Genomic DNA, 70,882 nt, shown 5'->3' on the forward strand with positions numbered 1-70,882 from the left:
AAGGGCAAGGAAAAAATGCATAGATCAGCACATCACAATAATCGTGTACCTACCCACGTCTTCTTTTCTCCGAAAAACCGAATACGAACGAGCAAATAGTTAAATGTTTTTGATTTTTCCCAAGCTGCTACATATTTGCATGTTGTTTTCCAGGTATACTGATGATGTGATGCATATTTAACATCTATCTGTTGCAAATACGCGATTCTGATTGGATAGTAGGTCATGAGGAAAAAGAAAAAGATAATAGGTCATAAAAAACAGGTTGGACTTTTTCGCTAAAATTTAATGCCGACACAAGCTGTGCCAAGTGAAAGACCACCGAGGCGTTAAATTTTTTGGGTCAATAAACACGGCTTTCGAAGTATTTCTTCAATTTTGAAACGAAAGATATATACTGATATCAGAAAAGATAAGCGGGGTAGCCCGTGTATCTTTCACGAGTATTTAATTGCGTCAAAGAATTACTTAGCACGTTTTCCACGGATTCCTTTTGTTAGAAATTATAAACTAGTAATTTTAAAAATCGTATCTTGTTGTGGAAATCCACAACAACTGAGATGTAATATGTAATTTGAATTTCTTGGAAGTGATTTGACAGAGGAAAACTCACCGCGGCTTCCTTTGTTCTTCCTTGAAACAGGATCAGAAGAATTAAATGGCTGCTGTGAGTTCTTCCGGACAGCTTTAAAAGCAGACAAGCTTCCCTCCCACTCTCTTAAAGCTGTTAATGGAAAAAGCCTTACGTAAACCTCGTCTCGACGAAAATCTTTCGATTTTTATATATGCTGCCTATTAGTTACCTTTTCTCTCCTGCAAATTAATCCTGTGTGTAGTTCTAGACCAATTAAGCCATTCATTTTAATATTTCGTTTCTGCCAGATCTGGTATCTAGTCGATGTATCTAAAAGCGTCTTTTAAAAATTAATAAACCTTTTTTTTTTTATTTTCTAACAATGACAACCTGCTACCGGTGTTATTTCTTAAAGAAACTCAGTTTTTTTTTTCAATTCCAATGTTGTGTAATTATATATTCAGAATGATTTGCTTGAAAGCTCGCAAGTTGCTTCATGAAATATACATTTCAATATACTGATACATTATTACGTGACAGAATTAAAATCAAGAAGATTGCAGTTGTCTTAGAAATCAAAAGGAGTGAAATTGCCATTGTGATTTTGTTCCATCGTAAAATCAAGTTTCTAGAGTTGAGTTTCGTTTGGTCATATTTATTTCTTTGCAATCACGCGAAAGGCATCCCAATGGAATGTACAAATTCTTAAAAAATGATTCTTCAACGTGTATGTAAGTTCATGATAGCGAGGACTCAGCGAAGATGGGTAGCTAATTCCTTTAGAACAATAAGAACATACTTATTTAATAGGCGCAATAGGAAATGTAGGAAAACTTCCTTAATTTCTTTCACAAACACTCGATTCAGCAAGGAACAATTAATTTACAAGATCTCGGGGTTTCTTAATTTTAATTTTGTTTTGAGTGTTTTGCTGTTGGTATGCACAGTTCAAATGCACGTATTCGGTCTGATTCATAAAAACAGTTTATTTCTGTTTCTAAATACCACAAAAACACATCGTAAAAATAAAACTGAGACGCACAGAGCAAAAAAAAAAACTATGCATCTTTGTTAGAAGCCATTGTTTTTAGTTCAATTAATGCGGATTATCATAAAAATCATTTAGTGGTCAATTTAACTTCAAAATCGGATTCCCGTTGCGAAGTTTCATGTATATATGCACAAAAACATCTTTATATCAGTCTTTTAAGCGCAACACAGAGTAACCATACAATCCAGTGAATACAATAATAATTAGCCATAAGATAAATACAGTAAGTTTTCGGCTAAAACAACCGACAATACTCAATATTTTAATATAATGCAAGAGGATATGAGTGTCAAACATTTGGTGAATCAACTTGAGATTGCCTCACTACTGCGTGCAAGCTGTACTTCCAATTTGTCTGGTTCGTAGGCGTTACTGATTTTCTACAAAATCCTCCCTGAACGGATGCAATGTCGCTTTAAACGATCATTAATAGCGCTATTAATCAATGTCAAATTTGATCAAGTATCAGTGGACAGGAAAAGCATTGTATTGGCACCGCTTTGCCGACATCGCTGTTTCCGTAACATAGTGAAAGTGTTGTTAGCCCAGTGCGAACCCCCTATCTTGGAGGGCCAGAGTGTCAGCTTCGTCAGGCTCCTGTCCCAAAGTCACTGACCTTAGCGCCGACGGGGCTACAGGGCAGTAAGTAATTAAGTAAGTTTGCTGACATACGTTTGTATCCAGGAATTCATCGTCCAGTCATAACCTCCGTTGTACGATTCTTTTCCTATATTACACAACATCTTGGCAACAATTACAAATTAACATTATAATACTTGGAGAGGAAGCCAAATCAGCCCTAGCTGGTTTGCGTCCTCTTTCCTGATCAAATTTGAATTTGGAAATGTTGCTTTTCAGGAGGGAGCAAAACACGAGTACATGGAGAAAAACCCTCGAAGAAGGCGAGAACCAACAACAAATTCAACCCAAATATGACGCCGGGACGGCATGCGAACACGGGCCACATTGGTGGGAGGCGAGTGCTCTCACCACAGCGCAACCCTGCTCCCCAGAAATATACGTGCCACAGAATTGTACGTGATGGTTTTGTCACAGTTAAATAATAAAACTGTTCCGTTAAGTTTGGCTTAGGCACACTTTACCCCTGGCTCTTTCCGGCAACTGTGTTTTGTCTTAGGTAATTTGGCTTTGTCTAGCTTTTGTCTCATACTACAATGACTGCGGCATTTGAGGAAAAAAGACATTAATAGTAGCTCAAACGATGAATAGGACTGTCAATATCCACTGGAAAAGTGTCAAGAAATATATAAACTGCCCTATCTGATGGACATAAGCTTATCCAATGGATAGAGTTGTAAATCATCCTAGCTTTGAAAAACGTTAACATGGGGACTGTTGTATCAATTACATTCGACTAGTCTAAAATGAATTTCCCTTTTTACCGTATTTATTCGAGTACCAGTTAAAAACTTCAGAATTCAAATATACATAGAAGATTTACTTGCCGTCTTAAGATAGATTAATATATTGTAGAGAACGTGGAATAAAACATATCTATTCACCACTATTTTTGTTGACATCCAATAGAAATACAGTGTCAAACCTATTCAACATTTGTCTATTTTACATTTTGCCTTCAGACATCACGAATGAATGCAAACTTGCAATTATCTTTAAAGCCTTTAAAAATTAAAAAGAAACTATTTACACGGCCTATATTTAACTGAGTTTAAAGTCTTCAAATTTGCTATCGGTGTTATTTTCTAATTTGTTATAGGTCCGATAAAGAGCTTGCTGATTAATAGCTATATTTCTTGAGTTCATGTAGACTTTTCTGTTTACATTAAGAGAACAGGTAAAGAATTGTTTCGTAACCGATTTCATATTTTCTTTCAAACATTACGCCCTAAGGCTAAACTTGTATTTAACTATGTAGACCAAAAAACGAAAAAGAAGTATAAATATAATCCGCATAGCCCTTAAACCGAATGGCAGGTGAGATTTGCTATCAGTCAGTTATCGCCCCTACTTTTTAATTTTGCTTTAATTCCACATTGATAGCTTCCCATCTTCCCGATATGTCTAACCAGCAAACTCCGCTTTTATAAGCATTTTTATAAGCTTATAAATGCATTGCGTGAATAAAATGGCGAATATAACAGCTCCTGAACAATACGAGAACTTTGGGCTTAGAAAATATCCGCTTGATACCGATGCAACCAAACATTAACTGTAAATTAATGAGTTACCTGAAGTCCCAATCACAGAACGAACAATGACTGAATTGTGAAACTCTGTTTCATAGTGTACGGACACGTAGCGATCTGATGGGTTCCACAAATCTGAAAACAAGGCGGTACGTTTTTTTCGCTGGCTTGAGAACCTGCAGTGCTTAAAAAGGAAAGGATCGAGTTCTCACAAATGACGCCGAGCCTGTCAAGGGTTGGCGGATACTCAAAGAAAAGGCGAGCCAATGAAATGCTAAGTAGTTGCAGCGGTTCGGATGTAAGCCATCTGCTTTTAGGATGAGTCAGTCTACGTGTTTTATTCATTTCAAGAAACTTTGAAATGAGAATGGTTGATTTACATAGTTTTTTATTCAATTTCATGACGACTTATCAAAAAGATAATGAAATGAAACCCACTCCGAGACATGCTAAACAAGACATTCGAGCAAATGAATATTATTTCTTGATTAATTCGAAAAAAATGGAAAATCTATTCCAGAACTCTCCATTGTGTTGACGATTTAAAGACAAACATAGACGTATAGACAGCTTTTTCCACATACACACACAAAAAAACAATCGAATTAATGGCATTAAAGGCAAAAAATGGTTTCTTCGACAAGGCCTGTCAGAGGTTACTTTTTCAGACCAAGCTGTGGGAGTATAGTTCAAAGAAAACCCACGAAATTAGGACAAGAATAAAGTGCATGAAAAATGCACTATAAAGTTTTGTAACGGATATATGAACAGCATGATAAGAAGTATTGCAAATGAACCGTGGCGCTCTGTGTGGCCATGTTTTTACAAAATGACTGGTTTTTTTTTTTTTTTTTCATTTAATTTTTATGCTGATTTGTAGGATTCATACAAAGAAACGATACCGTTTAGTTGTTTTTCTTTTAGTTAAACGTGTTAAAACGGTATGATAATTAATCATTTTCGATGTAAATACTGCATTTAATTAATCCGCGTAGGTGTGAAGCGAAAATAGATTTCCTTCCATTCAAAGTTAGCGAAAAAACGTGGTCAGGGATAGCTCGGCAGAAAACATGATATTGAATTTTAGCTGTAGAGATGCAGTTTTGTTCATCTCAAGCAATATCAAAGTGAAACTATACCAGCTGCTTTAAGGCTTTTCAAATCAGAGTACTTTATAGGTTTTCGACGTTAACATTTGTTTCTATGCACGGGAAGAAAATTTCAGTCGAGAAAGAGGACTTGGATAACTTAAACATATCCCGCGAGCTGATAGAAAAATATTGCAGGTAGACATGTATATACTTGGGAAAGAAAATAGGAAAATAAAGAAAAAACCGGCCGACGTAGACAACAAAACAATACATTTTAAAATAAACCGTTGTCTGGCACACAATTTGAGGAGACGATTCCAAAACGATCGAGCCACGTGATGAATCGATGAAAATCGATCATCGATTAGCTAATGAACGAATCAATATTAATCAATGGCATTAGTTGATTTATATCGATTAATAGCAGTGATGGAGTTATTTTTAGACATGGTACCCAGTTATGCCCCGGATAATGATAGAAAGTGTCTCATAGGAAGTTTCATATACTCTCTTTCCTTGTGTACGGCGACCGCGCCTGCAGTACATGTACGAGCGACGGTCGAAACCGAACTGTCCTACCGAAACGACACATAACAATGCTTAAGTTACTTTGTCCTCTTCTAATACTTAAGTCGTGAATTCTGGGTTCATTTGTTCAAAATAACATAACTGTTATCCTGCCTGACGACACTCGATGAACCACTAGCGAGTTGCTGGACGCGGACGACCCATTTTTGGCACCAAATAAAAAACCTTGGGGACAGAAAATGTTTTTTATTTTTCACTTTTTCTAATCTTATATGGGTTTTGGAGTAATAAATCCCAAAAATTTTAAGAACCTATTTAGAATATACCCAAGGCCGAGATTTTGTTGAGACATGTTTGTATTTTGTCAGCTTCTCATGCGGTTGGGAACAGCCTGGCCTACAAATGCCCATGTTTATGATCCATCAAATATTTTAGCGCGCGCGCGATTGGTTTCAACGTGTCATGTGACTGAATATTCCCCAGCTAAAACTGGGGAATATCCGAGTGATATTCCCCAATTTTCAAAACCGCGCGTGTTGTGAAAAATATTTGAAGGATAGTAAACACAAAAGCCTCCATTTGACGCGAAAATATGCTCGGATATTTGTCCTTGGACATTATCTGCTCCTCAAAGCGAACAGATAATGTCCGCGGACTAATATCCGAGCATATTTCCGCACCAAATGGAGGCTACTGTTTATATATACACGCAATGCCATTTCGCTGCGGCGAATCGTCACTGTAGGCAAACGCAACAAATTTACTAGTAATTAACTACTTTCATATTCCATCTGCAAGGGCCAGTTCAGACGCCAAACTCAGTTTCATGAGCCGAACTTAGCTTGAATTTTGACCGACCCAAATCATCAAAAGTACGCCGTATGAACTTAATTCGCCGAACTTAATTTAAGTTGAACCAAAACACATCGAAAAGTCAGCAGTTCACAGGCAAAGTGTAAAACTCCTTGTAAAACACATTATAATATTTTATGCATTAGGTTACTGAGGCACATGAAAAGTTTGACGTCTGAATCAAAATCGTTCCAAAGCTGGAATTCCCGGCTGAGCCATTCGGGAGGAACGACTGTGCCGTTCCAAATTCAAGAAACGTTTCTTAACTGATTCACAGTCGATCTTTTCGTATACTTAATTCAACGTATTGGGCTGGGCTCATGAAAAGTTGGGCGTCTAAACTGGGACCAAGAGGCCTTCACTCGGTGTCTGACCTGTTGAACCAAATCATCAACATTCGATCAATCGAGTTTCAGCGTATCTCTTCGAACCTGACAGCGTTTGGGTTCGATTGGGATTACCCTCACAAAACCTTCGGAGCAATTGGACGTTCGGTTGAACTCGATAAGGGTCGATCTTCGAAGTGGGACTGCATTTGATTGAGGATGCAAAACCGCTTGGACTGACCAAGTGAACAAAATCTGCACCAGAGGATTTGCTATCTGCGGACCCCTCCGGAATTTCAAAAACTGATAGTGTTCTTTTAATTTAACTTAAGAAATTATGAGGGATTACCATGAAAATAGTGTGTACATGAGAGATTAAATCTTAACGACGCGAACGAACTTAAGCAAAGAGTGGGTCTGATTTTGCCACGTGTCCAGCCATTGAGCCAGCAAATTTTCTTTTTTAATTAGCCAGTCACGGCGCAAGATGTTGGTTAATGGTCACGCCTCCTTGAACAGGTTGGAGAATAATTCTACGTTTGTGATTTGGAACGCAACTTAAAGAGTCCTTAATAAATGAAACTGAGTTTTCTCGGCATGTAGTCCTGTATTTCCTAAACAACCGGAATGACTGAACTAGTACAGACAGTACATGCTACTCAGAAAGCCTTTTCATTAGGGTCAACCAATGGATCTGTTTCTTTAAAATTGAGTTCCCCGGCGGAAGTTGTGCTTGCTGGAAAACCCACGCCCTCTGTAAGCTAAGCTTAAACTGCAAAATGGGTTTCCTGCAACGCTGAGTGGAATGCGCGCGTTCGATTGCTATAATATAAGCTATTACTTTTCCGAGGGAACTACAGCGGCTTTGTGAAGTTTCCTTCCCACCCCTGAGAACACACCTCCTACACCCCTTATCGAACGTTTGTTTATACCCTGCACCGACACCCAACCGCACGGCCCAATTTGTAGGTGTAGTGCGTTGTAGTAAATGTGACCGTTACATGTCTGTTGGCTGGTAGATTTCGTCAGGGATCTTGGTGGGAAAAGAGAAGTTCAAACTTTTTTCTCATTGGAATAAGGAACAAATATAAATTTGCCAGCAGGTAGAAAATTGTTTTAGAAATGCTTAGTTGTTGTTATTTCGCCAGTGGCCATAATAATTTCCGATAAATCTGCTAGATGGGCTCCTTGTGCGCTCCTGTTTAATTGATAGAGTTGTAATAGCATCACAACTTTTAAAACGCTGATCACGATCGATGCGAACACATCAAACATCAAGATCCAACAACGCGACCAACCAAACGTGAGTTCAAAATTAATAGCTCAAGCAACGACGACGGCGACTCCGAGGACAGCGCCTAGAAAAGACTGAAGTTGTATTTTACCTTCGAATTTCGCAATTGAGCAAATCTGTTCAGTGCGCCTATATTAGCTTTACAACTTGCTCAGGCTAAACATGTAATGCCAGCGTTAAATTTCAAATGAAAATACAAAAAATTAGTCGCTGTCGTTCGCGTTCTCAAAAATACGCAGAACTTAGTCATTTCACGTTGTTGCTGTGCAGAGGATGATTAAGAAATGTACAAAGATTTATAACGCACGTGCACAGCCATTGTAGTACTCATTAAACCTTTTGTTTGGTGGTGTTCTCGTTGCTTTTGTCGTTGCTGTCGTGGTTTGCTTAAGCTCTCTCTTTGCGGGTTTAAGCAACCACTACGGCAAGGCCGAGGGCAACGTCGATTAAAATATGAATTTAAATTCAATCTAAGTATCTCGCAATAATCTGGAGTCTGTCATGCATGTAGTTTGTCTATTACTGTGAGAGCTATTTCAAAACTGAACATGTAAGACAACGCTAAACTCGAAAAGTAAATCTTAACTTAGTCATCGTTGTTCACGTTCGCCAGACTACGCCAAATTTGATCATTTCATGTTGTTATTTTGTAGAGCACTGAAAAAAAAGTACCAAGAATTATAACGCACGTGCACAGACATTGTTATTGTTCATTAAACCTGTTGTTAAGTGACGTTTCCTTTGATCTTGCTCAAACTTCCTTTCAAATAAATTTATGTTGCACCAAACAAGTACTTCCTTCGACACTTCACTTTAATGCGTCGAGCCAGAAATATGAAATACTTTTAGCCCTTAGAATTCAAATCAGTGTCTAGTATTCCGAACGGTTGCGTAAATGAAAGCGTATCTTCTCCCAAAGGGTTTTCAGAATTGTGTATTTGCGAATGAACGTTTTTCGCCAAAATTGTGATGTGAATAAAGGCATAGCGGATTTTACGAAACATTTGCTTTATAAACAACTTTCTTTACGTACAACGTACGTTCATATTCTTTGCCCACGCTAAATAAATAAAGCCGAAGGTTATAGGTTGTAAGGACGTTTGCATTAGTGTGGCTTTGAACCAACAGCTGCTGCGGGTCAAATCAAGTTTATGTGTTGCAGGCTGCAAACTTTCAGAACACAAGTCTGAACAAGCGGCAGAGAAATCGCATTCAGGAAAGACGTTAAGCATTAGTAAGATATCGAAGGGACAGCTAGAGCTTTTTATTAATCGGACCTGATTTTTTAACCAGCTCTGCAGAGGCACTATGTACATCAAGGCATCGCGTAGTATGGAATTTCCCGGATGTCTCTGGTCACAATGCGAAAGAGGTTGTTTATTTGTATCGTTGTTTTGTTTTGTTGTGTTTTTGGTATTTGGGTTTTCTTTTCTGTTGTTGTCTGTGTTGCTCCCTTGTTTAAAATTTGGTTCGGTCAACCATGTGCAAAATAAAATATACGTTACATAAAGAGAGACGATAAATTTCAAAGTTGGTTGTGAAATAAGATGTTAAATGCGAATGTGGTGAAATAAAATGAGAATGTTTATCTGGTCAAGAGCGGTTGCGTTTGGCACTGAATAAATGACAGAAATAAAGTACTAGCATACATCAGTAAAAAAAAACGTTTAGCGCTATGCCATTTATCAGTAAATGTCTGCCTGTTGCAAAATGCGTACGCCAAGATGTTAAGATTAAAATTTCACTCCAATCTCTTGCACGCGCGAGAAGACATTGTACAGATAAGTATATACTACAAACTTAACATACCCAGTATGAAAGACGATTACTCTGCTAGTTTTCGAAGCTTGCCTTCACACAGTGCTCATGTAGAGATTTGCCCAAATGAGGCCACAGGACGAGTTGCAGTCAGTTGGTATGCGTCACAAGTCATATTTTTATTCGCCGATAGTGAATAAACCACTATTTCGAAGCCACTTAAAATCACCCCGAGGCTAAAAAAACATGGTTAATGAGAGAAAAACAAATGATGTACCTTTGAAAAGTACGGATGTTATTTGTCAATAAAAACCGGAAGAATTTGACTATATCGTAAACTTTATTGAGTTAAAGTGCTGCAGGCGTGTGATCTCAGTACCGTTCTTGACGTGCACCAACATTTATCTTATGGATTCTATTTTGAACTCTTTGATTTCCCGGCGCTCCGGAAGCATTGCCTTAATGTTGACCCCAGTCAACTACTCGGATAAGTACTTACTTTTGCAGGAGATGATTTTAAAATTCCTGTAGGTTTAATACTCGCATCAATTTGAAAATCCGGAAAACCAAAGAAGCTATTAGTCAAAAAATGTAATTTTTAATCTAACAAGGGAAAAACAGTCTAAAAGGACGATGGTAGTGTTGTGGAGTACATATGGAGATTTGGGAATTGGGGATTGAAGGGAATAAGGGGTTGCTCAAGGTTCTCAAATCTCTATATAATTGTCTTTTAAAACCTGAAGTTTAAAACATCTACTCTTATTCAGTACGGTTTTCCAAATCCAGTGACATGTGGCGTTTGTAAATTTTATGGGTTATCTTTTGGAATCTAAATGATGTCTTCTTTATGAAGAAAAACGTTGTTTATACTATTTTGAAAACGTTTTTTCTAGGAGGCACGTGAAATCGCTTTAGATACGCTCCAACTGCGTAGTTTTACTCCATAAATAAAAATGGCGCAACATTATGTTTTGATTTGTACTCGACTAATGGCACAAACCAATTAATGTGCACGAGGTCGTGTGGTTTCCCACGTAAAAAGGTGAAAGTTTATTACAGACTTACAGTTGCTAAAAAAACAACACCCTTTTGAAAGGGATTCATCTCCCTTTGTTCTAGGAACGATAACTGTAGTTAAAATTGTGTTTTGAAAGGTATTTTACCTTAGTATTCTCAGGTTTGCTGTAGTAATTGAACGTTAAGCGTTGAACAAATTGACGTCAATTTCTCGGTTTTGTTACCGTTGAGTCAGTTATGTCGCGCCCATAAAGAGATCAACATCAATGTAGACATTCGCGATGTTTTTATTGTTTATACTGTTATTATATTTTCTAACAAAAAATGTAAATTCTGTGAATGGATGATATGAAAATGAGAAGCACGTTCTGAACGGACTGAACGGAGTTTACCCTAGTTCAGTTCCAGGAGGAAAAAAGAAATGAAATTTGCACTCTTGTCATAAAAACAGTGCAGAAACCTCGACCAAACATGTACAATCTAAATATCAAATCGGGAAGAGCCTCTGCCTCTTTTTCTTCATCTTAAAATTGAGCAAACAACACGATTTTCGGACACGTTTCTTAGCCTTTTTAACACCATGCGCCGCGTAAATCGTAATTTCGCTCCAGGCAAAATGATTTAATACAACACATTTCCCACTAATTGTAGCGCCGGCTGTAGTCTTCAAAACATGGGCAGACGCCAGTTAGTCTTTTGAAAGTAAACAATGAACCGAAGGTAACATAATTATAACAGAAAATATAGTGTCTGATTTTTGCTTCAACACGCTGACAGGAAGAAAACGTCATGTTACGTGTGTGGCATTCTCAAACTCATTAATAATTCATCACGTTTATCAAACAACGGAAATCACGAGCGTGTCTGATTAATTCATTACAGAGATTTTTTTGCGGTTTCATTTCTCCGTTTTACCCTTAGTTTTAATTCGATCAAAGAGCCATCTCAAACCCCTAAGACAATGTTTGACCACATTTCCAAATTAACACCCCGAAATTCGTCAACCCCGATCCACCCAACTCGCGATCGATGTTTAGAAATGTGGTCAAACACGGTCTTTCATATTTGACATATTCCTTTTTATAAAATAACTAAGATACTACACGCGCCCTGATTGGTCACACCTTTCGTTTATTGTACCGGTAAACACATGGTTTCCGATACGCATTACTCCGAAAGAAATGGAGAACTCAGAACATCAGCGAGAACATAAGCTTTTATATAATATAAATATGTTTTCGGCTTTCACAGGCTGAGATACAATAACACAAATATATTTTAATTCAAAATAAACAAAGAAATTTGTAAGGAGAAATGGTCGTGATATAATGCTTGATGTTTTTCCCAAGGCCAAAATTTTACGCCGATTCTGTTATTTAAGCTTGAGCTTGGTTTCAGTTCTTTTCACGGTATGTGAAGGACGCAGTTCTGACAGCAGCTGGGCTTGACTGATCAATTTGGGTTGTTTAAAAATCAGGCAAAAGATTTCTTTCGAGTTTACTGGATTAAGCTTATTAGTAGTTTTAAGTTTAAATTCAATACATGAATGTATAACGAGACAAATGAAATTTATTTCCCTTAAGCTTTCACATGCACGCAATATTTTTCATTTAGCAAAATACAGAGAAACACGGACTTCATAGCTTTCAACATAAGTAAGTAATTCTGAGTAAAATAAATTTCAGAAGCGTGGTTTTTAGAACTGACCTTTATTCCATTCGCAAAATTTTTCGTCTTATTTATATCATATTTATCTATTTATTTTTATCTTTCATGTGTTGATATTTTTATATTGTAAATATTTTTGATTAGCTTTTTAAACTTAATATTAGATCTTGCTATCTTATTTTCTCATGTTAAAGTGCCCCCATTTAGTGTTTTCGTTACTGCTAATTTTGGCCTGACACTTAAATAAAGTCACTAACTTAATTCTGAAAGCTATCGTTAAATCACTTCGCTAAGCGCATGAAATTTGTCGAACTTGCAAGCTTTTCGTATATGGTCTTTTACTTTCGTGATGACTGATTCCGGCCACGAATTCCTGCATTTTCCCATCAGAGTTCTTTTGAATTCGTTAATTAATACATTCTCTGTCTTTCCGCGATAACCTTTACCTTTCCCGAGTTCCTAAATCATTGATAGCGCGAAATGAATGTTTTCGTCGCTTTGCTTTTCGGATTTCGTGTACGGCGCTTAGCATGTGCTTTCGTTCTGTTTTAGCTTCTGTCAGATTGGTTTTCCTGCGTCATCTCATGAATTTGTTGAGAATAAGCAACTTGATCATGAAAGTACTATAACATTTTCCATAGTTATTTCATAAAGGCGGTAAACCATGCACCTCTTTTTATGGTTCTACCGGCGTAATAAACCTCTTGGGATGCTGGTAGAACACTCGAAAAGCTCGTAAATAACTCGCCTAAAGGCTCGTGATTGTCAACATTTCGGGTGGTTTATGCACCGGTAAACCATAGAAAGAGTGGTTTATTGCTTCAGAACACTATATAGCTCTGACTAACTGTGTGGGATACCAGTTTGAATTGAATTTCTTTCCATGCGTTATAAGTCTGTTATCCCAACTGACAGCTGTTCTTTTCAGTTCTTTCCACTTTAGTGCTAATAAAGGTTTGTTGTAGACACAACCTTAATTTTTCAGTATCCACACTTAAACAGTAAACCGTGACATCGAGTGATATCTACAATTGTAGCTATTGGGTTATTGTTGTCTGTGGGTTGCGAACAACTCTTTTTTTGTATTTAAAACAACAAAGCAATCAAATGCTCGGCACACTAAAGCTCGAGTTGTTTTTAGCCAATCGGTTTTCAATCTGGCCTCGAAAACCATACCTCGTCCCCTATATAGCCCATATATGGGTGATATGGGAGTACCCCCTCCCCCGCGGGGCACTTCTGCACACTGACTGAGGCCGCTTTTGTTGAATATTTCCACTTTAGTAACTCGAGTGGCCTGGCTATTAATGCAGTGTTAATCTCGTCGATTGCCCCCAAGTTGCTGTAATTTGCTGATGTACGTATTTTTAAATGCGTTCATCAGCAAATTTAAAAGGTTTCAAACGCTTTTGATGACATAATCTTTCAGAGGCTATCCGTGAGGTCGAGAGAGCGGTTTCGATTTGAAGTGCATTTGCGATTCATCCTGTGTAGGATTTGCGCCTAATGCTCTTATGACAACAAGTCAAACAAGGGCTCTGACGAGTTTGACCATCTGTGGCTTAAATGTAAGGACGACTAATTGGTTTCAGAGAAGTTAATTGCCTTGGCGGTGAACCGGTGAAAAATCAGAATCTGTCACTAGCTGTCACTGCGTCGTGGTAAAGCTTTAAGTCAATGGCGAGCTAGTTCGGTCATCCACAGACAACGGACAAAGGAGATCGTGAACTTAGACCTTGGGAAGCCTTGTCTTTCAACAGGACTCTGTACTGCTTCGGTGACTAGCAAACGAATATACTTGCTAGTTACTCTCAAAGCGGGCTGGTGGTGTTTCCCTCATTACCGGAGTAAATTTTGCTAAGGTATTAAAATTCCTGAACGGAGCCCAAACATCTAACCTGTTTCATACAATAGACATCTTTAGCTTGGGTGGTTTGTTTCCCCAATACAGCCCTGTACATGACATTCTCTAGAGAATCGTTCTTTTATCCAGCTAAAAATTCTTTATTCATATACACGCGACTATTTGAAAATTTGAAAGCAAGAATTCTCAAGAGTATTATCACATGGTCTGAAATGGAGCAACAAACCGTCCAAGCTAAAGAGGTCTATTATGGTGGCCATTTTGGAATCAATACGAGCGCCACTGAGCCGTCATTTGCATACACTTACAAAGCACTGACTTAAACCGAAGAGTGACGAGGAGGAGATGATTCCAGCAAACTACAATTTACAGTCTGTGCAATATTCAGCACTGTAAAATTTGATAGAAGCAGCTTTTTAGATTACTTAAAGGTTAGAATAAATTTAGAATGCAGCTCACAAGACGATAAGCATATTCTGTAGTGTGGACGCGTTATGGTACCATGGACATCACAAAAGATTTTACCGATCCCGGAGGCAGTTCTGTCTAAGCTGGGGTCCTCCCTTTTTAAAACCAGGTACAACTTTGTTTATAAAGTCAAGTATCTCACCTCGAGTCCTGCGTATTCTTGCTTCGCTTGAGATCCTGTACTCGTCCACTTTACCCGAATATCGTCACTTGACACGTGACCGCAGCAGACAGCTGGAAGATAATTTTACAGCGACATTTGACCGCGTCATCTATACTGTGTTGCCCATTACGATCACTGATGATAAGGCATACATTGTCGTGTTGACCTAGTGGTCGTATTTAATCAGTGTACTTGAGTAGTAAAGTTTTCATCGATACTTTATGCTCAAGAGGTCGTGCTCGTGTGATGGTGCCCCTTTGAGGTTATAAAAATTTCTACTTATTGAGATCGACATCAAAGTTACGTCAACATTGATCTGCTTTTAACATAGAAAATGAAAGATACCCCAGGAAATGTTCATTACGTTTAAGTATCCAGACAAAATATGACAAAACTGACAGTTACATTCTGGGAAGAACTACTATCACAGACTAGACTATGCATCTGAAGGTAGCTCTTACATGGCTGGCAGGGAATAACAATGAAGAGACCAAACAAAAAAGGAATAACCACGAGAAAAGGCAAAGTTCTCTGCTGGAAATGAGTTCTTCTCTTTGTCGTTTTTATAAGAGAGGATTCCGAGTGCGCGCTGTTGCAGTGTAATACTGAAATGTTGTTTCTGACAAATTGTGTGCAGTATTCTTTGTTACACGAAAAATCAGGTGGCCATGTTGTCAGAGTTCAAGGTATCCACCCGGCGGTGCAGAGAGACTGCCATATGAGAAGGACAGCTGTCGTCGTCTTGCTTAGGGGTGTAAGACAGATAGACATGACTGTATTTTATCTTGAATTTATCTCGAAAATCAAGGATTCAAGTATTTAGGACGAAATGCCACTAATTTATTAAGTGGTCATAAGTATCTTCAAAAGAAAATGATATCTTTTAACGGTTACACGCGAAAAATAGCCAAAAGCGCTGTCATTGTGGTCCATACTTGTTTGTCTGTTTTGAAACACGCAAAGATTGGTTGAATTATTTCACCAGACATCCCCATTCTATACATATGAAAATCCCCATTGGGGGTGTCCGGCATATTACACAAATTACGTATGAAAATGACATGTTCAGTAGTTTGCAAATGTTTGTATATTGCCTTCTCTTCGTCAGAGTTTGCGTGTTCATATGTTCGGATGAGAAGAATTTTATCTCTTTTGCCATATATGTTGATTGGATTGTCTAAAAACAAAACTTGGGATCCTCACAGAAGCAAGAATTTATTAGGCTTTGTTTCTGCTCCAACGATAGTATGTAAAAAAAACAAAAACAATAAAAAAACAAAAACAAAAAAAAAAAACATCGTGAAGCTTCTATTTTGTTTTGTATTTTTGCCTGCTGTATAATTTTACCAGATTTTCAGGGTATTTTCAGGTTTTGGAAGCGGTAACTGCCAGGTAAAAATTCAGCTTCCTTGAAATGCTTCATTCCAGCGCCCATCTAATTAATCAGTTTCACCGGAACCGTAATTTCGCTGAGCTGACTTTCAGGGGGAGGGGAAGAAAGACAAAAACCTTTGCTTCCCCTCCCCCTCCCCGATTTTTCTGCCTCACGCCTTCTGCCTTGGGCATTTTTCCCTCGCACCAAACCCCCACCATCTACCTAATCTAAGATGCCGACCTAAAAACTCGATACGAGTATATGCGCCCTCGCTCGCCCAAAATACACCTACTCTGCAGGCAGTAATATTGGTAGCAAGCGGTCAGCAACAAAATAGATTTTCGCGCGAGAGCGGTTACTTTCTTTCGGCCTGTTTGCTCTTTGCGCGCGTAAGTCAACAATGGGGAAAGGTGGTATAAAAGGAAAGCACAAGACAACAAAAGGATGTCGAAGACAAGAGGCACTCGTAACTGATATCCATGTAAAGTCGCTTGATTACGGTTTTTGGGACTCCAGTAACACTGCAAGTATTAGCAAGCCCTGTTTCATTCGAAAAGCAAAACGTGCAATAATGCAATAGTGACCTCGTATCACCTCCCCAATTTTCAACATTTCATTTCACTAAGAGGTGCTGAGAGCATGATACTCGCGTGTAAACAAAGAAAGTGCTAATGAGTTGTAATAGAAGAAACCGGCCAGTCAGATGGAGCTGCTTCCCGTGAAAGATTGCTAGTGATCTCACACCTTTTGGAGATTATATGACATCTCCGTGGCTTGTTAACTTTTCTGAACTTTTATTAGAAACATTTTTTTTCTCACTAATTCGCGCGCGTTGTAAAATTTCAGCTTTCTATTTATCGAAAAATGTAAGATTACATAATGAACTTTATATTTGGTGAAAAACAAAAAAGAAAAAAAAAAACTCAAAAGCAACTCCGAGAAGGCCTGAAGTAACCGCGTTGAGTCGTTCGTTTGAGTCGTTGACGCCCGCTAGCGAAAAGCAGGCTACACGGTACGGAATCGACTTGATGCAGTCGTAAGATGTGGTGAAACATGAAGGGAATCTCTCGTTAACGAAGGCATTCTACATTCTAGTATGAAAATAAATGTTTGTCAACTCCAGCCGGAGAGGTTAAGGAAGCTCTCTTCGCTTTCTTTTTGACACTTTTCAGACTGATTTAAATTGAGTGTTTCGTAATCATAAATATATATAAAAAAACAACGGTTGAAACCATTATAAATCCATTAGAAAGTACGTTACTTTGGAATATGGGCTTAGAATGGCCTCTCAGTACTGACCTTTCTCTTTCTGCTGATGTTACTGAGCCAAAAATGAAATATCCCTCGATGGATAGTAAGGAGAGTAAGGAAGGATGGTAATTCTTTCTTACAATTTTCTCATAAGAATTGCGTCCCAAGTATTTGCCTAAAATACCCGACAAGCTTACTGACTGTCTGCGGGAAGAACCAGAATAGCGTCCAAACGTAAATCAAGTCGATTGTATATTTTTAAAATGCGTCTTGTTATGGCGGGAAGACGGATGCAATGGAATTAAACACAGCAGGTGGTGTACACCGCTTTGGAAAAAGAACCCACGCGAGTATCAAACGAGCATTACACGAGTATCACGCAAATATCGCGCGAGCAGATGTCTCCAACGCGACAATGCAAACCACTCAAGCTTTCAAACAGAAAGGAAATTCGTAGAATGTTTGAGTGTTCGGCGGCTCTCTCAGACTAGTACCTCAATGTCTCAATCAGTTATTAGCGCCATGTCTTCTCGTTTGTTTACCCAGTTCAACAAACATCTAATGACAAATTCAGCGAGAACTGTTTACAAAGATTAAAAGGCCTCCACACACCGCAAAGCGGTCTAAAGCTTTCAATTTCACTCCGCTAATTACCCGAGCTATTTTAAGAATGCAGGTCTTTTAAAATCGCTAATCGGGCAAAAACTTTGCGTAACACTGGCGAAGAAGCAATTTATATTGAGTTGATTTTGGCATATAGACAAAAAAAATGCCACATTTCTGTTTTCAGAGAAGTGTTAAGGCATAACATATTCACACTAGTATGGCTGACTTTATTCTTTTGTACAGAGTCATTGCTGTAGAGTACAACAAATAAATGGGTTCTTTAATCAATAGCGCAGTTCTGGTCAACAATATAAGCTATAACGCTTAATCGGTTTCTTTTGTTTAATTCTTTTGTTTAATTCAACCAGAATACTTCAGAATTTCTTTTGTGAACAAAATTGAATGGAAAGAAACAACAAGGAATATTTTTTTTCGTTAAGAAGAGCGTATTTTGGATGTTTGTTATTTCCACAAAAACCTACTCAGAAACAGAACCGAAAATCGATTTCATGTTTTAGACAACTTGAAAAAGACGTTATGAATGATGAGAACACATTTGATCCTTTAGCAATTATCTTGAATGAAATATGTAAATATCTCAACACACTTTGTTTATATGTTTGACACAACTCTATGTATATTTATATTGCAAGGGTCAGTCAATATGCCTTTCTGAGGACAGATGTTCCAGAAGCCGCCTTTCAGACGCTTAATTTGACCCCTCAGCCAGTTTCAACAAAAATTACTTCAACGCGAAATTTAACTCGGGGTTTCTATAACAGGACGACTTGTCAAGTATTGACTGATCTTGCCGGCAGATAAGTGGGACCACGCACGATCCATGTAAATATCCCGTAACGCAGGCGACCTGTCGTGCTTTCAAGGGTTTTATTTCCCTTGATGCATTAGTATATCCGCGTCATTTAAAGCGAAACTGCGTCGAATATCACTGGCATAAACCACGCTTGATCATCGGTTGAACTATGGGTCGTGTTCAGTGAATTAATTCTTGGATAACCGCAATTTAGATTACAGCCTATTCCAAGGAACAGAGACTAGGACATCAAGCGGTGTTTGGAGCTGCCGTGAGTGAGTGAGTGAGTCATGCATGACAGACATAGCGTAGCCGTGAAGGCGTTTTTACAACATATATCTTGTTTTCATGTGATTAACGCCTCACTGTGTCTTGACCTGTCACGTTAGCAGTGAGTTGCCATATTTGTATAGAAAATTCACAATTGATCGCGATCTGTCTCTATTTTCCAATTTAAGAGTAACATTGACAGCAAAGCAAAACAAGAATCAAGTTCTTCGTGGACAAATTCGTGACTGTCTGAGCTCGCCGAAATATTGGCCCACTTACTTAGAGTGTCTCGCAAATATTAAAGATCACTTTCCATCGACGGACAGTATTAACGAAGGTGAAAGAGTGATCCGGGGACACACTGTCACCGAGAGGAAGGAAGAATGGGATTCGACATCGAAAGATTTTCCGGGAAGGTAAACGAGGGACTTCTGTGCTCGATCTGCCGTGATGTTTTAGAAGAACCCTTACAAGCGCCGTGTGAGCACGCGTTTTGTTCCTCGTGTATCCACGCGTGGCTGACACACTACAACACTTGCCCTGAAGACCGCCTGCCTCTGTGGCCGAGCGACTTGAAGCCGATTTTCAGGTACATGAAAAACGACTTAGATGCGTTAAGAATACGATGCGATAATGAAACGCGAGGGTGTAAAGTTTTGGTGCGGCTGGACGCGCTAAAAACGCATTTGAAGGAAGAGTGCGGCTTTGTTTTGGTCTCGTGTTCGAACGAAGGCTGTGAAGAACAGTTTACAAGACGCGACCTGGAGGTACATTCTGAAGTGTGTAAATTCCAAACAGCCGAGTGCAGCAAAGGATGTGGGTTAAAAGTGAACAAAAATGAAGAACCTGATCATAACTGTATAGCGGAATTGCGCAAAACCCTGACTAAACAACAACAAGAAAGTCATGCCAAGATTCGTGAGCTCAAACAGGAAATGGAGTCACGACTCGACTCACATCGCGTTCACATGGTGTACAAAGAAGCCACGCTTCAAAATCAAATCGAGGATCTGAAATCACAAGTGGCCGAGCTGATGCGTGAAACAAAGTCACTGAAAGCGCAGAAGAGAGAGGAGCTACAAAGCGAGGACCCCGAAAGGAAAGAAATCCTGGAATGGCTAAGAAGCTTGAAATATCAAGACGAAATAGCAGAGAGGTATTGCAGTAGCTGCAACAAGCGATATCTCTACGTGCGGAAGGACACACTGCACTGCTTGAACGATCAGGTACGAGTTTATTTTATTGAGGTTTGTTTAAAAGCTTGTGAAACCCTTGATGAAGGCTTTTTATTGTTCAAGGTTTCAGTCACTTCCGGTAGTTGGGTAATTGGCTCCGTTCTACGTCACTTATCCATCTTTCTTACACATCCAACGAAAAAAATAACAAGCACGTTTAAGCTAAATTTATTTAAAATCCACATCCAAGTAAATATTTTTTTTGCACGAAACCTTCGTGTAATAAATGTGAAAAAAAAAAAAAATAATAATAACTGGCGCTTATCACTCGAATATAAATTGTGGTATTTTAAAAAGGTTATTGAGTACACCTTATGAGTGGTAAAATATATGTAGATTAAATCGCTCATATTTCAGCCAGGTAGATTATAAATACTTAAGTACTACATTGCGTGCAAGAAATACTTTCGTGTAAATATTTTGGCCTTTATTATAAAAAAACGAAAGCCTTTTCTTTGTGTAACGGACAAATTGCTTATTAGGCTCAGTTAAGAAACAGTTACCGGTTCTTTAATGTCTAAAAATGAATTCACGAATTCAGTTTGTCCGAAGTAAAAATACTCTTCAATGCAGACGATTCTACAGCAGATGTGAAAAATCTGAAGTATTCCTTGTTATTATTCTCTAAGCGCGTCGGAAAGTCGACATAGTTGACAAATCTCGTGATCAAACCACTCGTCAAGAAATGCTAAAGTAATTAAAAACGGCACGCGGGTGGTATTTCAACTCTGTCCCAACCTACAAATACTGATCATTGACATATTCGTTATTTAAATTGTTTAAAATATTGGAATAGCGAACACCACATGCCTTTTAATATTTATTCGAGAATTTTTGTGACCACAAATAGAGAAAATAATCCATAAGTTGATGCTTTCTTAATTCTCAAAACCTTTTTTAAAGTGTCTTTTGATTTTGGGGAGAAATTTTAGCTGTCAATCAGGAACATACGGACTGATATTGGTGGCTTCTTCACCAAAGCAAAACGATTTTAGTCACGGAAAGCGGCTAAAATGCTTTTTCTGGCCAAAATTACTTTGTCGTATTGAAAATGACTCTTGTTGCATTGGAAAGGTCACAGTACCTCATCAGACCTCATAGGTCTTTGTGACCAGGAATACCCTAACTGCCGCTTGTAAGTCCTGGGCTTATACAACTTCGTAAGGGGTTTTAGGTGAGCTTATAAACAGAGGGGCTTATATCCGAGGGGGCTAATAACCGGAATAAAAACACCGTTTCGAAATGAGTTATAGCTACACATGTTGATCGAAACAAGTTTTTCATTTGCTGGTAATAAAGCTTAAAAACATCATAATAAAACAAATTTAAAATAAGGAAAGATAGAGGGTGTTTATATCGGTGGGGGGGGGGGGGCTTATATCCGGGGGGTTTGGCTTATAACGGGGAGTTTACGGTAATAAATTAAAACACATGGTATATTTTGTTATTCTCAGGTAAACCTGAGCTGCTCATCTCCCGCAGAGGAAGACGCCATCCTCAGTCACATCCGATGTTCCCGCGGGTCGAAGCCCCGAAGCTGGTGCCCGAGTCCCGTGGGCACGGCTCAAGCCGCGGTCCTGCCTCGTTCTCAAAGCGAGGAGTCGTCTCTGAACAGAGCTGTATTGGAATCATGGAGACGAACTCCTGATGTTTCAACGTCACCGTGTTCGAACTAAAAGGCTTGCAAACGGCAGAACTTTGGACAAAGCGGGACCACTTTAGAGGGTAACAGGAAATGCAATGTTACAACGTACTGGACGGCACATTGCGGTTTTCGATTTCAATTGCTGTAAGTTTGCGTAGGAGCAAAGAGCCGAGCTCCTTTGCTAATTTTAAATTCGCGCTTTTGACAGTAAGGCCACATTTCGACTCTCCCACATTAACCCTGCCTCGTTCCCAGGCGCCGATGCAATTTCTAGGTGAAATAACATGCCCACAATTCCACACGTACCGCGGTCCGGCCGAGAAAAGAAGCTGGGCACGAGACAGATATTAATCTACTTATGTACTTGTTCTTACGTGGCCGGGAGGATTTAAGGGGGCAAGTACCAGGGAGATGGCACGGATACCAAAACACCCTGCAGCAAACTGAATATGATTTGCTACCAGATTAAAGCGTCGTTTCCCGTAGTGGCGGATCTAGGAGAAGCCCCTACCGACCTTCTCCCCCCCCCCCCCCTACCCCGCTGGGTGAATCTACCACACCGCTGAATCTACCACTATTCTTGACGCCGCCAATTGAGTTGTCAAAACAAGTGTGTGCGAACCATTCAAATTGCAAATAACTTGGACCTGAACTTTCTTTTCTTACGAATCAACCCGTTTGCACGAGTACTTGTTTTAAACATAGGAAAAGGGCAATTCTGAAATGGCCTATTATGTTTCTGTTTGTGTCACGTTCGTTTCTTGTAGGCGTACGCATTTTTTAGGAATTTTATTATGCTCCCAAAGCTAGCTAAATAAGCCGCGTGGACTAACCATTAAGCCCTAACTAAACGATCAAATATTGGTTTTTAATATCTTGTTGTATTGACCGATTAAATTACTCGAAACATTTCTTCACGCAGAGTTGCTGATGTTAAAATTGTTTGATAAAAGAACAGCTAAACGATCACACAGTTTCATCCGACACCACGCTGGATGAAAACGTTTTATTGTTGCAGACCTATTAGACGGTTCAGTGTTTCTTGAAGGACAGTACAGCTCTAAGCGTTTAGTAAAAGACAGGAAAAGGCTAAATTAAACACAAACAACGCAACTTACTAGAAAGTCTTGAAGCTCAAAGGGAGTTTATGTAAACAGAATCATTCGCTTTGTAAATTTAATGGGAAATTTTCAGAATTTTATTGGCACAAATATTTTAATGGCTCGATAAGTCTATTTAATGGAACATTACGTGTCATTGTGTTGTTATCATTTGTACAATAAACTTAATCTTTGCTGTTCTACAAACAAGCAGTTTCGTATTGGTGTTCTCTTCTCTTCACATCAACTCAAATAACAACACAAAAGAACTGGGTTTCTCAGTCAGTGCGTCGATCGACCGATCAGAAAGCACTATTGAACTAGCGTGTGAATGACCTCATATGTCTGCCTGGGTAGCCTCTCCCTGCCCCTGGACGATATCCTCCAACGTTCGGTGGGGGCATGAACCTAGTAATTAAAGAGAACAAAACACAACTTAGGGGCGATTGTAAAAGTAAGTGTCGCAGTTTGATATTAACAAACTACAACAGATAACACAAGGTCTGAATCTGAAGGTGGGGCAATACTTGCGGGGGCGAAGAAGATCTCAGAATCAGAAAGCAGTATGTTAATTAAACTTTTGTTACATTCCCTGTCTAAAAAGTATCGTTCCTCGAGTGCGCAAGCTTGATAAAAAGAGTTACTCTCGAGAGTTCCGTTGCAGGCTCGGTTTTGATTGGTTTTAAACAAAATGGAAAAGAGCGGAAGTGAAACACTAGACGACTCGATTGAGCCAAGTGTCTTTCGACTAGGCACGCGCAATTCAACCGGAAGTCCGATAATTTCGACTTCCAATCAGAGCTTCCCAAGGTTGTTCGTATCCTGACCGAAGGTCAAATGAACGAAAACTCCGGGCAACAAGTTGCTTTTTTAACTATTAAACGAACGAACGAACGAACGAACGAACGAGCGAACGGAACGAGCTAGTAAGCGAGGGAGCGAGTAAACGAACGAACGAACGAAAGAACAAACGAGCAAATGGATATAAGAAATAGCATTTCATACCTCGAGTCGTCTTTAGATTTGGGCGCGTCCCAGTATCCTCGCATCTGTGGTCGATTGTAGTTTTCTCTCATTCCTCCTCCACCTGAAAACCAAACAGGATCGAAATATTAATTCTCCCTTCTGACTGCCATACACTGCCTTTGCGCTTAGTTCTGAGAAATTGGTTACACAACAAGACAATGAGGATTGTCATGATCTTCCTCTCTTGCACGCTGTTTACATAGCTAAATAAATTCATCCTCAAGAAAGTAATCATACAAGTAAATGGTAAAGGTGAACAATGATAACGCTACCTCTGTACGGCTGTGGAGTCTGTGATCCCCAATCAGGTCTGAAGAGGATGAAACAGAAAATAAACCAAGCGCGACGTCAAACATTGTACAGAAATACCATAAAGGAAATAACTGATAAGCCCTGACACAATCAAACCAGCTAGACTTGCTGTGGTGTACAAGGAGCAGCACCAAAGAGTGTTAAGAGCGGTAGGGAATTCCCGTTCCCCGCTTAACGGAGCGATCCTATAAAAGGCAAGGACAAGCCACCTTTGAAGCACTTTGTTGGCTTTATTGTGCAATGGTGGATAGCCGAAATAACGGTCGCATAACATAGAAGTCGTGGAGAAATAGCGTTTTTTTTTCGTTAAAACAAGGGAGTCATTTACGTAGAATAATATAAGGTAAATAGTAAAAACACATTGAAAGTAAAACTTGTATTAACACTTTAGAAGATGCCTTTGGAAGACCAAAAACGATGAATTATCTTCGTCACTTCAGGGAACATTAAAATTTCGCCGCTAACGAAAATAACAAAGCTGATGCCTGCGATCAACGAGCTATCTGTTTCCATTGATCTCAGCATGTCGAGAACGAAAACAAATCTCTTGAGAGGTGATTTTGGTTAGCCTGTGAACACAGCCGGATTTTGATGGGATATTTACAATTATTCAGATTTATGAGCGTAATGATGGTGCAAACAAAATGCAAATTGAACAACGCTGAGTTATTCCTCAAACTATATTCAGAGCGAAGAAATTGGAAACAAACAGTACTAAGACGAAACAAGAGAACTTGAAAAATGGCAAAGTGAGCTTTCGCCTGAATATTGACGTTAGAAAGGAGAAGGAAGACTCATGGCTGAATGCAATGAAAACAAAAATTGCTTTCCTAAAAGGCAACGCGCTAAAATGGGAGCATTGGTCGTCCGTTGGGATTTGTGATTGGCAGGCTGAACACCTCAGCCTCGTTATTTAGGATCACTCCGTGTTTACATGTAAGAGAGGTCGTTGGAGAACGTTCAAGCGCCAAGTCAAAGTTCCTTGAGAGCAAACCTTTCTCTTCAGTTCTGTTGCTAGTCTTATCAACCTTTAAATTGTAGGTGTAACGGTATGATTGCACCTCATGAGATTAATTTTACCCTCTCTGGAAGTTCCTTTGTCCAGGGAAGGCTCCAATTGGGTGCTGCCGAGGATTAACCCAGTCGGGCCCAGCACCGCGCATTCCTCCTTGATTTTCCATCCCAGGACCTCAATGGAAAAGAAAAAAAGTGATTCTGTAAGACTGGTACTTGATTAATATTGTCACAGTGCAAAACAGCTCTTATGTTCCGTACTAGGCCGTGCTACCTTTACGAAGGGGTCCCCCTGGCATGGCGGTCCAACGGCCCTGATTCCCCATGAAGCTCCCTGGACCATGGTCCATCGACCTACCTGGTGGAGGACCCTGCAAAATCGCAAAACACAAATGTCAAGCCGCGTGGTGCAGAACGAACAACTTCTATAAAACTCATTATTATAACCAAATGCGACTTCCAAAGAACATCATCAAACTGTTCTTTCCGGAACTGATTGGCCACAGACGTACTTTAGAACAAAGCAGCACCAAATTATCAAAAGAAAGCTTGTTGAATATACCTTAGGACCAGTCCTCCTCATAGGTGGCGGCGAGTCCTGGGTCTTGGCATGCTCCATGGCCATGAAGTCGTCCACGTGCATGGAGGGTGGACGGCTCGTGTTTTGCTTACGTGATCGGAACATGTCATTCATGCGTGGATTGCCTCGTCCACGAGGAATCCCTCTCATCCCGCGGCCGCCGCCACGCATTGGTGCTGTGGTAACTACGGAAAAAGACAGGATGAAGAAGATATAGGAAATCGGTACGAAACCTGACAATTTACTTGACATACTGGGTTGAAGAACGTATTAATAAAGCTGATAAGCAGCTTTGGAAGAGGTCGACAGTGCTCGCTCTTGTGATCAACACAATTCAACAAAAGACGCTTGACTAAAATATTCCCAAGAACTGGTGTTGTCTTAATGATTTTCAATAATGAATCAGAAACTTGCACATTGCCCTTAGCCTCTCTTGAGCACCGCAACTTACGTTCTCTTGTTAAAGTAAAATAGCCTTTGGGAAAAAAAACTTCAAAAAACTTGCAACAAACCTGTTTTAGTTTTCTTATAATCCTTCCGCTGACCAGATATCAACGGATCGTACTTCCTCTTGTTCCTAAATGAACAACAACAAATTAACAAATGAATGTTTTCCGATTTTTCAATTGAAATCAGCATAGTAAAGGTATCGCACCTGTAACCTTTCTTGCGCGTCGGGGAACCTGGGGGAGAGGGCACCAGTCCCTTCTCCAACTCGGCCTTGAGGTCAAAGTCGGGACAGAACTTCTCCGTCAGTGAATCAACGCTGCTTTTTATCTGTAAAATCATTCACTAGTTAGTAGTATATTCTTTACGTCCAAGCTTTAAGATACAAGACAGCCAAACGTAGAATTGTGATATCAACAAATGGTCCTTCCAGATCTCTATACATTTTTTGTAGCAAGAGTTAGGAGAGTATTACGGCCGCTTAAGCTTACGAATCTTTCAGCACCAAGGCATCTCGATAAAGATCAGAACAAATCCTGCTAAAATTAAGTGTGGGTTAGGGCGGGGTAACTGTGAAGGATTCAATGAGTTTTCAACACAGCAACAATTTTACAGGAGATGACTTCGTTACATTGATTGTACAAGTGACATTGACACATACCAGATCAGCTTCCGGGTCGATATCATCCGGGGGAGGGGTGGAGTACCACAATGTTGGACTAGCCCTCCCATCCTCGACTTCACCAGCAATGAACGCCAGTCTCTTGATGAACAGCGTCTGAAGCGGAAGTGGAGCTGGCAGTTGCGGCTCAGTAACTTCCTCTGTACATAACACAAAAATAACACGTGAACGTTTTGCGGCACTCAACAGTCTTGGGCAAGTTCAGGGTTTGCCTCTCCTTTCTAAAAGAGCTTCGTAGCGTTTGATTGCTTGAGTTCGTCATTCTGTTCCCCAGAATGGCACATGTTTGTTTAGCTTTGGTCTGTTGCTATGGGTCCGCTACTCCAGATTGGAGAAGGTTAAGCCCTCGGTAAATCTAGACATGATGATAGCTGCGAATGCAGCCATAACACTACTGGAAAAATCCTTTACATTTCGGCTAGAAAGGAAACTGTCTGTTACCTGGTTCTTTGTCGCTCTCGCCTTCTGTTTTACGCAGCATGACTGTCAAAACTCGAACTGCATCTAACAACGGCTCCAGGGCTTCATCCTCCTTACAACTTTCCTGCAAAACAAAAACAAAAACGAATTATTACAACTATCCTCACACCAATAAGCCCTCCGTTCTATAACTCGTCAGTGAGACAGACAACTTCTCCTATTATAGCCCGGCAGTGAAAAAGACTGAGTCGATTAAAATGTTAAACGGATAAGTCGTGTGCTCTAATCCGTCTTATTAACCACAATGTAGACAGACAGCTAAACGGATAAGGATACCATACGCTTATCGGTGTAAGACTGAATCCGTTCCATTTTAACATTAATGACGAGTAATCCTTTAAGACGGAAACACGTCTGAGAAGAGTTACCGGTATTCGTGTGAAAACGTCTTCCCCGCTTCTGTCTGTCAGGCGATTTGGCGCACTTTACTAAACAGTTTTTCCAGGGTTTCTACAAATTTTCTAATTGCCTATTACACACCATAGCGCTCACTGACTAACTGATCGATCGATCGATTTACTGAAATTATCAAAAGGGAATCACAAACCTCGAGCCGTTTCTCCAAAGTTTTAAGGGGGCCATCCTCACTCTCGAATTTAAGGAAGGTTCTCATCTGAACAGCGCTGATGCTGATTTCAGTGGTTCGTTTCAGGGGTTCTTCTTCCATGGGTTCATCTTCCTGATCCGGAATCACCTCAGCGGAGTCCTCGGGTAGTAGCAGCTGCAACAGTTCAATCGTTGTTGATAGCGTAGACAGGTGGTCTGGGCCTGGAATGCTATTTCTGGGTAAACACATGCAAACAGTAAATGTTAGCGCGATTTGAAAAGATTGAAACACTGAAACACGCCTAAATCGTAGGAAACCTGCCAATAATGATTTCTTCATGTAGAAAAGTAATTTGGAAATAACAGGAACCCATTAGGAAGCGGTTACGACAAACGTTGTCGAGGATAGAAATAGACTGCAGTTAGTACAGTATGGACATTGAGAAGGCGACGTGCAAGCTTACAAAATTGGCTTGAATTCCTTCGTAGTTTGACAACTGAAAGAAAGTGTGAATTGTGATCAACAAAACAGCAACAGGGTTTTCCTTTTCCATTTTGTGGTACGGAAGGGATACACACTTGTGACGAATGTCTCAAGATTTTGTTCACCAGCGTTAAAAAAATCCAGCAACCAAACATGCAAGCCCCCCGGTTTATCAGAAGGCAACGTTATTTACCCGTATGAACTTACTCAAAAGAGGACGATAGTCTTTTAAGGAGTCGATAAAACACTTCACTGTTATTCTCCAGCGCTCTGAATAAAAAAAGAAACATAACTTCCGTGAAAACCTCCTTCTAGTGCGAAAGGTAAAGAACTCCCTATACAGACATTACGGCTTGAAAGCCATCTTGACGGGTAGGCAACACGTGAAGTGGCGCGAACTTACAAGCCGCGTACAAGTTCGCGGAAAAAAATCAGAGGCATATGTATGAACATTGAAATGTCTGACACTGTTGCTCAACTGTCAAGATGGCTTCTAACACCGTGGTAAGGTCTATTAAAGCACTTTTACGTACATTTTCTGATGATAGACGCCGTAATTGTGTTCCGTCAGAGTCAACAAGGTTCTCAGAGCAAGCAATATGGTGGCAAATGATTGCTGCTCTGATCCTATGTGTTCTAACAACGCTGCACAGATAACTTCCAGCATTTCCTTGTCCGGCAGGGTATTGGCCAACTATTAAAAAACAACAATGACCACAAAAATAACAAATTATTAAATTACAGCTCCAAGAAACCGACAGAAGAGGGGGATTCCATGGTCCGAATCCCCATAACGTCTTTTCGTAAATATTACTAAGCAACACTGTGGTAACAAGCCTGGCCTCACGACGAAATTCTGACTGGATTGCTTATTTAGCACCAAAGTTATGCAATTTAGACAACATTTCAAAATAACTTACATGTTGGTCAGTGAATGGAGTTTCAAACGGCATCAGGCTCACTGTGGGATCACACAGGGACTGTACGATGGACTAAAACGAAACAAACAAAGCGTGTTACAACTCTGTCGACAAGGGCAGAAAAACGTATATAGCTGGAGACAAGCGCAGGAAAACATGCAGCCAGGGACCAGCGCAGTGAAAAGCGCGGGAAAACATGTAACCGACGGGAAGGGAGGGAAAACATGTAACAATTGTAAACATGTAAACTTGCAAGTCAATTCACGATCAGTTTCCATCTTATCGAATATAGTTTGCTACACTGCCCTTTTAATAATCACTGAATTCAAACCCAAGGGAGCGATTTTTGATCTTCAGCAGAATTGCTTATTAAAATCTACAAATGCTTTTGCTAACAACAGAAAGTTCCATACCACAACACAGTACTGAGACCTGGACACCAGCTGATTTTCCGAGGAGCCCTTCAAACGTGATAACATGGACGGCAAGAGACTGGGAAACAACAAGTCATCGTTCTTAGCATTCCCACTGTAAACAGAAAATCAAGTCCATCACTTTCCTCATTCTTTTCAGTGCAAAGATGATTTTCTACTGACCGGTGTTTTGCATGTTGATCACCTACCTTGTTTTCAAAAGTTGAAGAAGCGACACTTTTACAGCTGGCTGGGATGACAAATAAGCCAACAGGGTCATGATACGTACGCCTCCCCCGGTACAGCTTCAACAAGTAAAACAAGAGACACAAAACGCACGGTAAGTAACAATCAAAACAGCGTCTTTCTTCCAATATCTAATTCCCATTCTCTCCTTTCCAGAACTGAAAGATGTTACTGCACAACGTTAATCAAGCGATTTTTTGCAGAGCACACTATCGTATTGACGTCTTCAAAGTCTGGTTAGCGACAACAAAAGCAAGTGCAGCAAAGGGCGAAGAGCATCGCAGGGGATGGTTCCTTTTCAACAATAGAGGTGTCACTAACACAGCGCAAAATCTGGGGTATTGAGGACGGAAACTAAAGAGCATCATCCTTACCTGTTTTCTTCTCCACTTGATTTATTCATCTCGCTGTCCAGTGTTTCCAGAAGTGTTCTGATAAAGGTTCACACAAAAACATGAATCAGTTGCTAGTCGAGTGGACGGTTGGTACCTAGGCCTCCCGCAACATCCCTTTCTGCTTACTCTGCTTATTAATCCACAGAAAATAAGACGAAGTTGCTAATCACTCGCCTTTGGCCCGAGTAGTCACAAATTCTGTTGCTTTCTAGTGCTTGTTTGAGGAAAGACTTGCAAGCGTTTAGTGGATGTAGGGCCTACCTGACGATATTAAAGGCAGTGGGTGCAGACAGGTCTGACAGCTGCGAACATACTCTCCTCATCACTTGCTGAAGGTTGTGACACGCTGATCCTGCAAAGAACGTCAAAAAGAGCTACTGAAAAACTTCACATAGGGCATGCGGTGGAGACCAATCACTTAAAAAAAAACCCCTCAGTTGCAATCAAACCCTTACAAAAGAGATAACGCTCTTGCTGTAAAAGCGGTTTCTAGGCTGCAGCCAAACCCATAATTTAGCTCACACTGACCAATTAATTGACTTCCACTAAGAACTTCCAAATTGCTCTGTAACATTGTGAAGTATTTAGAGCGGCTGCAAACAGTTATTGTTAAACTACCACTTTACAATTTTGCGTGAGGTCATCTAGACAGAACAGCTTGGAATAATTCATTTGTCTATAGGAGTCGTACCTGCTAGATCCTTTAGTATTCCCTGTAACTCAGTACTGAGTGGATTAAGATGTGCACTCCACAGCCGGCGGTGATTCATCACCTGGTTCGCTTCTTCTTGAGACATGTCCTAACAAAGAAAAATAACAAACAACAAAAATGTGAAGCAACTAAACTCCTTAGACATAATTTTGTGGCAACGCAAAAGAACCTCTTCTCCCCACGTCATGAACAGCCAATCAGGAGGTTGGAGAGTCTTTACACATAACACACATAACAGTGGTGTTCTTCGGCCATAATGTGCCGCGTTGGTAACGTTTTTTCCCGCCGTAGTATGTGGCATCCGTCGACAGAGAAGTCGACAATCACATAGGGCAAAATCACAACACTTTCATAATCACCCTAAAACTGAATAACGTAGCGTTTCAGGCAAAATCTCCAGGCTTGAAAATGTTTGAAGACAGTATTCCCAGCGAGGAAGGTATTAGACTCCAACTAACATACCTCCAAAGAGCGAATAGGTAATGGTATCGGTAACAGTTCGGACAGTAGAACAAGTCCTCCTAAAAACGCCTGTTGAAAAACAAATAGGAAAGGTAAATAGGAAATAAGGCAAACATATTACTAATGTCATGATGTGCAAGCAAACCATCGTCAACTAGAAAGAACAAGTGATCATATGTGGAGATGTCTGGTCAAAGAATTTTTGAATTCTTTCACAACTAATTCGCGGCGTTAGCTTGGCGCAAACTAGCTTTAAACACTAGACTTAGCAGTCCAGCCAGCTAGTAAACAAGACAAACGTCACGTATCAGCCAGTTTGGAGAGGTCTAAGATCCATCTGGTTCAGAAAGAAGAAAAGCCAGAGTACAGTGATCTCCGCAAAGAATGGTGATTTGTAAATTTAAAAATACGGCCACAACTGACCTGAGGAGCTGACGTCGTGTACTCGAGAAGTTCCTTCAACATCAAAGACCAAATGCTTTCATTTATTGCTGTCCAAAAAGAAAAATTACAACAGCATAAGAATAGGTCAAACGACAAAGCAGAAAAACAATGAAACAAAAGCACATACACGAAACAATGATTAGAGAGTTGTGTACATAAACAATAAGTTGAGGTGTCTGTTAGACCTTTCATCTCCAGAGGTTATTTATGCATGCTTAACTTTTTTTCGAACAACTTATACAGGCAAGTAATTCGAAAAAATAATGTCTTGACTTAGAACTTTGACTTATAAGTCTCGCAAAAACAACGCTATGAACTATCTCGATGAATTTTGATACAAGCCTCAGAGCGAGATAGCGTTAAGTCACTTGCTTTTATACTACATGTAATAGCAGTGCCTCGATCGGTGAGCTACGCGAGTGGAGAAAACACGCAGAGAAAACAGGACTATTTATACAAGAAAAATAAGATTTGGATTAAAAGCCTATTGTGTAGTAATCTCCTCATTTTCGTCACATCGTCTGTAACAATTACGCCAATTCACAATGAAAACAACTTACCGCTAAGCCAAGTAATATTTTGCCCCATTTATACAAGCTAGAGCTCTGAGTCTGAGTTTGTTGGTATCGGCTGACCCAGCGATCAGGCGCTCTTTCTTTCCTTTTTTTTGTTTTTTTTGTTTTTTGTTTTTGTTTTTTTGAAAAAAAAAAAAGAGAGCGCGCCTGATCGCAGGTTAGGTATCGGCAGAAACGCGTATAAATGACTCTAACTCGCGTCATATTTTAGCCATGACTTATTTTTTCTGGTATGATTAATCATATACCTTCCTCGTGATCAGCTGACTGAATGATTGGCCTCGTGAATGTCATAAACACATCAACGATTTCACCCTGGATCTTTGAGAGAAAACGAAAACAAAGTTACAGTAAGTCAGTACTACAGGCAGCGCAGGCTGTGCTAATAAACGCCGGTAAAACACACTTAATATCAACAGGATAATTTCAAAATGGCAGACCACAGAATATAGAATTCACACTGAGTGAGCCGACTGGATGTAGTAAACTTAACTTGTCAGCTACCAGCACCAAATATAAAAATTAACATGGGCAATCTACACGTGCATAGAACTACAATGAGATTAAACCAATGTAAACTAAAGTGAAAGTAATCTTATTTCTCTAGCGTAGCTTATAATTTGTTCACTTACAACCTCTCACATCACATATCCGGGAAAACACACACACAAACAACGCTGTTTCCAGGCACACATCAACATTCGCCCACACCTATACACCCCCCCCCCCCTCCCCACTCCCCTCCTAAAATGTTTTTCCACACACCTTGTGGGCAAGACTGCTTAGCTGTCCTGTCATGGGAGCAGTGCACATCACTGTGTGAAGTATCATCAGCGATTTCATAAGCCTTGCATCTTTAAACTGGTACTTTCCGCTGTTTAGCAGCTCTATCAATAGAGTTTTCACCAATGCCAGAAGAGGTGTTACCATGGAGACCATGACTAGGGGTGGACCAGTGTGCAGGGGTTGTCCCTGTCTCCAAGGCCGCAGAAGAAACTCCCCGAGTTTTTGAAACGTGTTGATGAAGACATCCATGGCATTTGCAGAGAACAACTCAATACAAGCTAGGTTTTGGTTCAAATCTTTCTGAACTACTGCAATGTGGAAAGGAATTGAAATAATTTTTCAAAATCAATCAACTGAAATAACGGTCAGCAAGTTAAGGTAAAATGTACTTCTTTGGATCTGATTGTGGATCTAAAATTCACCGGTGAATAAATAAGGAAACATCGCTTTCAAAACAAACAAGGTGACAAAAAGTATCTTTTCACCTTAGAAAACCGAACGCGCACAAACCAGATTGAAAGTCAACCAAGAGCGACTTGTTGTAAAGTTAATTTTTCCCACTCATCATAAATCATGATTAACGTGTTTGCTTCCCTTTGTGTTCAGAAAGTTTGGTTTAACAAGGTTACGCTACATCCTCTCACCTTTCAAAGAGAGTTCTTTTTTCAGCCATTCAGAAAACAAAACTAAATAAAATCAGACTTGCGCTATGCTCCTCCTTCCATAATTCATAACAGTTTCACCTTTGTCCTTCAAGTTCTGAATTGTCAATTACATGATTCGCAAAAGACTAACCGCATAAATGACACCAAATTTGCAAAACAAAACGTTCGGAAAACCCTGGCCTTGTGTTTATGTTTCCAGAGAAAAGATTTCGGTCATGAATGGGAAGCTATGGTTGTCTACAATGATAAGTTTTACTTGAACAACTGCCATGAAAAATCCACTCTAGTACACTTCACAAGACCCATCGAAACTTACCTTCACCAACACTTGAATTGTCAGCTGGACAGCCAAGATATCTGAGAACTCTAAGAGCCATCAACACTCCACAGGCTATGCTTGGAGTGTTATTAATCTCACTTAACTGGCTAAAGACAATGAAATCAGAAACAAGTTAGCTATATTGTGAATGAACAACATCTTGTCTCCCAACTAAAAACAGAACGGTTTGACGTTACACAACTGGATAGCAATTTATTCGGTGGATAGCGCTATCCAGCCTTCGAAAAACTGGGGCCAGGCCGCTGACCACAACTGAATGATGGTTTGCCTGACTAGCACAATCAAGTGGTATTTCAATACTTATGAAGATAGTTCACTAAAAGAGTCTTTCCGAAATTTGTTTCAGATTCTGGATTCTGGATATTTACATATCTACAAAAAGCTATCAAGTGCATGTAGCTGCTGTCAGAACTTAATATCAGGAAAACGTAAAGAAATCTGACACAGACTTTGTCTTCAGTTAACGTTTCAAAAAACTACCTTTTCACAAATTCCACTAATTTGGTGATGCTTGACATATCAAACTTGATGTCCTTCAGTGCGACCAACCAGTGGCCCAGTTCAGTGATTGAAGAATCTGCATCCACTGAGAGAAAATAGTAAAAGATATAATCAATAATCAAAGAAAAACTCAAAACTCAAAATGGACAGCAGAGTAAAGCAATAAAATTAACAGACAGAACATTAAATTATTTCACATATAAATGCTGTTTACTGTCCCAAAGCCTATTGATCATAATTTCAATACATTAATAACATCAATGGTAATATGTTCATTCTGATAAACTCTTACCTCTTGCAGTGACAGCTAAGAGTCTTGGAGCCAGTTTTGATAACATTTCAACATTCTCGGACACTGCCAAGGAAAACAAGTTTTCAAACATATATCACAAGAACAGAGCCAAATTGATTGATATGTAGCAATCTTTTCTAAAACTACATAAAAAATTCAGTAGAAAGGACTTATAATACTCACATTTTATTGTTAAAAGAATCAACACAGTGGCATATCTTGTGGAGACACACTTCTTTAATTTAGCATCATCTTTTGCATCTCCTAATCAAAATGCAAAATAAAGCAAAACATGACTTGTCTAAGAAACACACAGATATGTGCAGTCACGATGATTCATGCCCAAAAAAATACTGGCAATGCAACCCGCACTGGCAAAAGTAGAAAATGTGATTTCTTGAACATTTCATAAAGCAATGTAATGCTCAATACAGGCGCATGGGTGATAGAAGCCAAGACCACCAGAGGATACTACCTGTACAAGTCTTGGTGTATCACTGAATTCTCACAACTAACAGTGAAGGACTGAATGACAATCAATCAAGCAATCTGTAAACAGACTATTGGAAAAGAAATGTTTAACAGCCACAGAGAAGGTGAGGCACTTGCCTGTGGATTCCACAAATGGCAGTAGGGACCTAAGATTAGTGTCCAGACTGAGAACAGAAATCACCGCAGCTTTACCTGGTAAACATAAAAAAATTGGAAAGATGAATTTACTACTTAGATTGTTTCACTTCGAACCAGCTGTTCAGGGTCATGCTAATAAAATAAATCAATTAGTTGACATCTGTTTAACGAAATAAATACTTATTCTAGCCACTTAAAAGTGACCACCTTTGAAGTAGAAACTGAAAACGGCAGACCCACAAAAGGTGCCAACCCCCTGAAATTAGTTGTCCCATTAAGGTTGAATCCCCTAAAGTAGAAACTCTGTGAACATACAGTCCCATGAAAGTACAGTGTTCCAGACAACAGAGGTTCTTGGGTCAAAAACCCCAGAAAATCTGCTTCCTGACCTAACAAGTCAATGGAAAACAGCTGATGGTATTTGAGAACTAAAATCCATTGACCCAATGGAATGTCCCATTGAACACCTTGCCTTTAAAACAGTCTGGAACTCTAATACCAAAGTAGCATTCCCACAAAGGGCAACACACTGAAAGTACAGTCCCACCAAAAATGACAGTAGAATGTCATAATGACTCTTGATACTTCCAGAGCTACATGTACAGCCTGCTACGATGCCAGCTTGTCCTTAGCACTCACCAATTGCAGTAAAAGTCATGGAGTAGAGAGTATGTAAAGTAGACAAAGTGTCTGCACCATCCATATCATTTGGCAGCAAACCTTGAAGAAAAAGCTATTGTAAGTCATCAATTATTATAATACGTTGTTTACAAATTATGGTAAGTAATAACTGCACTGTTACTCTTCATCCTTTATATAATGTAACTTGAGAAACAACAACAAAAAAAAGACAGGTCACATTTTACCGACATGTTTTAAAACAAACACGATTGTTCAATGAATTAAAATGAAAGTCTTGTAATGGTAAATGATCTTTGCAGTCAGGAAATGAAGTGACATGAAGCACCTACATAACAGCAGTTATAATTAGGTAAGCTATGAAAACTCCTCAGAGGTTTCAAAAGCTTCATAGAAGTCACCTCAGACCTGCTATTTTATTTTCTTCCTCCAAAGTTCTCAGTACAATAATAATATTATGCTGAAATCTAACACATCACAGTTTTTTCCAAAAGTTGACATACCTGGAGATAGAGAAGTCAGCAACTGATCTACAGCTTGGAGAGTCTATAACAAAGGATCACGAGGGAAATAACATTATTAACCCTTATACACATTGTTCACAATCAGCAAATTAAGATGCTTTGCAATACAGTTCAACCCCTATTAAATGGCCACCCGTGGGGAAATGGATAGTGGCCGCTTAAAAGAGGTTGGCTGCTTAAAACAATAGCTAGAAAAGCCCTCATCGGGACTTTGATTACTGGCTGCCTAATAGGGCTGGCGTTTAATAAGGGTTGGGCTGTGCATGTAGTGACTTAGTCAAATTTTATCTTGTATCTTTACCTGTAAATGATAAATCAATAGAAGTCCAAGATGTTGAGGAGTACAAGCATCTGCTACTGTAGTGTCTCTTAGGATTTCCTGGAAATATAAAAACATGGAATAAATCAAATGTGGATCAGTACATCTAGTGATACAATAGACATGTACTTCCTTGATCCAGGAAATAAGTAAATACAGTAATACAATAAACAGCAGTCCATAATCTTGAGGATAGAACTCCACTAGAATTTGTTTGTCCCTTTTTACCTCAAGTTGAGACATTTTACTTCGTTGTCTAGAATGTTACGTGTACATGTATTTATGTTTTGGATTATGATCATTCCCCCACATAAATGAAATTTCTATGAAAGATGACGAAATTACTGAAAGATCTTAAGTATACAGCATCATGCACACAGTACGGGTGTAGACAAAACTGAAAAAAAAAATCACCATTTTGCTTGCCACCATCTCAATAATTATGAATTAATTAGTTTTAATTAGTTTTACAGTTGAAACTAATTGGCTCTTGTTTGATGAGTTTTAACAGTTTTTACTTGTCTGTTTAAAAATAAATACTTACATTCAGTGGAGCTGCATCACTGTGGTGAATGTCGGCTTCCTGAAATCAGACTCAAAATCAAAATCACATTGACTACACAAAGAAAACACAAGAAGAACACAAACAAAAACCTGTACATTTCTGTGTACAAACTACTCACAGTTGTTTGAGTAAGGACACGAATTAGACCATTGATTGTATCAGGATGTGATGACAGAAACAGCAACCCTGCAAACCACAGAATTAAGAGTGAGATGTTACCATAATGGCAAGGTTAACTGGCAAAACAGAATCATACAACGTACTGTACCTCTCTGTGACTGCAACAACGAAAAGAAAATGTCTCTGATGGGAGCAAAAACTGAAGGATGACATCCGGCTGTTGAAGACATCACAATCAAAATAGACTCCAGCAGACGACTGGAAAAAGGGAAAGAAAAATTTGTGAAAACAACCCTCAAGCAACTCCTTATTTATTTTTATAAGGACCTCCTTCCATACAGACACTGAACTCTTAAAATGGAACTAACAGTAGTACTGTACATGTATTTCAAATACCATATTTCAAATCTGCTAGGAAACCAAGTTGGAACACACACACAGCACTTTGGTTGCTCCGGCTGAATGTAATGTTAAACCGTCACTAGTTAGCCTGTCCCTTTTTTTTCCAGATTGCTTTAACAGTTTCATGGAACTAAACCATGCACCGTTACATCAAACCCGGTACTCTGAAGCTGGAATCCAGCACACTCACCAGACTATTATGTCTCTGACAATAATTACCTACACCATCGTGAGACTGGTTTGGATCTAGCTTACCGAGCCTTAAAGAGGTGGAACAATACTGGGTAGGGATCCTTGGGGGAAGAGTCAAATCCTGTGATCTTGGCTGAGGTGGGAAATGCCTTCACAGGAGACTGTACCTGGTAAAAAAAAACAACACTTTATACTTATCACTCAAATCATAGTTGTGGTCATAGAACTAAAAAGCTACAGCTTCAGTTGGACACACAGAATAAATTGTATTGTTTCTTTACAATTTTTCTTTTAAAAAAATAATGATGTTTCTCACGATACACAAAACTTTCTCCCGTAAGTTCTTCATATTGTTGTTTTCAAGTTTTTTTCTCAGTTCTACATTCTGCAATGATGGTACATGTAGCAACTTAGTGTTGCTATGCATTTGTCCATTACAAAAAATGTTGATAAATTTCATTCTTTTACTGTGGATTCCTTTTTCATTGCAAAGCATGCTGACATCACCATGAGTAACAAAAGATGTTTTGCCATATTCTGCATCCTTGGGGTTTCTTTAGCAGTTTCATTATTATGCATCAACAATTTTTCTTCCAGCGTTACAGTTGCTCGCATATGATTTTCATAAATCAGGGCATTCTTTGTGCTCAGTACATCCTTGTACCACATTAGCAATGTCATACAGGTTACCAGAAATAAAGCACTTACTATCAGGTGTTGGGCCTGATTAAGGAATGTACAAATCTCCTCCAGAGTGCTTGCTATTATCTCTATCTTTTCAGTATCAAGAGTTTGATCGTGCTCTCCAGGGACCACCCCTGATGTATCCATGGCAATGTCAGGGTCAGGTGACATGATATCAGTTGTCTCCCTTCTGTCAGTTCCCTCGCCGGCAGAATCAGTTTCCGCATCTGGAGGTCTAGGACTAGGAGTAGTTTCAACAATTCTGCACAAAGAGTGAATATTAATAATAGATTATTATTTTCAGAGCTCTTTTGTAACTGATGAATGTATCAATGACTGTTGGTTGATGGACGATGATCCACAACAGACAGAGAAATGGACTGATGAACAGATGGACCAACAGACTGACAGATGGACTGGGTGAATGAACATACAATAGACATGTAGAAAATGGACTGGGTGCATTCTGGGGGGGGGGGGGGGGACTCCCTTATGTGGGCAACATGTAGGTAAGTGCTGTCACAAAGGGTACAGTTTTGAGTGCTGTTTGGTCTGAAATAGGGTGTAGATTATAACCAGTTTGGTTTGAAATAGAGCTTCATTTGTGACTCTTGTGATTTTAGAAGAAGCTGCTTCTTTAAGGCTATATTTAAGGTCTAAAAATTCACATTTTGGGTCAGGTCTGAAATTGGGTACAAAAAATCACAAATCTCAGTCTGAAATAGAGTAAGGGTTTCAAGGAGCACACCCCCTCCCCTCCCCCCCCCCCCCCCACCTCAACTCAATTTGTCATGGGAAAAAAAATGCTTAGATAAGATGCAGCATGGTCACTTACTTGTCAACTGCTTTCTGGAAAAGTGCTAATAATTCATACAAGTGGACTTTACGGGCCAAAGCAGAGGCAGCTTCTACCACACGCACAGTCTAATTCAAACAGAAAATTAAACAGAGATTACCAATATATAAAGCAACAAAATAAACTCCCACCTTGAAACTGCCCAATTCAATTTCCAAGGAGGACAAAAAGAGACGGCCTAAGAGAACTGTAGGTTAAAGATCCAGATCTTGGTTCAAGCTGCTCTGGAAGAGGACACTGTGTTGTGTTCTAAGGCAAGACTATTAATTTTACTCTCACAGTGCCTCTCTCCACCCAGGTGTATAAATAAGGGGTACCAGCGAATTAAATGCTGGGAGGTAACCCTGCGATGAACTAGTATATCCCATCCAGGGGGGGGGGGGGAGTAGAAATAGTCCTAGTTGCTTGATCATGGTACAGAAACTGGGATAAGCTCTGGCCTGATGGGCCACTTGGCTTGTATCCAGACTTTACCATACCTGATCTGCCAGTAGAAAGTCAACAAGCTGTTGGTAACTTTGGGATTCTTGTTTAACTTCAGTTCCCTCCGTAGTTTCTTTCTCCTAGACAGATCAAAATTCAATTAATTCTCCAGTTTTCCTCCACAAAACCAACTCTCCAAATTCCAATACAGCTAGGATGGAGGACCTACATGAAAACCAGCTAAGGCTTATGTGACTTCCTCTCTAAATATTGCAATTAATGAATATCAAATTCAATATTGTTATTTATAATACCTTGTCATCAGCATCCCATCCAAGAAAATGTTCCATTCCAACATAAGAATCTGTGGTGTTGTTGATAGCTATAGTCATGTAGCAATAAAAAGATATGAGAAAAACCTTTAGTTACAGATAAATTCAGGTTAACAGTTGATAAATCTGTTAATGAAACATTAAGACTAAGGCCATCTTGAATAGTTTAGGAAAAGTCTAGTTTGGCATTATGTAGCCTCACAAGAGACCTTGGATCAAGGAACTTGATATTATGTTTGAAACAATGAAATTCACCAAAGACTAACCTTGAAGGGTTAGCAGTTTCATTGAAGATGACATGTGTTCTGTAGTCAGAAGTTTACCAAGAGTCTCTTGAACTCCAGCTTCCTGCAAAGATGAAAGGAAAAAACAGATTGCACATTGCAATCCTGCTGGTGTTGCTGATGTATGTGGGTCTTACACAGCTAACAAGACTACATTGCAGGTGCTAAAAACTGGATGACACGCAGCATCTTAGGCGTTAAAGAAAAATCCAACACTGACAAAACAAAAATAATGTGGCTGTATAAAGTTTTTACTACAAGGCCTGCGGGACAAACAAAACAATGAACTTACAATGAGAACTGAAGCAACATCTATTCCACAAGAACACATTGCACCAACAAGTTTGAGTCCTGCCTTTATCAATCGAATATTAGCCTGAGGAAGAACAATAACCAAAGCTAGGATTATACGGTCAAACCTCCAGTAAAATACAACACCTGTATGATTAAGAAATAAATAGTTATATGTCTCCTTTCCATGAACTCCATGTTTTTAGTGTTAAAGAAACTGTTGCAGCTGAATTTAAGCTCACTTGAGAGTTATCTGAGCATTTTTTTTCCTGTACAATTTCTTACGTTACCAGACTGTTTCTGTGGTTTTGTCAGAACTCACCGCTATGGGAAGTTTCTGAGCCATCTCAATATCCAAGGAATACATGATCCACTCAATGAGCTTTCTCATCACTCCTGTGAAAACAGGGGGAGCATTTTAAAGAAATTCTGTGATGAAACGACAGTATATTTAAGATCTATCAACTTCCAAATAAAAACAATGAGGACTAATTAATTATTGAGAAATAAAATTGTAATGGTAATTAAGATCAGCTATTCCAAACAAGTGTTGCTGTAGTAATTATGAGTTCCTTTGCTTTAATTTGATAAATTATCACTGAGTTTGAAGATTACTTTTCTCTCACTTTTTGTGCAGAACTTGAGATCTATTTTCATCTTTTTTTTTGGTTCATTCTTTGAAATTTTATTTGCAATGACAACAAATCCAATTAATTTATACTAAATTACAGTTTTTAACCTGAGGGTTTCATACAACAGCCTGTCTCATGGTTACTCATCAAAAACTGTTATTTACTGAAGAATCCTATTTGTGTGAATTTTTTTTAACGTACATGTATTATAAATTTTAATAATCAAACCTTCTTTCTGCTCAGTCCTTGCAAGATAAGCCTGCAACATAAAAATGAAATTCATGATCATCTTAAATTAATATCATGTACTGAATTAAATTGCATTTATATTAAGCAACTTCAAGACAGGATTACTGAGTTATCCATCTACTCTTAAAAGTTGCTCAAGACATTTCCAATACCCAAGGCATGCTAAATTAATGTAACTAAGTACAAAGAGGTACTGTGGGAAAGATTGTAGGAATTTGAGCAGAACCAATCTTGAATGACCACAATTTTTGAAACAAAAATTAAATATTATTTATATAATTATTACATTTTGCCTTGACCAAATGTTGCTTGCTGTTCACTCTTTTGACTATTATTTCATAGTTTACCAAATCTAAAAGATGTCAACTAACTTACCAGCCCTGGAATCAGAAGTTTAGGTATTTCTTCTATTTGCTCAATCCATCTGTTGAGCCAAAACAGGTTTTGGTTTTACTAGTTGAAAAATTTTGCTTTTAACTACATGTAGACATAAAAGTTGAGGAAAGTGGTAGAAATATGAAATTTATCATTCCACTCACTTTATATTCCTCTCTGAAGTGCAGCACATCTCTACATGTTCAAACAATGTCTGCCCCTATGTAAAGGAAAAAAAAAAACTTTTATACCACTTGCTAAGTTTCTTCCATCTTCTACAGTCACTCAATAATACATTTGGTAAAGTTTGGTCAATTGATTTTACATACCAAATTGATTTCCTGATCATCTACTACATCTGGAAAAAGGAAACAATCAATCAACCAAGTGAATTTAAGCCGATATGATTACAAAAAAAGGTAGAAACCGATCCACACAAGAGGAACTTATGGTAAGATGGAAATAGTGACAGTAACAACATGGCATGTCTGCTTGCCATGCCTGTTTGACCAGTACTAGGGATGGTGAAGAGTAAATGTGACACTTACGAGACGGTGAGTTTTGACTTTTTAAATTGTGAGACCAAGACCTCAAATGTTTTAAACACAAGGGCAAGATGTTCAGACTGCAAGACTGAGACATTCAGACATCAATGATAAAGACAAACAAACAAATTGGTGAGAGCTTTGTGAAAAAAATCGAGACTGCAAGATGAACATTCACATAGCAGCTGAAAAAAAATCAAGACTGTGAGACCCATGAAATTCAACAAAAAATTTGCAGGACCCATGGTTTTTGAAGGACTATTGATCACCCCCAGTTCATGTACTCAAGATCAATCCATACCTGAATCCTCTATAGCTTTCAATATGGCCTTTTCATACTCAGTGCAATCAGGTGCAGCAAATGTCTGGAGAAGAAAGTAGACAAATATCCCTGTTTGCTTGGAGTGAATTAAATTCTCTTTTAACTTTTATGCTCAAGACAGTATTATTTAGGGATACGTTGTGCTTTGCACTTAATCCCGAGAGTGGTATAAAAACAGGATGAGTAGAAAACCAGCACAAATAATAATAATAATAATAATAATAATAATAATAATAATAATAATAATAACAATAATAATAATAATAATAAAATTTATATAGCGCTAAATACATTGTAAATATCCAACACATCCACCGATTGGTTAGAAAACGTTCTGTTGTGCATACATGTAGTATTAGATGCAATGATTAGTTACATGACTGTATGCTGAGTCATACAAACAGAACAAAGCAACTGGCACTTGTCGAACTCGACGTCACTCTATTTTGGATGGACCACATTCCATGTGCATACTGGGAAGCTAACAATTGATTAGAATTGAAATTGAGCTGGAAGCTATAATCGACATGCCATCAAAATATTAAATGCTTGATAATGTGCCATCACGATATGCTTATAATATTTATATAATTGACTGTTGGAGAAAAATGAAACATCATCTATTTTACATTGTCACACAACATGGCACAGTGTACGGCATGCATCAATGTTTCCAGGCTCCACTCAGCCTGAATGCCTCGCCTTGTTTACATGTTGCTCAAGACTGCCACATGGCATTTGGTAAACCCTACATGTACCTGAAAGTACATGCACAGCCACTAGTAAGTAAAGTACACTGTAACTTACAGTCAAGGGTGACAAGTCACATTGGTAAGGGTTGAAACTAACAGACACTGACATCCAAGCATCTTCACTGTAAAGATCCAAATCACCAAAATGCACATCCTGAATTAAGCAAAATAACCAGACTGAATGAGTAAATACATGTAACTATTAAGTGACATTTTGAGCAAATTCTGTCAGAGAGGGAAAAAGAAGTTCTGCTGAAATGTACAGTTATGATAAAAAGAAAAAATAATAGGCTGATTCTTGGGGGAAGATATAATTATATTTAAGCATCAAGAACAATAAATCATTTCTAAAACTCACAGCATCCTCCAGAGTTCCATCATCCATATCCTATTTACAAAGAAGATTATAGAAGATTTGTTACAAAATTCAAATGATTATTTTGTTCTGACCTGTGCATTGCATTAATAAACACCAAACACACAGGTTAATTCACTCCTAAGAAAATTAAACATATTATCAAACTTATGTGACCAGAAGATATGTCACATGAAATACTCCAGGAATCCAATTTTTCCGGTTTAGCTGAATTGCTAAATAAGTTTTAATCTGCATTCTTGTAATTTCTTATGTACTGTAACCATCATTCTGTCAAGCAAAATCTATCTTTGAACAGTTTTTGAAACATGTTCCCAGAAGCAGCTGTTAACTGTAACTTTACATCAGACATACATACATGAACAAGATACATACCTCTTCATCACTAAGGATCTCTTCATAACCATCCTGCAAAAATGTTAAACTTAAAATTAAACAAACTCATTTATTGCACAGATTTTCAACTTACCCCTTAAACATGCTAACCTCTTGAGCACCAAACAACTCAAAAGCCTGCTTATTCTGGTACCAGGGTTGTCAAAAGTAGCTGGCTATTGACAAAAATTGCCGTCTACTTCATGATCTCAGTGCATTACGCTGCTGGTATATTTGTCTGATTCTTCAAAACTCATGGTAAAATCAGCAACCTACTTCAACAATAAAGCTGCCAGCTTCAAATACCTATGTGACAGCCCTGTGATACCAACTTACTTCATGAATGAATCTGCTGTGATTCTGCCTTAAGACTCCATTTGTTACATGCATAGTTCACAATAAGATAACAAATCAGTGCAAAATGTCTTTGCTTACCCTGGTTCATAATATAACAACTTGATGATAAGATCAGTTGTTTCTTTATGCCATTTCATGCTTAATATATCTTTTCGTTCCTACTATGTCACTATGATGCATTACCCACACTGGAAATAACAATCACATAACTGTAATAATTATTACGTTTAATGTGGTTTTGCCAATATGTTTTAAGCCACCAGTGTGAGCTAGTCATAGAAAATATGCAATCCATATTGCAGTCTTCATGAAATCCTCAAAATTCAAAATGTCCACAGGTGGGGGTTTTATCAATGTTTTCAACAGGAGTAAAACTGGTTTTCATGGGCAAGCAAAACTTTTTGACCAAAACTTCTTTAGAAGAAAAAACTTTCCTTCAGATGGTGAAACAGCCAGTCAATTTGGTACTTAAAGTGTGTATGACATGAAAAATAATTTCTGCTTATTTGAAAGGCCTTTCAAAATAGAGAAGAATGGTGTTTTTGTTTTTGAAATATCTTTTTTCATTTTAGAGATACATGTTTTTCCATTATGCAAATTAGATCAGTGATGATGTCGTATTGTTTGCAATAAAAAAAAAAAGTGGTAAAATACTGAATAAACGATATCTCTGGAAATATTCAAACAGTGTTCTTAAAACTTGGCACCACAAATGTGAATCACAAAAGAAACAAAATGAAACCCTTGCGATAGGTACTTACAAAATTATCAACAGTAAAAACAGTATTCGGTTATTACTTACTGGCTCGTCAACCTCCTCTTCATCAGACATGAACAAGTTTGATGGAGATCGGTCAGGTGTGAGTGGCTCAAACAATTCATCAGGAGATTGGTTTCCAGATTCTTCACCAGCTGGTTGCTAAGGAAACAATCTTGCATTAATTACTCTCACATAGACAGGGCTCACAAAAAGTGCCGTCTGATCACTGAGGACAAGTAGATTTTCCTTCTTGGCAAGTAGCTTTTTATTCACACTAGTCCAATGGGTAAGGGATCAGGCAAGTCTTCCGCCATCTAAAGCACTAAAGAACAAACTAAGACTTGCGCAAGCAGAATTTGAGAGCTTCTTGTCCCAAGGTCAAGCTGGAATTCAAGGTTTTCTTCGAGTCCTGATAAATAACAAAATGCTACAACAATTTTAAGTCAGTTTATTTTTAACACAAATAAAATAGTTTCTAATCTCTGGGTAAGAGATCACTAAGTTTATTGAGGAGGTTAAAATGAAAATAATAGGCAGTTAATAAAATTTTCCAGAACATCTACAAGGTGTAAATGATGTTGGGCATTAAGTATTCACTAAGTACATACACATAATAGAGACAGTGTCTGGCTCTACTACTGAGCAGAAAAAACATTGATCTACTGCATACCTCCTCCCTTGGGGACCCTGGAGGGGTTGTCGGCTTGGCAGCAGTACTCTCACCAATAGTTGCAGTGACACTTTCAGGAGATCTTGGAGGAGACTTCAGCTTTGATGGTGACTTTACAGGAGTTCTTTCCTTGTCTTTCCCAACTCTCTTCTCTTCTCTTAAAGGCAACGGCTCTTCTCGCCTGTCCCTTGATTCTGAAGATCTCTCGGGAACCTTTTCATCTGTACCCCTCTCACTAGGGCCTGAATCAGAAGTGCTTCTTTCAGCACTCCTCTCTCTTCTCATAGGCCTTTCTGGGCCTCTGTCATGAGTTCTTTCAGCCCGCTCAGGGACTCTTTCATGAGCTGCTTTTTCAGATTCTCTGTCCAGTCTTTCAGGGTCTCTCTCAGGTGCCCTTGTTTCAACAATAACTGGGGGTCTCTCAACTCTTGGTTCGGGGCGAGATTCTTGAGGACGCTGATTAACATCAGTAAAATAACCATACAAGCTGATAGTGATTCTATTGTACCATCCTCGCAGAACAACAACATCTGTTGCACCCTAATCAAGATAATAAACAGAGAAATAAGGATCATTTGTGAGAAGAGACAAAGCAATACAAGCTAATTTCTTGGGGGTAATTCTGGGTAAAATATTAAACTTATACATATTTTTCATATTAAAGTAGACTCACAGAGGCTCTGCTTTATCAATCATAAAATACATTTTAATCTATAGGAATTTGCAAGTCAGATGTATAAGCATTACCCATATAAAGTTATTCTTGGAAGGTTTAATACATGTACAATGTAGTCAGACATATAATTTGTAATGCCTGAAATAACATTAATTTATTATATTTATTTTCAACTTGTTCCATAGGGTTGGTTTCCTATTGAAGAGAATGATAATAAATGTACCACTTCATAAATAAAGCTCAGGTTTACTGATAAAACCCTACCTTGGAATACGTAACCAGTTGGAAGTTATTTGGCTCTTTGTACTCTAGTCTAGAAGAGAAAAATTCAACAATTAAAGGACTCTTCTTTAAATAGGTTCTTGAAACCTCTCTACAATACCCTAAATTCACTGTCATGAACTTGGGAGAGGTGCCTAAGGGATGGTGGTGCCAGGCAAGAGACATGTTGTACAAGCATTGAGCAGAGCATGCAGGACACTGTATATCCATGTCAACCTTAACAGTGGTAACCATCAGGCACCATCACTGCCAGTCACAGTAATAAAACAGTCATGTGGTGATACCAACCCAAACGCATGTACCTACATGTACTACTACTAACAAGGGAGATGTACATGTACCAAAGCAAAAAGCACTCCACAAGTAGATTCAAAGCTTGACAGAACTGCACATTCTCAAAAAAAATGTAACGCAAAAGTTTCAAATGCCACCCCAAAAAGCATGACCAAACAAAATGTTATTGACCAGCAACAGTACTGGTACCTATCAACCTTATCCTAAATTTCACTTCAAAGGCACATATCAAATTAAAGCTGCTTTCTTGCTCTTATGTGATTATATGCATAATTATTTCATCCTTGACATGCCATTTTTAACAAAGGACAATGTAACTTACTGTCCAAGTCTTTCAAACACTACATCTGAAGGTCTGTCAAGATTTCGAATGAATAAGTCCAGTTTAAAAGAAGGTGGATGAGTCTCCCTACGAGAAAAAAAAAAATACAGATATCAAATAAATTAGTAAACTGCACGATTTGACCAGTAACTGCAAACCTGAAAAATGAAATTGAAGCATTGGACAAAGTATTCTCCCCTTCATGTGAGTTAAACAAACCTGAATAGGCAGTGACAGCAGTTGCCTACCATCACTACCCTGCCATCTACTCTAAAATCTACCAAGACATTCAACCTTAAATAACAAGTTTATCTCATGTTTTTGGAATTCTATTAAGGTTTGCAAGACACTGTACTCTCACAGTGCCTCTCTCCACCCAGGTGGCACATGGATATGAACAACCTTTTAGAGCTGGAGGTAAGCTTGCATGATGCAATAGTAGTATCCCATCCAGGGTTGAGGGGGAGGGGGGTGGACAAATTTTCCTAGCCACATCATACTTCAAAAATTGGAGATTAAAGCACCAGCCTGGTGGCCGTTTGGCTTGGCTTGTCTTGTTGATCAGACTATTAACAAAAAGAAAAATGGTACAAATTTCCCTGCCCAGAGAAGGAACTTAACTATATCAAGTTGTCTTGGTCTAACTTACCCCATTTTCTCTCTTTCACTGACTGCAGCGTGTACTCTGTGTCCTGCTGGTATCACCCTTACTTCTTGAACACAGACTGGTCTCGGAAAGCTCACCAAGTCAAGATGCATTTCCTAAAGTTATAGATACCATAGTTTGATTTCTATCTTTGTCTGTCCAGATTTATTTAACTTGTAACTATACAGTCTTCACTTTTCCTTCAACGTGTTCAGGCTTCGCACATGAAGAACGGGACAACTGCATGTGGTCGAGTGCTTAGCACTGTATGCACTGTATACAAAAGGGACTGTATATAATTTTATATACTTATTTTATTATTCCATATCCATCTTATTTTATTTATTCATTTCTTCGAAGATATTAGCAACTTTGCTATTTTAAATTCGAGGTGAAATAAATGTTATTGTATATTGTATATTGTAGGTCGAGAGAGCGGCGCCTAAATTTATGGTTGTATCTGCGAACATACACGACGAATGTGAACTGTCCCGACTAAGATTTTGCAACTTATGGATGTAACTGAAAGGACCTCGGAGATAGGCATAAATGTTTTAACTCTTACCTCATTTTCTGGATGGCTAAATGTGTCACAAAATAACAAAACGGGCTCCACGCTATCAGGTGAAATCCCCGCCATCTTGCTTGTTCATACCACAGTCCTTTGCGATCCACTACTTGCTTCATGTATTACGTACGCGAAAATTCTCAAGCTCCCGTCAGCGCTCGGAGCGCGGTGATGGCGTTCAATGGGTATGGTAATCAGGTTCAACCCCATTTAATTTTAGGCCTCACGGAACGGTATCCTCCCCCTTGGACTCCTGATGCCCAATTTTTTGAGACATGCGCAGAGTACTTTCTTTTGGGAAACTGCTGTTCTTAGGGATACGCGGGCTCAACTCGCTAATGTTTACATTCAAGCTCACTCAAGCAAATTGTTTTAAAATTGCAACAAAATGTCGAGCTGATGGGACGAAAAGGAGTTCATGGCAGTCATTTTTCCCGGTTAAATCAATCGTCAGTAAAGAAGAAAGAATTAAATTACCAATAAAAACGTGAAAAAAATAGCTGCAAGCAGTGTCCGAGTAGAATTGAAAAACCTGTCGAGCGAGGAAAAAATCGACAAACTCGAGCGAGGCTGTAAACGCCTACAGTGTGAAAGTGCCAGCCTGAAGAGGACAATACAAACTCTACGACGAAGTATAGGTGAGTGTCTGCTCAAGTAGTCATCAAGCCGTCTATAAATCTCCTAAAAAGTGGTTCTTAAAGTTTTTGAATTGCCAGTAAAAGTCGCTTTCCCACAAACACATTAAAAATTCGTGGCGATGTCAATTAATGCGAGTTTCGATGTTGTCACTAAAATTTTTAAATTCAAACTTATTTAACGTAATAATATATTACCACCACAAGGGGTCAAGGAATACTTAAAAGGAAAATATTTTTAAAAAGTTTGTAAAATGAAGCAAACTAAATGGTATGGTCACATAGGACACGGCTGTGTCAAAATACCAAACTTGAAGCGGCGATTTTGGCGATCGAGTTGGACGTTGAGTTCCGAGGCAGACAAAAATTTAATAACATACTCTGGACTGGATATCAGCGCTTCACAAAAAAAGGCTCCTTCATAGCTGGGTACGCAGTAAACAAGATTTGAATCGCAGCTAAATGCTCTTTTGAAAAAGTCTGCTTGCTCGAACCATTGCAAAATGTTCAAAATTAGATATTTAGGTTATTTTTAATTTTATATTACGCCAGTACTTCAGGTACTTTCGTAGGTTCATGTTAAAAAAAAAAAACAGCCTTTTAACCAAAAGCGACCGACAAATTTTAGTCTAGTCGTAAATTTCGTGAGAATGCATTTTCCCCCAAAGGATTTGCCTGCCTTTCGTTTTGTAAATTAGCAAGTCAACATCTCGACTCGATATAAGCGGACCGCTGAGGAAACAGTAACTTTCAGAAATCCACACAAATACACTGTATACTTTAGTTTTTCTATCCTTAAATTTATTATTTAAATAACACAAAGTACAAGTTTGTACTCTCATAAAACTTGTAAGGCCCTATTTATCATAGTAAGGAACAGTTTTTAATAATGACATTTTCATATTTACAGTATTTTTGAGAAGAATTAACAATGACCTAAGGAAAGATGTCTTGAAGTTACAAAGTGAAGCAAAGAAGCATGAAAGAACTTTGAAGTCTACTGAATTGAAAACGAAACAAGTCGGTAACAAACTACGAGGGACAAAATCTGCTTCCACAAAGCTGAAAAGACAATTAAAGGAAAATGATGAAAATGTAAAGAAACCTAGGTATTCCCTTGTGGATACATTTTCTCATGGCAAAAATGGAACAAATCATAGAACAGTCATGTTTATGGCCTGCATGAGATGTTTACAGCATGCATGTTTGCTTTCTAGCCAAAAGGCACCCATTGCATTACATCTAATTTTCAGTATTTTATTCAACTGTAGCCCCCCAACAAATGTTGTTGTCTCGCTATCCACACTGGCAGACTGATATATCCTATAGGGGGAGGCCAATAAACTGATATTATGCAAAAGATTTGCAAGTAGCCAATATGATTTCCATGTATGGAGTGATGACTCCAACAAAGCTGGCGAAGAGCAGCACATTGTAGGTGTCCACAACTGGTGCCCAGAGATCAATAAACCCAGGGCATATGTCCTTGGTAACAGTTTGACAACATTGTACAGTCTTTGAACATTGATCTTCCATCCACTTTGGACATGAATACCACCCAGTTACCTATGCAAGAAGAATGAAAGTCAAATATGGGGTGGCTCTTTCTAAAAATGTATTTTTGTAAAAAGATTATTTTCAGTTGTAAGAATTTCATACTAAATAAATGTGCTTCAACTATGTTCTATCTGAGATTCAGGTAAAGTAATTAGTTTGTGAGGAGTCTTAGCTATTTGTAAAATACAAATTATTGCAGTGTAAATAATAGTGATCATAAATATCAAAATACTTCTGAGTGATTATAATGTAATACATGATTACTGTAGAGTTGTACAGTCAGCAGTTTACAGTGAATGTGAATATAAAAATACTTCTGAGTGATTATAATGCATGATTGCTGTAAAGTTGTACAGTCGGCAGTTTACAATGAATTTGAACATACATAATTGTTTTTCATTATCATTCATATGGGGCAGTTGTTTAAAACTAGCATGATAAGTAAGCCGCATAATTTTCACAGTAACAAGGTTGAAAGGAATCGAAAGTAACTTAATATAGTGGAATGTAAAGCAGAGCAGTCTTTATTAAAACCTGATGTAACTGATAAAACGCACAATAGCCTGAATAATTTAATTCCCTCCCAAAATTTCATGAAAATATTATCAACAGCGGGATGTCTAAACAAGACCACCTTTATTCAGATCATTAAAAATGAAAGTGCCTATTATGTTGGAAAAAATCATTACTGGAATACCAAACAGTTTTTGTGGCTTACTAATCAATACTAGCAGGGGGTAACTATTTGCATTTACCTGAAAGAATGGAGCGTGAACTCACCTCTCGTAGCCTCGAATTTAACATCTCCCAAGCTGTCTCCGTGCGCTTAGTGCATTCGATATTTATTCCACTACAATATCTTGGGCGCGCGGGGAAAAAGTTGAAATAACTTCAAGAGCAATCAGTCTAGGCCTCTAGACCTTCATTATCCAGGAAACTAGAAGACAAATCTCGAATTTCACCGTTTTGGTTTTTCGATATCACCGCCTCTGCCCGCTGAGGACGGCAAAAAAGTAAAAAAATACGTATTTCTGCCACTTACGCGACGAAAGAGAAAAAATTAAAACGGTAGAACTTTCAGCTGTGCCCCATTCTTCCTTCTTTTCACGTCTATGGGCCAAAAACTTCGCGTTGGAAGACGATATTCAGCCAAGAAGTTTACAATAATTTGACTGGAGCAAGTGTTTCCGAGAAGCCGTTCGACTGCGCATGTCATAAATTTTTTCCTGCTGATGTACTGCATACCATTCCGTGAGGCCTAAATTTCGATGTTACATCATTTTATGCTCATTTCCTGGTGGATCAATAGTTTTTCCATGATGGACTGAAAATTGCTGTTGACTGGATAAAAATTCCTGTCTGTCATAAATATCCAGGCATAATAACACTGATAAGGCATTATAGTAAACTGGAGTGAAGAGGATACGTCATGGTTACCCAGCCCTGAGCCCAATACGCACATTTTCATCTAATAACGATGGGAGAGATGTTAGAGTAGCTCTCTTTCTCGTCCTCAGAGGCCGTGCTCCTTTTGGTCAGCACCAAGAATTCCTGGTGCTGACCAAAAGGAGCGTGGCCTCTGGGGACCAGAAGGAGTAGCTCTCAGAAGTACTCTGCAAGATCAGGGAGGAGCGTGGGCTCCTTTTTCGTAATCAAGCCTAAATTCAACCACACCCCTCACCCCTCTCAAGATGGATCGCATGCCTGTATTGGACTGGGGTTTTTTTTCACACCTCTCCAAATCTTATGCATGTATCCTCTCCACCACTCTCCAACCTGTGAGGTAACAGTGTGTCATCCGGTTGCCATCTATACATCCTAGCCTAAGGGGGGCACACCCATTTGTAAGCTATATAGGTACGCCACTGTGAAGGGTATGCTTTTCAGCCAGTTTAGTCTGGGACAGGGTAGAGAATTAGACAGTTTTATACTAGAATAGGGTATAATTCACCAGAAATTAAATTGGCCAGTACATCAAAAATTTAGTCTAGAACAGAACAGGGTTCCTCGCCTAGGGTTCTATAAAAGAAATTGAAACTGGGAAGTGACACTGCAAGATATTGCTTTAGTTGGCATACATGTGTATGTTGGACTATGCATTCTCTGTGCCTAGTCTAGGAAAGGGTTCCAAATTAAAGATGGTTTTCAGTGTCCCAGCACCACAGTGTGCTTAAGACCACTCCCAGCCCTATGAATGCCTCGTTTCATTCAACCTTGATACCAGGCTTTCTCTCCTTTGCCTCCCTGGAGATTGTCCTCAGCAACAGAGGCAACGGCACCTGAAATCAAGTTTGAGCCTTCATTTGGTCACGTACTCCCAAAGAATGCAGGCAGCCAAAGTAACTTGTTCGGATTCAAGCTAAAATCAGGGGCTAGGCGATAGTTACAATGCATGATACGCTTGAGAACAGGTTTTATCCAAGCAAGCCATTTTTCATTGGGGCATGTTGCTGACTTTAACGATTTTTACAACTTCACTGACCCAATATCCCTGTATCTCTGGAATGCAATGGGATTCCACTTCACAAACAGGAGAGAATATTGATACCCAAGGACAGATGGAATTTCATTTTATTTTGCAATATGATCTACACAACACAAAAAACCCAATCAGTCGAATCACCACCCAGCCTCCTAGAAGTGAAGACAATGGTCTGATTATCCCATATACTGAAAAGAAATATCCTGGAATCCAAGGAGCAAGGTTGCCAAGTTAACATCAGGCTGGACAAAAGTACAAAATTTATATAGGTATCCACCCCAACTTCATTCCTACGTTATTGCTCATATGCACTGAAGCAGAACATACCCATCTGACCAGATTATGCAGTGGGGTTAATATCACTGGTCTGATTCGCATTCATTGTGTGGGTTCCTCACACAATGGTCCCTCCCAAACAACAACTGCTCACATACAGGCTGCATTCCTTTGGGTGTTTGAGCCAATGACAGATTTGATCATATATTCCGGAGTAAGTTGCACCAGAATACACCGACCATGACCAATGAAAGCCATGTCTCATTGTGACTCCAAGCATCAGTGTGCCTTTTGAATTGGCAATTTTCATTAAATCAAAATTCTAACTTGCCTTGGAGGCTTGAATGAATGAAAAGAAATTGCATCAAGGTTGACAGATGAATAATTAATTTCCTTTGTTTCATTCCCCCAGTCTCATAGCTGAGTTAGAATTTTAATACATTGAAAACAGCCTATTTGATGCACACCAGACATTAAATTCCTTGAAGACCTTTTCTTCTGACAAACAGTGAATAATTTGTAGGCAAGTGAAATTACCTATTAATTATTCATTACACCTAAAAATTATTACACCACCAAACAACACTGTAGTCTGATTAAAATAAAGTTCTTTTTAATTCTAATATTGTTATATACACTCCTTATATACATTTTAGTATTTATTTATTTTTTTTGAATTTTTGTTATTTGCTATGTCTTGCAAAAAGGCAATAGCTTATGTTGGGTCACCAAGGTTTCTTAATATGTACAAAATGATTTTGTGGCTGTTTTTAACAGGTTAACAGATGGTATACAAAATGAAGAACGGCTTTACTAAACCAAGTTGAACACATACACAAATGTCATCCATCTTTTCATTGACCCAAAACTGAACATTCCAAAATTGTAATATCACGATGGGAACCTCCTTGAACCTATCTCCTGAAACTTCAAAATACTGATTCATAACTTAATAGTCATCTTGAGAGTCTTCTTTGCCACTTCGTCTCTGATTACTAATTTATTTTACAGAATATGCATTACCTACATACAGTAGTAGTCCAGAAGGGGCTCTCCAAAGCCTGTAGATGATGCAGCTTTAAGAAGCATGAAAGGAAAAATGACTGTTTGTCAGTTACAATGTCTTCCAGATTGACGAAATAAAGCTTGACCTTTTGAGTGTTTAAGACAAGTTTATTAGGGAGTTTCAGAAACCATAATGGCCACACAAGGACAGCATTAAATAAAAAATGAATTATACTTTACCTACGAATCTCACGATACTCTAAAGTCATTCACTTTGTTTATCACTGTCAAAACTATCACAAAACTAAATCCAGAACACAGCAGTAAATTTGAAATTAAAATTTTAAAAATTAGCCACGGTGGTTCACGTTCCTCAGACAAAGAATTGGTCACTTCACATTGTTTGCAGAGGACAGCAAAGAATGTACCAAGAATTGTAACACATGCACAGCCATTGTTCTGCTCATTAAACCTTTTGTTTAGTGACGTTGCTGTTGCCAATGACATCATGGTTTTCTTATGCTCCCTATTATGGGCCAGGTAACTGTATGGGATGGTAGTGCCTGCCATTAAAGCTTTTCAGTTAGTTTTGAAAGCTATCTGTGATCAAAACTACGCCCTAAATTCTCAGTTCTGTCAATTTGTGAAAACTTGTGACACAGAATGTAAATGGCTGCGCGATAGAAATATCACAGGGCAGTACAATGAACTACAATGGAAAAATTCACACAACTAAATTGAATAGTAAGAGCAAAGCACAACCAAACCCAGCGCCTGAAAAACATGTGCATATGACATGTTGGGATCACGATAACTGCAGTTCCTTTCATTCGCAGGATGTTTAATTTTGCTTTTTTTTAAAACCAAGAAAATATCTCAAGTTCAGCTAAAAAAATTGCTGGCAATCCTGAACACTCAACATATAATTATTTTTTAACGTTATGAGGGTCTGCCACTGCCGCTTTGACTCAGTGACTCTAACATTGGGCATCAGGACCTGTCTTAAACTTATTAAAAGGTCAAGCTTTTAAAATCCTAGGAATCTGATACTTTACCATTTCGGTTTAGAAGTCTGTTCTGTTGATGTCCACAACATGTATAACTTGTGGATGGGATCTGATCTTGTTCTGCACCTGAAAAGAAAAAGAAAGACGACGAGTGCGTGCTGCTCAAAAATTCATGAAAATTACATATTGGCGGTTCCTTTTTTTGTTGTTTTTCATCGTTTTCTGTCTTGAATCTCTGCAACTCAAAACCTTAACACTTGGGTTCATTCCCTGTTTATGGTCGTTGTTCCACTGCATCATTCGCATCAGCACTTCAGTTTGACAAAAGTAGAAATATTATACTTGGCCTGTGATACCGACATTTTGTTTGAAATTTTACAGGAATCCACTTTGAGTAGCTTTCCTCTCACACTTTGCGCACAACTCCAAGGACACTTTGCCGTTCTTCACATGAAGACAGACACCACCAGAGGAACTTGAGCGGGTTCGCTTGCTTGGAGTGGCCTCGTCGTCTGACCGCCGTTTCTTGCTTCTCGTAACATACTGCCTCTCCTCCTCCCGCACGTTTTCATTTTCGCTTCCCGACGACTGCATCAACGAAGAAGAAAGCGAAATGCCAGGTGTAGAGGCCACGCTCTTCAGCAGAAGCGAAATTGTGCTCTCGTTCGCCAGAACACTTCGCAGGTATTTCACCTCATCCGATAGCTTTCTGATCATGGTTGTCATGCCTTCGTTGCGGGTTTTCAAAGTCTTATTCTCTTCTTTCAGTTGAGCAACATTGTTCTCAAGTCCTTCAACGTATTTCTTCTTCTTTTGTCGGTTCTCCCGAGCGGCAATGGCGTTTTTCTTGTTTCTTTCGGCGATGACTTTGTCGTCTTCCTCCGATATCTGCTGCTTTTTACCACACTGAACATTCGGGTTTGTGATTCGACGAGTTTCAGCGCCACCTGAATTTTCACAATTGTTAGAGGTTAGTTCGTTTGCTTGAATGTTTTCGCTTATTTCCAGAAGAGCTTCCAAATCTTTAATATCCTGTTCGTTCAAACCAAAGTCTTCGTCAACCCAAGAGGTAGCAAAATCGGCCAAGAAATCTTCCACACCAGCATCTACTCCACTGTCCATGCTGTGAGCTGGAGACAGCGAGCTTGATCTCGCATCGAGGTTTACACTTTCAACGACTGGCAACGGCTCCATGTCAGGATCAACTCTAGAACACAAAACTTCCTTTCTCTTTGCCTCCGGTCTCGTTGCGTCTCTATCTGTCGACAGCGTATCGGTCTTAGAATCTTGGTCAGATGGAGCCGCTGAGCAGTAATCGTGATCCAAGGCAAATGACATAGCCATGATGGGACTTTCTGTCGCAATAGCCTTTTTTAGACAGAAAGAAACGGGGAAAATATGCAAAACTTCTAAATAAAACTCTCACGACCTCCTTCTAATTCTTCCTCTGAAAAACGTACCTGCGACGTTTATATCACGAGGCTAAACGGAAAACTCACAATGACGTCATCGAATCGATTGCGCAGACTCAAAAGGTCACGTGATTCCATAAGTAATCACGTGTTATTTATGTAACCGCAGTTCGACATATCGCGGACTCCAACAGAATGATTGGGAAGGGTGGGAAATTATTGCAAGCGAAGTAGCCTGCAGTGCAGGCGTCTTATTGGGGTGAGTTAGCGTTACAACCTTGCGACCGCCATGTTAGACCGCCATGTTAGACCGCCATGTTAGACGGTGGGGGATGGGGGAGGGGAAAAATGAGAAGAATGAGAATGAGAGAAGGTCGAGTGACCGAACAGAGAGCGGCAAATGTACAAATGTCACGAACCGTAGAAGTCGTGTAGGCTAGTCAACCCCATTTTACGTAAATATTAAGCTTTTCCCAAAGCCAGTGGGTAGCACTGCCAACAGATCTTTTCCGGATACCAGTGTGGAAATTGCGTCGTTTTGCTCCGTTCGTAATTCGCGAGACATTCCAAGTTCACATAAACGCTTGAGAGATTCCTCGAGAGCGAAATCGAAACTAACAACATCACTTTCGACAGAGTTCGCCATGTTTTTTACCCGCACGAACAAAACGAAACTGACTGACAGACAATTGACAGGCAGGGTCAAGCCGCACCAATCAGAAACTCCGTTCGTGGGCGAACGGAGTTTCCTAAAAGAACAATGACCTCGGGCAGGCGAGATTTTCTTCGCTCCACCCTTCCCCTATCCTTCCTCTTGCCTATCATTCACCCCCTTGGTAAAACGTTCTTTCTCTCCCCAGTCTTCCACTGCATGAAAAACTCAAGATGGCGGCTAGACCTTTTTACGATGTTGCGATGTGAGCGCTCGCTCGAAAAAATCTCGCCTGCTCTGCAGGCTACAAGCGAAGCGATAACATATCGGGAGTAAAACTCATACAAAGAGAAGGTTATAAATGCAAATCCGGCGGAAGGACAGCGGACCTTCAAGCTGAAATCAAAAGCAAACTCAAGCTTGAAATAGCAGCATCCCACAGGCAGACAAAGAACAATCACTGTAAGGGGAACGGAAATTGGCTCGAAACATCGTGAAGTTCGAAAAGCCGAAAAGTCCGACCAAGAGAACACAAAACAGCTGCTTCCAAAAAAATCGGACGTTCGGGAACGGTCGGGAGTTCCCTAAAAACTACATAAATAGCCGGCAGAAAATCGATTCAAAAGGAAAGCAAATAAACCAACAAAAGAAACAAGGATAAAGCAAATTGTTACTCAACTTTCGTGCACAATTCGAATGGCGGGGCTATCACAAAAAGAAGTGATTTTCTCTGCCCGAGGTTTCCCCGTGCAAGCACAAATCCAAAGTGACTGGTGATTGTTGCGTTTTCAAATTTCTCCGTCGAAGTGTGGACGGGAAACATTTGATGCGTTTTCAGAGTGAAACCTCTGTTTTTAAATGTCTGCAGTGTGGTGTGCACGGAACACGGGGCCGTAGTGAAGTCGCTCTGTTTGGCGAATACAACAAACTAGCATGCACGTGATAATTGATTGAATTGATATGCCAATTTTCCTCAACGAGACGACTAGATAAACAATTTTGTGAATAATAATGGTATGCCTTGTTCTAATTATTTGGTCTTTGCAACAGAGGGGTTTTTTATCAATTGCTTGGCTTGACATACTCCTTACTTCTCATCTTAAAAGTGACATTCTTATTTACTTCAGCCTATTACATTTTCTACCGAGACAAATATCATATGTCAACAAACCTTAACGTATTTTTAGATTTATTTTGATATCTTCTATGTTAATTCTAATAGGGCAGCCAACGCGAAAAATTTCCCGCGCGCCGCGATGACTCATTTAGAAAATTGTTTCTACTTCACCTTCTAATCATATTTCACTGATTCATGTGAGTCAAGGAAACCGTCAAAGGCTCTGATCTAGATTATCCCATTACCGCTTTCTTGTAGTAGTGAGAAAGTTAAGGTTTTTCTCTGAAAGATTCACACTGTATTCAGTCAGCTATGAAATCTTCCGTAACTCGTGTCGGCCTTAGTTTCGTGGTTGTGTTCGTGTTGGGCTTGGTCTTTCAAGGCACCTCTGCCATGGAAGATTTGCATCATGAAAACGAAGTTGCTGGAAAAACTCATCTGCGATTAGATAAAAGATCTGTCAGCAAAAACGCAACACCTAACATGCCAGACATTTTAAAACGACTGAAAGCCTTGGAGGAAAAGTGAGTAGTGTTTCGTAATTTTTACAGTTTTGTTCGGTAATGAACTCGCTATAGCGAACCGAATGACAAGGTTAGAAGCATTCATCATCAGTAAAATCTATTGGAAGTTGACGGCGCTTGCTCTAGTGTAACTTTACATGATCACAGGAGTCGACACTATTAAGTATCTCAAGCCAGTTATATTGCATTAAAATGGAGAGAATGATGGACCTAATTAAGAAAAGCGCCACAGATTGGGACAGATGGCTTCCCGGAAGAAATGTTGAGTCTTAGTTGATCGCTGTCTCGACAACTAAATTAAACCCTAACTGAACGATAAATAAATTTTAAATTTCTTAGCCAAATCATATACGGTATAATAGAGAGAAACTTTCAATTAAATCCTTGAGAAAAGTTAGAAATTTTTTAAGGGTTCATTCTGTTTTTCTCACAGGCATGACAAGAGTCTGAAAAGCGCAAACTTGACAACGCAACGATTGCAAGAATTGGAGAAAAGGTTTGAAAAAATTAGTAGCCTGCGTTTATTAGATCCTGAATACATATTGCAATTACTCGTTAATTCCGTAGGCCTTCTGATTTTCCCTCTTGATGAAGTTTCTGTAGTTTCTGTAGTTTTTGTAGTTTCTGTAGTATCTGAAAAGTCTGTAGTTTTTGTAGTCTCTGTAGTACCTGTAGTTTCTGTAGTGTCTGTAGTGTCTGTGTCTGTAGTTTCTCTAGTTTCTGTAGTGTCTCTAGTGTCTCTAGTGTCTCTAGTGTCTCTAGTGTCTCCAGTGTCTGTAGTTTCTGTCGTGTCTCAGTAGTGTCTGTATTGTCTTCAGGGTCTGTAGTGTCTGTAGTGTCTGTACTGTCTGTAGTTTCTTTAGTTTCTGTCGTGGCTGTAGTGTCGGTACTGCTGTAGTTTCTGTAGTTTCTGTAGTGTTTGTAGTGTCTGTAGTTTCTGTAGTTCCCTGTAGTGTCTGTAGTGTCTGTAGCGTTTCTAGTTTCTGTAGTGTCTCAGTAGTGTCTGTAGTGTCTTTAGGGTCTGTAGTGTCTGTAGTGTCTGTAATTTCTGTGGTGGCTGTAGCGTCGGTAGTGTCTGTAGTTTCTGTAATTTCTGTAGTGTCTGTAGTTTCTGTAGTGTCTTTAGTGTCTGTAGTGTCTGTAGCGTCTGTAGTGTATGTGGTTTCTGTAGTTTCTGTGGTGTCTAAAGTGTCTGCAGTGCCTGTAGTGTCTGTAGTGTCTGTAGTTTCTGTAGGGTCTCTTGTTTCTGTAGTGTCTGTAGTGTCCTTAGTGTCTGTAGGATCTGTAGTTTCTGTAATTTCTGTGGTGTCTAAAGTGTCTGCAGTGTCTGCAGTTTCTGTAGGGTCTGTTGTTTCTGTAATTTTTGTACTGTCTAAAGTGTCTGCAGTGTCTGTACTTTCTCTAGTCTCTGTAGTTTCTGTAGGGTGTTGTTTCTGTAGCGTTTGTAGTGTCTGTAGTGTCTGTAGTGTCTATAGTGTCTGTAGTGTCTGTTGTGCCTGTAGCGTCTGTAGCGTCTGTAGTGTCTGTAGTTTCTGTAGTGTCTGTAGTGTCTGTAGTGTCTGTAGTTTCTGTAGTGTCTGTAGTGTCTGTAGTGTCTGTAGTGTTTGTAGTGTCTGTAGTGTCTGTAGTGTCTGTAGTGTCTGTAGTTTCTATAGTGTCTGTAGTGTCAGTAGTGTCTGTAGTGTCTGTACTTTCTGTAGTTCCTGTAGTGTCTGTAGTGTCAGTAGTGTCTGTAGTGTCTGTAGTGTCTGTAGTGTCTGTAGTTTCTATAGTGTCTGTAGTGTCTGTAGTGTCTGTAGTGTCTGTACTTTCTGTAGTTCCTGTAGTGTCTGTAGTGTATGTAGTGTCTGTAGTGTCTGTAGTGTCTGTAGTGTCTGTAGTGTCTGTAGTTCCTGTAGTGTTTGTAGTGTCTGTAGTGTCTGTAGTGTCTGTAGTGTCTGTAGTGTCTGTAGTGTCTGTAGTGTCTGTAGTGTCTGTAGTGTCTGTAGTGTCTGTAGTGTCTGTAGTTTCTATAGTGTCTGTAGTGTCAGTAGTGTCTGTAGTGTCTGTACTTTCTGTAGTTCCTGTAGTGTCTGTAGTGTCTGTAGTGTCTGTAGTGTCTGTAGTGTCTGTAGTGTCTGTAGTGTCTGTAGTTCCTGTAGTGTTTGTAGTGTCTGTAGTGTCTGTAGTGTCTGTAGTGTCTGTAGTGTCTGTAGTGTCTGTAGTGTCTGTAGTTTCTATAGTGTCTGTAGTGTCAGTAGTGTCTGTAGTGTCTGTACTTTCTGTAGTTCCTGTAGTGTCTGTAGTGTCTGTAGTGTCTGTAGTGTCTGTAGTGTCTGTAGTGTCTGTAGTGTCTGTAGTTTCTATAGTGTCTGTAGTGTCAGTAGTGTCTGTAGTGTCTGTACTTTCTGTAGTTCCTGTAGTGTCTGTAGTGTCTGTAGTGTCTGTAGTGTCTGTAGTGTCTGTAGTGTCTGTAGTGTCTGTAGTGTCTGTAGTGTCTGTAGTGTCTGTAGTGTCTGTAGTGTCTGTAGTGTCTGTAGTTCCTGTAGTGTTTGTAGTGTCTGTAGTGTCTGTAGTGTCTGTAGTGTCTGTAGTGTCTGTAGTTTCTATAGTGTCTGTAGTGTCAGTAGTGTCTGTAGTGTCTGTACTTTCTGTAGTTCCTGTAGTGTCTGTAGTGTCTGTAGTGTCTGTAGTGTCTGTAGTGTCTGTAGTGTCTGTAGTGTTTGTAGTGTCTGTAGTGTCTGTAGTGTCTGTAGTGTCTGTAGTTTCTATAGTGTCAGTAGTGTCTGTAGTGTCTGTACTTTCTGTAGTTCCCTGTAGTGTCCGTATAGTGTCTGTAGTGTCTCTAGTTTCTGTTAGTCTGCAGTTTCTGTAGGGTCTGTTGTTTCTGTAATGTCTGTAGTGTCTGTAACGTCTGTAGTGTTTGTAGTGTCTGTAGTGTCTGCAGTGTTTGTAGTGTCTGTAGTGTCTGTAGTGTCTGTAGTGTCTGTAGTTTCTTTAATGTCTGAACTGTAGTTTCTGTAGTTGCTGTGGTTTGTGTATTTTCAATAGGGTCCTATAGGTTGAATTGTTTATTTGCTGTAGTTTGTGATGCTGATGTGGTTCGTTTAAGTGTCTATTCATGATTGCGTTGTTTCCGCAGTTTGCATATTTACCAACACTTGTGTAGTTTGTGTGAAACAGTTATGAAGATGCGAAGCTCTTCTGTTTTAGACCCTCTGTTCCATTATATTTCTATGTGCAGAATTGAGGCCTTGTCAAAACCCAGGTCAAGTGATTCCTGGTTGATGGGCTACGTTTTGGGTATGTATATGGACAGTCATAAAGACATTCGCGCCCAAAATATTTCCTCCTGCAGATGTTTTTAACACTTCCGTGTGGTAAAGTAACGATCAAGTTTTTCCAAAAAGGCGAAAAAAAATCATCGCGCTTGTTTTCGAGATAAGACGAACTGAAGATCATGCGTATTTCAAGCTCTGTCTTATTTTAATACCATCTTAGCGTACACTATCAGTAGTAAAAAAGCTACATTAGTGAAAGTTAGATCAGGTAAACGAACTCAATTAAACACAACTAAGTCTATTAAGTAAACGTTTGCAGCTGACGTCGTTCCTTGACGTAGAATAGGCCTTGAGGAAAAAAAACATTTATAAATCTTGGCCGTCCACATTCGAAGAAACCTCTGATCGCTGAATACTTTCTTCTCACAACCCGAAAACCTCAAGCTGGTCCTGTTATGAGCTCTTCGCTACGGTTAAGTTCAGTTAAATTTCAGCTGGGAAGACATTTGGAAAAATAAAGTGTTTACCATTATATTATATCAATCATTACACAGTTTAAATGTTACTAAAGATGAAAGCAAAAGATGAGCAGCGTTTCTAAATGAATCAAATCAGAGTGGAATGCGAGCGTATAGGGAGTTGATACAGTTCTGAAGCTAAAACAACAGATCTGGTTTAAGATTATAAAGCTGACTTCAGATATATGTTGTTTATTCACTTTGTGTTTCTTTTTCGTTCTGTTAAAAAAAAAAATCAGGGCGGGACGGTCGAAATAACGGGCAAGGCATGATGGGACCTCCGGGACAGCCTGGAACGCCGGGGCAAATTGGTCCAAAAGGTAAGAGAAAACCTGACAGTCACACAAATGGAGATAGGAACCACCAAATCGTGCCTAATTGACAAAAAATTCAAAATCTTGTGTGTTTGGCACTGAAGGAATATTGACTTTATGTTCAGTCAAATGCAGAGCGATTAAGGAAGCAAACGAAGAAAACAAAACACAAGCACGGTCGATCACTAAAGACTTTCATATATAGTACAAGCTATCGACAGAAACAACAGCTTTTTGTTTGGCTGCAGGTCCTAAAGGAGATCAGGGAAGTAAGGGTGATAAAGGGCAAGACGGGAAGTCTGGAGTGAAGTACGTTCGTTGGGGAAGGACCACATGTCCTAGTGGAGCTGAAGTTGTTTACAAAGGTTAGTATAGGTCAATGTGCAGAATTGTAGGGCTTTCTATGAAAGGTGAATTAAAAAAGAGTGAGTTTGTTCGTCTCATAGCGTGACGAAAATAATTTGAAATGAAAATAAATTAAACCTTCACTGGAGGATTTCCTCTTATGTCCAGAGATGGTTGGTTCTTCTCAGGCAATCCGTGTATGACACTAAATTAATCTAGAACCCAGATCTCACTCTGTTTGACGCTGAAAAGTGGGATCTGGGAAAGTTCTACGTACATCTAAATGGACGTTGATATTCTCATCTCGAAAACAAAAAATTGCATTTGTCCATGGTAATTCGAAGAAAATTCCTCTAATATTCTCATTTAAGCAGACAAAAGCTGGATATGCAAATGAATTTTAAGAAACTTTAAGTTTCTTGCAGTAATTCTCGTTATAAGTGGTCGATCAATATAATTATTTTTGGACGTAAGACGACTGAACGATCAACTGTTTTATGTGCGTTAGGTTTAATTGGTGGTGAGTATTACAACCACCCAGGCGGCGGAGTGAATTATCTTTGCCTTCCACACAATCCAAAGTACGACAAATACAAGGATGGAGGGCAGAGCGCGGGCTTCATGTATGGCACTGAGTACCATATCAGCAGTTTCAACCCATTTAAGAAACATCTCGATGACCATGAAGCACCGTGTGCTGTTTGCTTCGTCAAGTCACGTGGCTCAATGCTTATGATGCCCGCACGGAATGATTGTCCATCTGGGTGGACCGAGGAGTATCATGGGTACCTGATGACTGGATACTACAACCAAAAGAAGGGATATGACTTCATCTGTGTTGACGAGGATGCGGAGTATGTTCCCGGTAGTCAGGCCAACAAGAATGGTGCCTTGCTCTACTTCGTGGAAGGAGCGTGTGGCTCACTCCCGTGCAACCCATATGTCTCCGGAAGAGAGTTGACATGCGCTGTGTGCACCAAGTGACCGGAGACCGCCATTGCACTGGAAACCGCAAGGACGGAACATATGATTTCATAGTCTTCATAACTTCTCGTGATTAACATGACGTAACACAAAACCGAGAAACTAGGGATTTTAGTCAAAGAAGTACACGATAATGAAGTTCGCTCTTTCAGTTTAAAGTATCGAACTGATGAACACGATGTACATGTAACGAATAAATAACAATAATAAACTGTGCAAGATCATGCAATCAAAAGTTATCTTCTTTGCTTCACTGCCATTCAATTCAGTTCATCTCCAGCGCCCTTGATCCTGTTGGTCAAAGCCAGAACGGTCAACTCCCAAAAGTAAGGGCCCTCGTTACTTTCGGAATTAGCGACCCTTCGGGCTCGCTACTTGCGGGGCTCGTTACTTTCGGAAGTTTACGATAGTCACCTCTAGGTGACTTCAGTATCGAGGACGCGCGCTATGCTCCAACAATTTTACGCGAAAGACGTATTCAATGTTGCACCTCATAGTGCTTTCGTAATTCAAACCCACATTTAAACCACTAAGTTTGCATACTTTAAGATGCATTGACTCCATTTCTGTAGGGCACGCAGAGATTCTACACGGAGGAAAATTTAGGTCGAAACGTGTTGAGATGTTTCCGCCGTCAACTGAATAACCTTGTTCTGATCGTCAACGCGAAGGATTAGAGGTCCTTTTCTAACGGAGCCCCATAACTATAGAAACAGAACCACATGCATGCATGGAAATAGAAAACCATGCAAGTCTTTTTTCATGGTCAACATGGCTAGCGGCGTGTAACGCGTGCGACGAAAAACGACGTCTCGCAACATGGCGTGCCATACTCCAGCTAATAAGTCGACCGAGGCATGCAGCCTTAGGTTACAGTGTACATATTTGATGATGTGAAGTATATATGAAATAATTCATATTTGAACTGCGGTTGTAGATGACAGTGAAGAGTGATCATCGCAGTAAATTTCCAATTTAAGCAATTGGACAGAAGAAGCCTGAAAAAAATCAGGGCTTCGACGGGATTCGAACCCGTGACGTATTGGACATCCACGTTATGGTCAAATGACAGTTGTCAAATCAAGGTATTTTGCTGATTTTAGACCGAGTATTAAAAACTCGTGAACAAAAATGACACCAAGCTCTTAATCAGTAATTTTCTACATTTATTACTATAAGTTTGGTGAGAGAAACAAACACTAAAATAAACCAATCAGAATACTCTACTGACGATCCAACTGGACAAAGAGTAACTATTTGACCGGGCACTGTCCCACATCTGGGGCGTAGCAAGCCTTTTTTTTTTCCATCTAAGCCCAAATTGTATAGCGTAAGTCGTGTATCAAATTTTGCCAACGTCCAAAAAAACCAACAGCAACAACAGTCAACTAAATTTCCGTGCGCAAAACTATTTTAAAGTTCTGCTTTGTTAATAACCTTTCAGCATTTATTCACGTATAGGATTGAAGGTCACTATTTTTGTCTCAAAATAAAACGTTGATAAAGCGGTGATTCGCACTTGAATAGTAAGAAAAAGAAAATATGGTGTTTCGGCCACTAAAAAAATTATTTACAGAAATTCTTCTTAAGCCCGTGCTTAAAGGCTGAAAGGCTAGCTACGCTCCTGCACATGACCCCGCACAGTTTTCTTGTACTTCTTATGGCTTAATTTTCCGAAAGAACCTATTTTAAACACTCGTAAAATTTTCTCTTTCTTATACTTCCAACTTTCTTTCTGTCCAACTTCAAAACGTCAGAAGTGCATACAAGCTAAGTCGGCACTCAATCAAAACTACGCACAAGAAAATTAAGACATGTTTCTATTCTGCGCTGCACTGTAGTGTCGATGTCAAAGCCTCGGGTCGATATTCTCCCATTATGGCTATTTAACAGCGAGCTTAAGCAAGAACGCCTTCAGTGATCGTCGGCGTCTTCAGATCGTTGTTAATTGCTCGAAAAGGTGTTCCAAATTTCAAGCAAGGGATTTTTTGGAGGAGAGAGAATATGTGTTTAATTTGATGGGGCGCATGTCCTCCATTTCCTTTAGAAAGCAACGTGCTTTGCGGAAAAGGAAAAGAAAAGTGCTCGTTCATTTCAATGACGAGGGACGTAGAGGTACCGCTTTAACTCGGGCAATCTTACCGGATGTTTTCTCACACCGTCGCGTTTACAGCCTTTTTGTTCAGGTGTAACAATGTCAAACTGCTTGTCAAACTGCGGAAAGTGATGTTCAGACCTGAGGGTTCAGTCTGTTAATAAAGGTTGCCCTCGCAACGTTTCAAAGTAAACTACGCGGCTTATAATTAGTTCATTTAAGTACCGCACGTACAAATAATCACAGTTGTTTCTTGACAATGCTTGGTAAAGAAAACTCGTAAAGTTCGATTCACAATGGATCTGCGTCTCACTAATCAGTAATTAAAGAAAAAGCTCACCAATGGATGAAGATATGCTTTAATATTCCAATGTTACATTTGCCACGGCTCAGCCCTAAAGTTCCTACATAGGAAAATTCTGGGACTGACCTGCCATACCTGAACAAAGATTTTTCCTAGATCTCTTAGCGAATTATACTAATATTTGTCAGCCATTGCCAGCGACAGAAACGGTGCCTAAAATGCGCCGGCAATTACAAAACGTTTTATAGAATTGATCTTTCAAATCGTTCATGACACGTATGTACCCTTATAAACAAATATTCGTAGTACTTCATATTATCATTCTAAAAGTTCGGTGGTTGTTACTGTCTCCAAATTTACCGTACTTTTTCTCTAATTTTACCGCCATACTAACGATATGGTAAGAAATCATATGAGAGTATATCCAGAAAGCGAAATTGTCTTTTATTTTGGAACACTCTTCACCAGTGATGGCTTTAAAAAGTTTACCTTCGTCAGGGACTCGCGTTTATGTATCGATATATGCAAGACTTTTGTGACTTTACTTCCTTACATGTAGTATCTAAGACCACTCCTACCTCTATGTCCTTTCTCATTGCTAATTGGAATCACCAAAAATCAGTAAATCGTAGCCAATATTTAGGTTTTCGACCGGGGTGTTTCACACGGTACACGCACGACTGTGTGTTTGTGTTTGATAAAACAGAGTAGATGCCAACCATGCATGCACACAGGTAAACAAGAAGACGGTCGAATGAGGAAAGCAAGCGGTATGACCGCTTTTTTCAAATCCAGCGTGACTGTCTTGTTTCAACTATTATTTACAATCATTTCAAGTGCAGACTCTAACAATGACTGAATTGGTATTCAATTGGGTCTCCATGCATGTAGTTCGATTCAATCCCTCTTGACTCAGCTAGGGGAAAATTGTCTCCGCATCATTGCATATCGTACTTCAAATCCCTTAATTACATGCTCCAATCTCCACATGCGATTGAGGATGAGTGAAAAATTAAGCACCAGTTTCGCAGTGGAGGCCTGTCTTCGTGGAATAATGAAATAATGAAAGCAAAAAGAGACCTGAACACACTGAATATTAACATGGAATGCATTGAGTCGGTTTCCATAGCCTGAAGTCCTGAGTTCAAAAAGATCAGTGGCTTTTGTTTCCATTTGTCAGTAGACCTTGGTGGCGTTGTCTGAAAGAAAAATGTGATGAATTTAATGAGAGCATGTTAATGGAAGATAAAGTCATATCATGTCTCAAATTTGCGGTTCTAGAAGAGAGACTTCCTCACTAGATTACGCATTTATTATCCAGGTTTGAAACTAGTATTAGCTCTGTTTGTTAGTTTCAAAGGAATGTTCATCAAAATAGCACAAGCATACAAATAGATTGTACAAAGAAGGATCAAAACGTCCTTATTTTATCGAGCTTAATTTCCGGTAAAATTGGTTTTAAAAGTATGCGATATTATTGCTTTACGTAAGCCGCGCTTGGAGTGTCTTGGGATTCGAATTTTCCGGCAGATTCGTTCTCGCTCACTCTTTCAAATACTTAGATCAGTTATTCACTCTTTCGTGTTTTAAAACGCAAAGTTATCATTTCGAAACAAAATAAGCAGAGAAAAAATGTTCACGTACCTTAATCATCCTTGGGTTCCATACCAGTTCTCTTCCACTCTTGCAGATTGATCTGGATCTATAATGTCCCTTGTTCAGTGTACCGGCTAAACTCGAGACGCCGCTGTGGTGAATGAGTCCGATCCCTCGTTGCTCGCGGGAAAAACTTTCTGCTCGAGCTTGCTTATTCGATCGTTCACATTCAGATAAATAAACACGATTCCCAGTAGAAATCCCACAATGCAGAAAAAGAACAGAAATATTAAGGCGAAACGCGAAACGCGGTCATCAAACCGTTTTGTTGAAAGCGCCATAAACACAGTTTGGACGCTGCTTCAGATGATGCAAAGGCGTTTAAGTAATATGCAAACGGCTTGTAGGCTTGTTTAATGATGTAAAAATATTTATGCTAAATTACTTTCGAGAGGGATTAGTGCGTGTCACCTTCTGTTTGTGTTATTTGCCTTTAGGTCCAGTGCAAAATTTTTTTCTCTCTAGTTTTGACGCCTAAACTTAGTTGATTCTAGCTGTAGTTCTGTATGATTTGCAAAGAAAACCACGAAACTGCTCGATGAAACGAGTTGACAGTCTTACATGTAAATCAAAGTGGCAAAGAGCCACTGAACTTGGAAAATGGATCGTCTGTAAACATTGACAATTTTGATGCCACTGACCCCAATATGGTAAATGCCGGGAACAAATGAGGGGAAAAGACGCCGTAAACTTGCCGCAAGCAAAGATAAGTGAATTTTATTAAAAATGACGCGAACATTGTCAACAGTTTTTCTCGCTTTTTGATTGGCTACTAAAAGTCAATAAAATCTCATTGGTTAAAAGTTGACAGTTTAAGAGCTGAACTTGAAAGCTTGC

General features: G+C 39.3%; 5 protein-coding genes and 1 long non-coding RNA gene across 9 annotated transcripts in view; 2 read left to right on the plus strand and 4 right to left on the minus strand.

The window, feature by feature from the left end:
• The window catches only part of LOC145465689 (rhodopsin, GQ-coupled-like), a 12,860-nt gene extending 12,785 nt beyond the window's left edge, over positions 1–75 (minus strand). The window contains exon 1 of the mRNA XM_081449459.1: positions 54–75. The gene's annotated coding sequence lies outside the window, so the exon portion shown is untranslated. The remainder of the gene's footprint in view (positions 1–53) is intronic.
• Positions 76–18,623: 18,548 nt separating this feature from the next.
• Positions 18,624–22,552, plus strand: LOC145466830 (E3 ubiquitin-protein ligase NRDP1-like). Of its 3 annotated transcripts, none has more exons than XM_081450545.1 (3): positions 18,624–19,151; positions 19,327–20,364; positions 21,828–22,552. In XM_081450545.1, exons 2-3 carry the CDS (start codon positions 19,522–19,524, stop codon positions 22,047–22,049), a joined length of 1,065 nt encoding a protein of 354 aa, XP_081306671.1. In that variant the 5' UTR covers positions 18,624–19,151; positions 19,327–19,521; the 3' UTR covers positions 22,050–22,552. The 3 variants fall into 3 exon arrangements, with proteins under 3 accessions (XP_081306671.1, XP_081306670.1, XP_081306672.1); XM_081450544.1 differs by having other exon boundaries at positions 18,624–19,147; XM_081450546.1 differs by having other exon boundaries at positions 18,624–19,143.
• A 270-nt stretch (positions 22,553–22,822) lies between these two features.
• LOC145466829 (protein virilizer homolog) lies at positions 22,823–50,110 on the minus strand. Of its 2 annotated transcripts, none has more exons than XM_081450542.1 (56): positions 49,900–50,110; positions 49,338–49,450; positions 48,689–48,775; positions 48,055–48,103; positions 47,115–47,654; positions 46,487–46,603; positions 45,328–45,360; positions 44,935–44,964; positions 44,632–44,730; positions 43,804–43,867; positions 43,287–43,315; positions 43,122–43,177; positions 42,958–43,006; positions 42,562–42,592; positions 42,024–42,097; positions 41,703–41,786; positions 41,393–41,474; positions 41,109–41,176; positions 40,851–40,934; positions 40,351–40,439; positions 39,540–39,777; positions 38,895–38,998; positions 38,386–38,495; positions 38,236–38,303; positions 38,097–38,135; positions 37,535–37,612; positions 37,213–37,255; positions 36,710–36,790; positions 36,050–36,124; positions 35,624–35,704; positions 35,441–35,503; positions 35,128–35,233; positions 34,624–34,733; positions 33,622–33,950; positions 33,105–33,177; positions 32,261–32,328; positions 31,838–31,906; positions 31,355–31,463; positions 30,925–31,015; positions 30,643–30,699; positions 30,232–30,327; positions 30,023–30,137; positions 29,610–29,681; positions 29,223–29,383; positions 28,897–28,959; positions 28,207–28,441; positions 27,621–27,723; positions 27,159–27,319; positions 26,706–26,827; positions 26,563–26,627; positions 26,033–26,235; positions 25,745–25,841; positions 25,537–25,645; positions 24,417–24,454; positions 24,124–24,205; positions 22,823–23,526 (listed from the first exon to the last, which is right to left on the minus strand). In XM_081450542.1, exons 1-56 carry the CDS (start codon positions 49,972–49,974, stop codon positions 23,439–23,441), a joined length of 5,655 nt encoding a protein of 1,884 aa, XP_081306668.1. In that variant the 5' UTR covers positions 49,975–50,110; the 3' UTR covers positions 22,823–23,438. The 2 variants fall into 2 exon arrangements, with proteins under 2 accessions (XP_081306668.1, XP_081306669.1); XM_081450543.1 differs by having other exon boundaries at positions 41,393–41,470; positions 41,699–41,786.
• A 529-nt stretch (positions 50,111–50,639) lies between these two features.
• Positions 50,640–53,341, minus strand: LOC145465384 (uncharacterized). Its single transcript, XR_014041583.1, has 3 exons — positions 53,137–53,341; positions 52,875–53,031; positions 50,640–52,103 (listed from the first exon to the last, which is right to left on the minus strand). It is a non-coding gene; the product is annotated as an uncharacterized LOC145465384 (long non-coding RNA).
• Positions 53,342–55,448: 2,107 nt separating this feature from the next.
• Positions 55,449–58,345, minus strand: LOC145465383 (uncharacterized). Its single transcript, XM_081449162.1, has 2 exons — positions 56,913–58,345; positions 55,449–55,928 (listed from the first exon to the last, which is right to left on the minus strand). The coding sequence occupies exon 1, from the start codon at positions 58,206–58,208 to the stop codon at positions 57,240–57,242; it is 969 nt and encodes a 322-aa protein (XP_081305288.1). The 5' UTR covers positions 58,209–58,345; the 3' UTR covers positions 55,449–55,928; positions 56,913–57,239.
• A 1,839-nt stretch (positions 58,346–60,184) lies between these two features.
• On the plus strand, positions 60,185–66,235 carry LOC145465314 (uncharacterized). Its single transcript, XM_081449092.1, has 6 exons — positions 60,185–60,569; positions 61,003–61,065; positions 63,793–63,851; positions 64,587–64,667; positions 64,910–65,026; positions 65,515–66,235. The coding sequence occupies exons 1-6, from the start codon at positions 60,358–60,360 to the stop codon at positions 65,988–65,990; spliced, it is 1,008 nt and encodes a 335-aa protein (XP_081305218.1). The 5' UTR covers positions 60,185–60,357; the 3' UTR covers positions 65,991–66,235.
• Positions 66,236–70,882: the final 4,647 nt, after the last annotated feature.

The sequence above is a fragment of the Orbicella franksi genome, chromosome 13 (assembly GCF_964199315.1).
Source record: "Orbicella franksi chromosome 13, jaOrbFran1.1, whole genome shotgun sequence".
In the NCBI taxonomy this organism is placed as follows: domain Eukaryota; kingdom Metazoa; phylum Cnidaria; class Anthozoa; order Scleractinia; family Merulinidae; genus Orbicella; species Orbicella franksi.

Coding starts and splice junctions, on each gene's coding strand:
- LOC145465383 (XM_081449162.1), bottom strand. CDS start 58,208: ATGGCTATGTCATTTGCCTTGGATCACGATTACTGCTCAGCGGCTCCA.
- LOC145466830 (XM_081450545.1), top strand. CDS start 19,522: ATGGGATTCGACATCGAAAGATTTTCCGGGAAGGTAAACGAGGGACTT. Junction 20,365..21,827: donor TGCACTGCTTGAACGATCAG/GTACGAGTTTAT, acceptor TGTTATTCTCAG/GTAAACCTGAGCTGCTCATC.
- LOC145466829 (XM_081450542.1), bottom strand. CDS start 49,974: ATGGCGGGGATTTCACCTGATAGCGTGGAGCCCGTTTTGTTATTTTGT. Junction 30,700..30,924: donor ACTGCCTTTAATATCGTCAG/GTAGGCCCTACA, acceptor AACCTTTATCAG/AACACTTCTGGAAACACTGG. Junction 27,320..27,620: donor CGAGAGCGACAAAGAACCAG/GTAACAGACAGT, acceptor TGTTATGTACAG/AGGAAGTTACTGAGCCGCAA.
- LOC145465314 (XM_081449092.1), top strand. CDS start 60,358: ATGAAATCTTCCGTAACTCGTGTCGGCCTTAGTTTCGTGGTTGTGTTC. Junction 61,066..63,792: donor TTGCAAGAATTGGAGAAAAG/GTTTGAAAAAAT, acceptor TTCTATGTGCAG/AATTGAGGCCTTGTCAAAAC. Junction 64,668..64,909: donor GGGGCAAATTGGTCCAAAAG/GTAAGAGAAAAC, acceptor GTTTGGCTGCAG/GTCCTAAAGGAGATCAGGGA.